At 33.3% G+C, this 70030-nt stretch overlaps 8 protein-coding genes across 15 annotated transcripts; 4 read left to right on the forward strand and 4 right to left on the reverse strand.

The window, feature by feature from the left end:
* The first annotated feature begins 8396 nt into the window (after positions 1–8396).
* Positions 8397–11997, forward strand: LOC18094180 (uncharacterized). The gene is made up of 2 exons (XM_006368354.3): positions 8397–8947; positions 11495–11997. The coding sequence occupies exons 1-2, from the start codon at positions 8690–8692 to the stop codon at positions 11729–11731; spliced, it is 495 nt and encodes a 164-aa protein (XP_006368416.2). The 5' UTR covers positions 8397–8689; the 3' UTR covers positions 11732–11997.
* A 324-nt stretch (positions 11998–12321) lies between these two features.
* LOC18094181 (late embryogenesis abundant protein 18) lies at positions 12322–13110 on the reverse strand. The gene is made up of 2 exons (XM_006368355.3): positions 12962–13110; positions 12322–12835 (listed from the first exon to the last, which is right to left on the reverse strand). Exons 1-2 carry the CDS (start codon positions 13046–13048, stop codon positions 12548–12550), a joined length of 375 nt encoding a protein of 124 aa, XP_006368417.3. The 5' UTR covers positions 13049–13110; the 3' UTR covers positions 12322–12547.
* Positions 13111–18861: 5751 nt separating this feature from the next.
* On the forward strand, positions 18862–25492 carry LOC18094182 (AP-2 complex subunit mu). Of its 3 annotated transcripts, XM_024603656.2 has the most exons (13): positions 18869–19176; positions 19618–19751; positions 20195–20372; positions 20788–20878; positions 21116–21210; positions 21371–21460; positions 21537–21585; positions 21686–21824; positions 22568–22684; positions 23277–23367; positions 23447–23589; positions 24772–24931; positions 25009–25492. In XM_024603656.2, the coding sequence occupies exons 3-13, from the start codon at positions 20202–20204 to the stop codon at positions 25087–25089; spliced, it is 1227 nt and encodes a 408-aa protein (XP_024459424.2). In that variant the 5' UTR covers positions 18869–19176; positions 19618–19751; positions 20195–20201; the 3' UTR covers positions 25090–25492. The 3 variants fall into 3 exon arrangements, 2 of the variants coding, with proteins under 2 accessions (XP_024459424.2, XP_006368418.2); XR_002982499.2 differs by lacking the exons at positions 19618–19751; positions 25009–25492 and adding an exon at positions 23835–23924 and having other exon boundaries at positions 18862–19176; positions 24772–24911; XM_006368356.3 differs by lacking the exon at positions 19618–19751.
* Positions 25493–36668: 11176 nt separating this feature from the next.
* LOC18094183 (protein LOL1) lies at positions 36669–39112 on the reverse strand. Of its 4 annotated transcripts, none has more exons than XM_052452340.1 (6): positions 38795–39112; positions 38376–38569; positions 38115–38228; positions 37615–37728; positions 37406–37515; positions 36669–37015 (listed from the first exon to the last, which is right to left on the reverse strand). In XM_052452340.1, the coding sequence occupies exons 2-6, from the start codon at positions 38467–38469 to the stop codon at positions 36974–36976; spliced, it is 474 nt and encodes a 157-aa protein (XP_052308300.1). In that variant the 5' UTR covers positions 38470–38569; positions 38795–39112; the 3' UTR covers positions 36669–36973. The 4 variants fall into 4 exon arrangements, with proteins under 4 accessions (XP_052308300.1, XP_052308299.1, XP_024465839.1 ...); XM_052452339.1 differs by having other exon boundaries at positions 38888–39111; XM_024610071.1 differs by having other exon boundaries at positions 36669–37012; positions 38888–39103.
* A 1430-nt stretch (positions 39113–40542) lies between these two features.
* LOC18094184 (eyes absent homolog) lies at positions 40543–45512 on the reverse strand. Of its 2 annotated transcripts, none has more exons than XM_024596802.2 (6): positions 45403–45512; positions 44648–44900; positions 44332–44499; positions 43406–43499; positions 42637–42831; positions 40543–41109 (listed from the first exon to the last, which is right to left on the reverse strand). In XM_024596802.2, exons 2-6 carry the CDS (start codon positions 44891–44893, stop codon positions 40844–40846), a joined length of 969 nt encoding a protein of 322 aa, XP_024452570.1. In that variant the 5' UTR covers positions 44894–44900; positions 45403–45512; the 3' UTR covers positions 40543–40843. The 2 variants fall into 2 exon arrangements, with proteins under 2 accessions (XP_024452570.1, XP_006368421.2); XM_006368359.3 differs by lacking the exon at positions 45403–45512 and adding an exon at positions 45085–45346.
* A 1504-nt stretch (positions 45513–47016) lies between these two features.
* Positions 47017–49647, reverse strand: LOC18094185 (plant intracellular Ras-group-related LRR protein 5). 2 transcript variants are annotated; one of them, XM_024605265.2, is made up of 3 exons: positions 49030–49647; positions 47436–48346; positions 47017–47344 (listed from the first exon to the last, which is right to left on the reverse strand). In XM_024605265.2, exons 1-3 carry the CDS (start codon positions 49562–49564, stop codon positions 47216–47218), a joined length of 1575 nt encoding a protein of 524 aa, XP_024461033.2. In that variant the 5' UTR covers positions 49565–49647; the 3' UTR covers positions 47017–47215. The 2 variants fall into 2 exon arrangements, with proteins under 2 accessions (XP_024461033.2, XP_006368422.3); XM_006368360.3 differs by having other exon boundaries at positions 47436–48352; positions 49030–49646.
* Positions 49648–52171: 2524 nt separating this feature from the next.
* LOC18094186 (MND1-interacting protein 1) lies at positions 52172–57091 on the forward strand. Its single transcript, XM_006368361.3, has 2 exons — positions 52172–54087; positions 56331–57091. Exons 1-2 carry the CDS (start codon positions 52450–52452, stop codon positions 56847–56849), a joined length of 2157 nt encoding a protein of 718 aa, XP_006368423.2. The 5' UTR covers positions 52172–52449; the 3' UTR covers positions 56850–57091.
* Positions 57092–60593: 3502 nt separating this feature from the next.
* Positions 60594–63958, forward strand: LOC18094187 (aluminum-activated malate transporter 12). Its single transcript, XM_006368362.3, has 6 exons — positions 60594–61142; positions 61266–61406; positions 62217–62489; positions 62621–62742; positions 62834–62974; positions 63200–63958. The coding sequence occupies exons 1-6, from the start codon at positions 60869–60871 to the stop codon at positions 63833–63835; spliced, it is 1587 nt and encodes a 528-aa protein (XP_006368424.1). The 5' UTR covers positions 60594–60868; the 3' UTR covers positions 63836–63958.
* Positions 63959–70030: the final 6072 nt, after the last annotated feature.

Below are 70030 nucleotides of genomic sequence, written 5' to 3' on the forward strand. Positions count from 1 at the left end.
AATTGAACATGATACATGGTCTTTAGCTGGGTTTGTTTTATAGTTTTTCATTATCTTATTGTTTCTTTTACTTCTAGTGTTATTGATTTTGTCAGCCTTAATTTTTTTTCCAGTGTTTAAGATTTTCATTGCCTATGATGTCTGGTTGTTATTACTCTTTCTTATTGTTTTTTTTTCTTTGTTTTTTATGTTTGTTTTCTTAAATAAAGAATATATGAGGTTATATTTTTATCAGTTCTCTTCGAGACAACTTTGGTTTCTCATTAGATTGTTTTTAAGGTTTGGCATACTTCTTCTTTTTTTCAAAGTTTCTTTGTTAGATGGTTATTGTAACATGCAATTGTCTAGGTGAATGGGTTTTTTTTCTTTGTGGTGCATCATAGATTGGTGGTTTTAATTGGTTTAATTGATGGATTTAGTGCTCAATGATGGTTATATCATGGATTAATGTATTTGGTTAGCTTTTTTCATATGAAATATAGAATGCTTTTTCATGAAAAATATTGCAGTCATAAACAATGCTTTTGTTCATACTTTAACAATATTGAGTCATTGTTATGTTGTTTTATTGATGGGCCAAAGTATCCTTATTTAGTATATGTTTTTTAGTTATTGCTCATTTTGATGTCATTTTTTGTTGGGTTTGTTTAACTTGCCTCATCAATATCGATGTTCGTGCTTGATTAACCTTGACAAGGGTTATTGAACCTATGGGTGGTTTACTTAGTCGTTCCTTCTAGCTTTTTTTTCCTTTTTTTATCTCCTAATGATGTCATTTTTATAATTGTTTGTTTGTCATCTTCATCCTTCGGTTGCTTCTATTATTGGTCTTTTTATGTTGGGTTGTCGATGTTTCACTTTTTATATTGTACTATTTTGTTTTTGACTTTTATTTTATCTTAGGTGTTTATGATCAATAAAAAGAAAAGGGACATGCTTTTGCTTTTGTCTTTTCATTTTGGGTCAAGTTTGCTTCTTATTTTGGTTATTTAAGTGGTTTGGCATGCTCTTATTTTGTTGCATACTTGTGTAGGATAATTGTTGTCAGAACCCAATTATGGGTTATTCCCCAAAATCACCTTTTTTCAAAATAAAAATAAAAAAAATAAAATAAAGGCTGGTAATGTGGAGAAAGCAGATCGAAGAGGACTACAAAAATAGGGAAAAATCAAGCTGTAATTTTGGAGGAAATTCAAGGCCTAATTGTACCCCCATTGTGCCAAAAAAATGGAGAGAAAAAAATTCAAATTCAAGGTTAAATTAAATGATTATTGGACGAATTTGCATAAAAATTAAGTCCAATGACATAATTAAATTTTTAATAGGCCAATTTGATTTAATCATGGGCCAAATTAAATTTTAATTATGTTTAAGAATTAATTTGGATCCAATTGAAGGATTTAATTAAGTGCAAGGATTTAATTATACTTTAAATGGGTCAAATTAATTTTATTTGGGGCTTAATTGGTGAAAAATTAAGTTTGGGAGCCTAATTTGGGCTTAATTGAGGAGATTGGAATTTTAAGAGACCAAATTTAATTTTTACCATGATAATATATTGAAATCAGGGGCAAAAGTACAAGAAAATTGAAGTTTTGGGGTCAATTAGGGGCTAAATTGAAGAAATACGAGACCAAGGACCATATCGCAATAGGTGTGTGACTTTGGGGCTCCAATTGAAGTTCATCAAGGGCTTAATTGAAAAGGTTTAGGGTCAATTAGAGGTTCAATTGAAAGAAATTGAAAGAGGAAGGACTGAAATGAACTTTGACCAAAATCAGAACTTTGGTACTGTTCAGAAAAACTGGTCTAGTCACCTTCTTCTTTATTTTTCCAGAAAAACAGGTTCAGTCACCTTCTTTGCAGGTGCATTTAATGCACCTAACGTCCATAAAATTTAACCAAACTTGCATGAAAATGATCCTCTACGGTTCCTCTACAGTTCCATATCAATATTTCAGTCTTAATGACAATTAATCGGCGCCGGCGTCGGCCTAAACATGCCAACTCAGGCAGCTTTTCTGTAGATTTGACAGTGCACCATGCCTACTTTGAGCCAACGGTTGGGATCCATCCCAACCGAATCAAGGGCTGAAAATTTTTCCCCTGTGTAGACAAGATTGCCCTCTTCCACTGCCTATAAATAGAGGTGGATTTCATGGCCTGAGGGAGGAGAAATTGGGGTCCAAAATAAGCCAAAAAATCAGCTTCTTCCCGGTTTCTGCAACTTTCTCTCTGTTTTTCTTTCTTTCTCTCTCCACCTCTTCCACAGCTGCCTTCTCCGGCGATAATACCAACACACCCGCCCTACACACCACCACAAATACCAACTCCACCATAGGAAGCCGGCACAACCACCAAGAGCCACCGTCGGTTTCTCTCTCCTCTCTGCAGCCCCCCCGTTTTCTTCTTCTTCTTTTGCTTCCTCTGCCGCAGACTTCCACCGCCACAACCGGCTTTACCCCCGTCATTTCCATCAACCCAGCTCCTCACCAGTGGCAGAGCAACGACCGTGACCTTCTCTCTCTTCTCCTTCCAGCCTTTCTCTCTCCTCTGCAACTTTTTTCTTCTTCCTCCCACAGCCGACTCCGGCCACCATCACCTCAGCCGACGCCTCCTAAGCCACCGGCCAAACCACCTCATCACGTTCGAGACCCCCACGCCAAGCAACTTCCTTCTCCTTGCTTTCCCTGTTGCTTCCTCGGCGTGGCCGCTGCATGCAGAATTGAATTCTGCATGCAGCAACTAATTAATTAACCCATGGTTTGGGTCGGGCCAGTTATGGCCAAGCCCAAGTGGCTGGGTCTGGCTCGCCCCCCATTAAAAAAAATTCCAAAAAATTTTCAAAAATCATTTTAAAAAAAATTGTGATTTTTCTAGCATATTTTCCTACCAATTATGCATAATATCGGGTTGTATATTTACACTGTAAAATAAAAATCCGGTATTAAAATACCCGGTTTTCTCTGAAATATTTCAAAAAATAAAATAAATAATATTTCAAAACATTTTCAAAAGGAAAAAAAATATTTTGTTGCATACGGCCAAATCCTAAAATTTTTCAAAGCATATTTTTCATAAAAAAACAAAAATTGCATCTTTTTCATGTTAAAAAATAAAAATAAAAAATGAATATCGTAACTAGTTTATGATTATCCATTAGGATTTAGCCAACATGTCAAAAATCTTTTTCCAATTTTTTTAGGATCTAGATGTAGACTTTAATATTTATGGGGGTGTAAAATTACACAATAAAGTACACCCTCAGGTATTAAAGATACAAAGTGTAAATAAATGCGATGCTAAAATTCAGACTTTAGAACGGTTAGGATTTAACCCAATAAGATAGAGACTTTCTCATAAAGAGAGATCTGCTTTGAACCTTAGAAAAGACCAACGAATAGAAACCCGACTTAGAAAAAAACAATCAAACAACAATGCAGCTTACCTTAGGTAGGGTGCACTGGGGGTGATGCGTCTTCCCCTTGCACAAGTAGTCCCCTACTCAGACTCTCGCAGACCATAGGTTCCTAGTAATCATAATACTAGGTGGCGACTCCTGAACATCAATCATAATTTTATGATTAAATCCAAAAACCCTTCCCAACACACAACACCTCACACCATGAGGCACGACGAGAGCCTCCGTCGTCACCAGACGACGTCGCGCCCCCCGCGACAATTGTTATGGATTATGATTTGCTTTTTATAGGTTTATCACAATCTCAAACAAACATCTTGATATTTTGTTGGTGCTCGATTTTACAAGTGTTTATTTTTTGTCGTATAATTAAAAAAAATAGTTTCAGAAAATTTTTTTTATTAAACTCAATGGAGACCATAACCTGGATTGCGAGTCTGGTTGGTTAACTAGGGTTAATTGAGAATTATACTTCATAATTTATTTTGGTTTACTTTCTATGAGATTATTACAATCTTAAACAAATGATTTGTCATTGGATTGACGCTTAATTTTGTGAGCATCTATTTTTGTTATCATATAATTAAATAAAAAATAATTTAGTAAGAAAAATTATTAAGCCCAATGGAATTCATGACATGGGACACAAGTTTGGTGGATTAACTTGGTTTGATTAGAAATTAAGATTCATAATTTGTTTTGGTTTACCTTACATGGGGTTATCGTGGTGTCAAACAAACATCTCGACATTGAGTTGATGCTTGATTTTATGAACGACTATTTTTGTTATCATATAATTAAATAAAAAAAATAGTTTTAAAAATTACTAAATCTAGTGGAGTCCATAACCAAAGTCATAAGTTTGACAAGTTAAGTTATTAGACCTAGTCGATCCTAAATATCATCTCAATAATTTTTTTAAAAAATATATCATCTTGAATTTATTTTTTATAAAATCAAACCATGTTTTTATCAATCATCTGGGTTATTTTTGGACTCTTCAAGTCGACTAGGTATGTTAGGGCAATTTCTTCATAGTTTAATTTGAAACTTGAGCTAGGTAAAGAAGTTGGGTCGGGTTGACCTGTTGGGATGAGTTTAATGATGCTATCAAAAAATATTTCACAGTTTGGACATTCTGTTTTTTTATGTTTAAGAAATATTTTAGTCCAATCCATGACATAACATACACCAATATCTAGTGAAGTCTAAAATAAAAACTTGAGGACACTTAAAGGTGTTGATACTGAAGGAGAATCAGGTCTGCTACAACATTAGACTAAATCATTGGCCTACATTATTCTGTGGGTCAAATCAATTTTTTTTAACTTAAAAAAAATATTCAAGCATTATTAATATGTTTTCTAATAAAAAATTAATCATGAACTCAAAATATTATGTATATCGAACGATATCGTTTTTAAATATTGATACAATGATATATTGGATGTCATTTTTTAAATATCGAGACTATAACATATTGGATTAACCCAGTTCAACTTGTCAAATCCGCGATCTGATTCATGAGATCGTGATAACCCTATAGAAAAAAAAAATCATGAAGGTCAATTCCTAATAATCCAATGTTGAAGGATAAAATTAAAAAAAATATTAAATTAAAACAAAGAAAAAAAACTACCCTAATCAACTTGGGTTAACCTGTCATACTAATCCATGCCATAAGATTGAGATAACCCATAGGACGCTATTAATATGTTTTCTAATAAAAAATTAATCATGAACTCAAAATATTATGTATATCGAACGATATCGTTTTTAAATATTGATACAATGATATATTGGATGTCATTTTTTAAATATCGAGACTATAACATATTGGATTAACCCAGTTCAACTTGTCAAATCCGCGATCTGATTCATGAGATCGTGATAACCCTATAGAAAAAAAAATCATGAAGGTCAATTCCTAATTAATCCAATGTTGAAGGATAAAATTAAAAAAAATATTAAATTAAAACAAAAGAAAAAAAACTACCCTAATCAACTTGGGTTAACCTGTCATACTCATAATCCATGCCATAAGATTGAGATAACCTCATAGGAGGAAAATAAAAAAAATTACAAAACCCAATTAAAAAAATATTCAATTAAAAAAAGGACCCAACCAAAATGAACAGAGTCAACGTGCCAAATCAGCGACCAAGTCATTAAATGATGATAACCTCGTTGAGAGAAAAATAATAATTATGAAGCCCAATTTTTAATCAATCCAGTACTGAAGAATAAAATGAAAAATAAAACTAATTAGAAAAGGCAGCAAAAAAAATGACATGAGTCAACTCGGGTTACTTTGTTAAATCAACAACCCGTATCATGAAATCGAGGTAAATTCATATAAAAAAATTTAAAAAATTACAAAGTTCCACTTTCTACAAATATAATGTTAAATGTTGAAATCAAGAAAAAATAGTTAAATTCATGAGACAGATATATAACCAAACTGAAAAAAATAAAAAAAATACAAAATATAATTTTCGAAACAGCCTCATATTGAAAGATGTTATTGAAAAAAAAATATAAAAAATTCAATTATTGAGAAATAAAATTAAAAACAAAAACAAAAATAATTATAGAACACAAAACTTGATTTTAATAAATAATATTTGTGAATATAACTATCATATTATTTAGTGTTTTGTTAATAATAATTAGAGTTTTGTTAACAATGAATCGTTGAATTTGATAATCATTGTTCAAGATATGTAGGCTGAGTTTGTTTTATAGCTACTTTTACGTTTGCAGTGCAACAACCGCAACAAGGTATTTGATAAAAAACCAAACTGTGTTTTGTATTGTGGGGCCCACTAAAAAATTGAGTTTGAAACGCAGTTTTTGAGAAGCAGTTTTTACATGTTTTTTTAACTAAGTTTCGTAAAACTCTGTTTGTTTTTACGTATCAAAAGTGCTTTTGAAAAAAAATAATTTTTTAATTTTTTTCTTTATTTCAAATTAATATATTTTTTTGTGTTTTCAGATTATTTTGATGCGCTGATATCAAAAATAATTTAAAAAAAATAAAAAAATTATTTTGATGCATTTCCAAGTAAAAAACACTTTGAAAAGCAACTGCAACCACACTTCTAAACACAATTACCAAACATTTTAGTTACATGTTTTTTGCTACACATAAACCTCAACCATAATTTTTACCTAACATGTATCTAAATCCAACTAACCACACTTTTTTTAAACTTACTTTTTTAAAACCACAACCATAAAAGTTACCTAAAAAACAAACACACTCGTAAACTCTTCAATCAATGTGAAGGCTAAACTGAAGGGAATCTCTGAATTTCTTCAACGATATGAATATGAAACTTCATAGCTACCACGATTTAGCTTTTTGCCGATTTATCTTATGATGCTTAAAGTTGTTTGCACCATGGTTATATATAACTAGAAAGATGTAATACATGTTATTTTTTAAAATATTTTTTACTTGAAAATATATTAAAAAAATATATTTTTAATTTTTTTTAACATTAGCACATCAAAATGACTCAAAAACATCATAAAAGAATTTTGAAAAAAAATCAATTTTTTTTTTCAAAACCGTGATTGAACCGTAAAAACAAACTCTTCCTTAATGTTGTTAATCATGACATCCTTTGTCATTTTAAATCTTTTACATATTTACATTATGTTTGTTTACCAAAAAATAATTTCTTTTAAAAGTGATTTTTAGGAATGATGTATTTTCTATAAAGTGAATTATTTTCTAATATTTATCAATATCATAGAAAATGAATTGGGAAACAATTTATGATATTTGACCATTTCTATTGAAAATAAATTGAAAAATAACTTATTGATATTTTTTAAAAAGTTTATTAAGAGAATAAGAACCAAATCTAACATATAAAAAAGTTAAAGAGGGTGAATAACTTGTCGTTTGCCACTTATTTTTTTGAAAAAAAAAGCGACACATCATATGATGTACAATTTCAAGTGACAAAAGGGTTGTAAAAAATTTGGGCTATGGGTTTTTTTTTTTTGTCAAAAAGCTCAATTTTCAACTTGTTATGGCTCAAAACACCTAGAAAAACAACACCTTACGTTGACAAACTCATTCATGACCTCATATAACCTAAAAAACCGCTTAAAAACCTGAAATAAAAAAAACAAACTTAGATATACCATTTTAGACGACGAGAAGGACAAAAAAACATCTAGGTGGAATTTTTATTATCTAGTAGAAAATATTGACACTAAAATTATCCATTTTCATGACTAAAATCAGTGTCAACTAAGATTTTTTTTCTCTATAACCAGAACCCGGTTACTCTTTCTCTCAAACTAGGAATTGAAAAATAAAAAAAATAAAGTTTTGCACCACAATTAAAATTTTAAAATATTAAGAGATCAAAAAGTTATAATTTAAAAATTAAAAGGATCAAAGTGACTGTTTTGCTTGAATTTACAACCACCCTTTGTGCTCGTTTTTTTCACTCTGATTGCCATCTTTTAATAATTTTTTTTTATTAATGTGAATATCTGAGTTAGCTTGTGTGTACTTCGACTAATCTTACGGGCTCTGAAGTTAACGACCATGTAAGCTTCTAGTGACCCTGAAGTTTGTAAAACTCGAACTGATGATCTGTAAAAAACAAATCTAGAACCTGCCCAATTAAACTTAATTTAAATTGATTATCAATTAGTCCTATAAGATAAAATTTAAGAATAAAAAAAAGGCTATAGTAATCCACTATACTTTATATACACGTGTAATCAGTGACACGAAGAACAGTATTTTCACCTTAACTTTTACAGTTTCTTATAGTTATAATTATATAAAAAAAAACAATCATGCTATTTTGCCAATAAACATCAAGTTATATTATGAAATTATGAAAATTAAGAATAGTATAAGAAATAAAAAAGAATTAATGAATAAATTAACAACTAGAAATGATAAAAGCTTGTTTTGCGTGTTAAACAAAATAAATTAACAACTGAAAACCTGTAATAAAAACCTAACAAACTGCAGTCCAGTTAAAATTTAACCCAAAAAAACCCTCGAAATCTTTCCCAATACAACAAGAAAACAAAACAACCTAACCAGCAGATTTGTAAGCGAAGAGATCATCCTCATTCCCTCTCCCCTTGTCTTCTCCAACACTAATTCTCGAAGCCTCACTTTCAATCTCCAAATCCCAACAGCTCTCTCCCTCACCATTAAGTCCACAAACAATCCCATCTTCTCTTTGTCTAATTCTTGATTAAGTTTGATTCATATTTTGGGATGCGATGCGTTTCTTTAAGAGGATAGCTGGGTTTCTTGGATTCGCTAAAGATGATGGAGGCTACGAAGTGAAAGACCAACAACAAGAAGAAGCAGAAGAGCAAGACGATCATCAACACCCCAACCATGTCCGTTTTCGCTCCAATTTCCAAGAAACTGGCCTTCCCCGCAAAGGTTTCGGTGTTCCTGTCCAAGTCGCCGTCGAACGCCCCCAGCTTGGACCCCTAATCGTCTCCTGCATCTCCGGCGACGGCGGCCTTCAGGTCCGTTCTTTCTCTAGACTTCACATCTTTGTTTGTTTTGTTTAGTTTTACATTTCAGTGATTGTTTGGAGTTTCGAAATGAAAATTGCTGGGGCTTATTCTGGTATTGTTGAATTGTTTGTGATATATAATTGGTGGTGTTTTTTAATGAATGCGTTTTGGTATTTATTTGCCGTGTTTCAGTTGGGTTATTGTCAATCCAAATAATTGCCAGTAGGATCTTTGTTTCTTTCCCTGCAAAGAGGGAAACAATGATGAGAATTTGGGGTTTTCTTTTCCTTGTTAAGTTTGGATATTAGGTGATTGAAGGTGGAGTTTGTACCTTTTACCTTTGGAATTATGTTGATGTTTTCATAGCGCAGCTCCAATTTGTTTTGTTTGACTATAAAGTCATTAGCATATGATCGCTAATTCTAGCTTTCTTCCATGAGGAGTTTTGCATTGTAAATGCTGTTATAAATGAAAGCAATCAGTTTTAGTCTGATTTTCAAGTTAAACAGCCAATCTTGTAGCCTACTTAGTTGGTTCACCCTCACCTCCATACCTTAATGAGTTGTGTAGTATCTCATAAAATACCTCCTGCAAACTTTTTTCTTATCTGGGTCAAGTATTGTAGCCTGTTGTTTTCTACTATTTCTCTACCTCCTAATGATTTCTGGTGTCATAACGTACTGTTATGTTGCCAATGTTTTACCGTGCCTGCTTCACATTGGTGTTGATCTTTGTGAGTGTCTGCAACATATGATGCTATTACAGAGCGTTTTCTGGTGAGATGGTCAGTGGTAGCAGCGTCAAGTCATCAATTTGTATACAGTGATGCCCAACTTTGAACCTTCTGATCAATATCTTGATTGGTCTTCCTTGTGTTTTAGTTTGGTGGTAGTTCCTTTGCTGAAGTTATTAGTTATTTCATGGTGGCTTCTGCAAATTATCCCAAAGAAGATGGATGTCCACTATTTTTGAATGATTTGAATTAAAATGGGCAACATTGGTTCATTGTGCTTTTGCTCCTAGATTGTTATGCCATCAGCTCATTTAAAATAATCTTTAGGCTCAGTGGACACTAACAAATTCTTTGGTCTCAACTTTCAACTAGCAAATAATGAATTAGGAGTAAGATTTACAGGTTTTAAGGCTGCAATTTTGAATGATAATTTATTTTTTTGAACGTTACAATGTGTGATATGCACAAAAAAATATTGAGTCACTGTATCCATGCAACTGACGGAGTTGGATTTTGGACAATATGGATAGAAAGTAGGCAAATGCATTTAGAAATTGAAACAGTTGCTTACACTCTGTTCTAAATAAGAGTCATCTGTTTGAAGTAAACAGAGAGAGTGTACTGCATTAGCATAGACATCACGATACAATGCTTGAGAACAACAGAATATGCTTTCTGTTTACTTGAATTAGTTGACAAATGAAGAGATAACAGTTCTATTACCCTTGGCCATTTTTGCTTATTTACAAAGAGGTAGCTGCATTTGAACTGAAATTTGGAAGAATACTTTAGGGGCCTGCTTTGTAATGTAGAAATGTTTTTCCTTGGAGAAGTGCTCTGGATTTCCTTCTTAGCTAATCCTTTTCTCATGTAAAGCAGCCAAAAATCATATTCTTTAGGGTGTAAAAATCATATTCTTTTAGCTACATCCAAAGCGGCACCAGATATAATGGAATGTTTGGATGCTTTGATTGCTGCTAGAAGTACCAATGCTTGAGAGAGATTGTAACTACCTTGGAAGCATGTCATAGTTCATTTTGAGGTAACATGCTTGGCAACTTCAATAACCTTTGGCAAGCAGAGGAAGTGCCAACTGGCACATTAGACCAAAGAGGCATTTGGAGACATCTCAAACGTTCCATCACCTTGACAGTTGATAAGGGTTATACTCTGCTGGTTTGTTTTAGATAATTACAGGAGGTAGAGACAATAGCATCTGCAGTAGTAGGTAGGCTGGAGTAGCCCGAACTAGGAGGTCATGTCTGTATGTAGGGAAGAATAGAAAAGGTAAAACTTTCAAAAGTGCTGAGAAACCTAGCTAGTTTAGTTGAGCTTTTCATGTTTGTGACCTCATAAAAATCAACATTTCCTCCTTATGCAACTTTGCTGTTTCTTGATCACAGTAATTCTTACACCCTGTCTGTCTCTTCATTTTGCATTTCGTCTTGCCGAGGGCTGTTGAATCACCAGATTGCAGAAGTCTTTTTTCTGGTAAATTTTTATTAATGAAAAGTTAAATACACGAAATGCAAACATGGGATGCTTTGCAGATGTGATTTACTGAATCACAGAACTACATTAGTTATTTGTTGATAGCTTTCCCTTTAATTGAAAGCCTCCTTGAAATATTCAGCAACAATGGTATAACAGACCAAAGTAAGTAAGTCAATTTGTCCTGCTTAATTTTATTTGATGGAATTTGTCTTGTAGTTCCAAGCTCCAATTGTCATGCAGGCATTACACAGTTGATCAGTGTCATTGTTGACATATTTATTGCTCTGATCTCTTAAAGTATGTTGATGGTCCATCTTTTCCGCATTTAGGGTCTGAGATGGTACGCGAAACGTCTCAGGATAGATGAAGATGGAGACGTGGCAGATGAGTTCTTTGACGAGGTTTTACCAAACACGTCTTCCAGTGCTGATGAACAGCACAAGCCTTTGCCAAGGTTTGAAGTGAAGCACAGTACTCGGCCAGCTAAAATCAAGAAGCAGATGATGTCCCATGATGGGAAAATTCAACAGTGTGTGGAACATCAAGGTAGATTGCAGTGGGTATAATGGATCTTCACGTCAAAGTCCAGGGCTCATGGGTGGCTGGGTGGGTTTCATTTGTCAGATCTATAGGGTAAGTATGTTGCTGGGTCATTCTTTTCTAATAGATTAACGTTTGTTGTCGTGGCCTGAATTGTGAAACCCCTACACCCAATTGTATTAATGTTTATGTTACAAAGCTTTGTCCTATTGGTTTGTGATGAGATCTTGATTTAGACCATCTAATCAGATAAATCTTACAGAATCCTGCAGGATTCGAATTCATGCACCAATTGATCCAAATCTGAGTACACATCAAGTTGAATAGACCGAACTAAATTGTTCCATGTGCTTTACTCGTATATACATTTTCGTACTCTTCCCTTCGAGAAGACACTCATATCCGGTCTGCTTGTACACCTGGTTTTAATTGCTCACATTGTCTTACTCCCGGATTTGTTATTTTGTTTATTTGCACCCAAGGTGAAATACAAGAATGATCCAATGATTTGCATGCCGTGGAATTGTTTTCATGTATTTGCCCATCAACTGTTTACGTAGGTCTGAGTTATGTGGGCAAAACCAAATGAAAAATTTCTTATTAAAATTAGGCCAGTTTTACCCTCTGAGACATCTGCTGCATATTTATATGTCTGATGATGTCTGTTCTTCCCAAAACAAAAGTTCATACCGCAGCATGGTAAAGAGGGATGCGTGATTTATCAATAATTTTCGGTTCAGAAGAGAGTTTCCAACAGAGAACTGACAAACTCAAGACAGACAAGTCTACACGTACACACACACACCGAGTCCTACCTTCCATCACACAGCATGGCTAATTGTCTAAATATGCCCGTGTCCAGGAGGGTGTCCTCCTAGGGGGTATGCAGGGGCCGTGGTTCCAGGCATGGTACCACCAGTTCCGACTGGCTGGTTAGCATGGGTTCCAACAACGGGCTGAGTGCCCACCACAGGCGGTTGGTGGTGGTGGTGGTGCTTGGAACTTAATTTCTCAGCTGCATGCTTGGCTTTGGCCTGATGCAATTCCATCTTTGCCTGTGCTCCCTTTACTTTTCTACGCTCCCTGGCCAACTCTTTCTCTTCTGCTGTCCTGGCTGTTGTTAACTCTGCCTGCAAGTTTTCAACAATAATTTTTTACAAAATTAAGGCACGAGGATGAAACACATGCTTAGGCATATATATATATATACACACTTTCCTTTTCTCTCTCTATTTGAGTTGTTCAAGAAATATAACCTGCTCTTCAACCTTGGCTTTGCAGATAGTCATGCGCTCCTTAGCAACACTAGCCAAATTGGTGATTTTCTCCTTAGCAGCTTGCATCTTTCTATTTCTGCTTCCACAAACTGTTTATTTATTTATGTTTCGCTGAAGTAGAAACAGCAATTGCTGCGATAATGTTCCAGTCTAGAAATGTAAGGAATTGCTAGGCCAAATGCCCAAAAGATTAGGACGCCACGATAACTGCCACGTGCCACTCATGCAACTGCATGCCTTTGATCAGGTGCCAGGTTGCACAGGTGCACGCTCTAGACACATGAGCTTTTCTTGGGGCTTTTCGTAACGAGGAATAAGGAAAGAAGGAGCCTAAAAAGCTGGGACAAAATGAATCATAAGTTTAGGTCTTACCCCAGAAGAAAAATGGCAACAATCCTGACATTTTCTTTTTATGGTGTGCATCATTGAATCTGATCAAGCAGTAAATATGAATTGAACAAAACAAGAAAAAATCTAGAGTTGATGAGCGGCAGCTTCACTAGACTCAACATTTTCAACTAGACTCAACATTTTCCTCTACGATTTACTCGAATTTGCTTACAAATAAGTATTTTCCTCACCTAAGAAGCTTTCCCGCTCTTAAAAGTTATAAACAAGCGGAGACACACAAGTAAAAAAAATAAAAATGCTAGATACACAAAAAAACACAACAATGAACTCTCTCCTAACCTTTTATTTACTCAAAAAAATAAATTACACAAGCTCTCTTGTGTGTGCCATGCACAAAATTATCTTATTCTTTTAGGAATTACATGCTACACAACTTATTTTCCCGCATATATATAAAATATATACATCAAAGTTACAAAGAAAACTTCTCCTTCCATTTCTAACAAGTGCTTAGATAGTTTTACCCCCATATTCCTATGAACTTAGTGGCTTCAAGAGTACTTCCAACTTCCAACCATTTTCCATGTCTTCCAGCATGCCACCATTATCTAGTTATGTTCTTTCATAACTAGTTATGCTTGTAACCGCCATACCAACTCACTACTTGACTATAACCACCACTCACAAAACTGTCGTGACTTTCTTAGCCAACTATTAGCTTTATTATTGCTAGGTTAGCTATGTTCTTTATTGGATTGGACAATCTATATTCTAAGCTCATATTCATACCAGCATGAACCCGTTATTCACATAAATTATTGTGCAACTTGTCTACTGATTTTACCATTGTCAATGTAGTTGTCAAACCTAATTAACATCGTCTAGGGAACATGTCATCATTATACATCTCGTGCACATAGATTACATAACAAACCTTCTCCACTAGAAGAGCTCAACGCCTTTTTTTGGCTTAGACTCATAATGCCAATGTTTTTCAACTGTCACAATCGGTTTGTTTCCTCAACGAAACCTCCTGGTTTATCCTTTTTTTCATGAAGAATTCAACTCGTCGATTCTTTGATGAGTAAAAAACAAGTGTTATAACTCTACCATCCTCTAAAGCCTTTCTTATTTTCCACAAAGTCAATCAAAAACAACTTAAAAACTAACCTAAATTGTTTAGACCAATCCTATGATATCCCATGAACAAAGATAAAGTTGTAACACTAGTGTCACTCTTTATTTGTCTCTAAAAAATTGTATACAGCTCTATAATTACACACAAACAATGCTCATTCCCTTAACAATCATATGACTATATACCAATTTGTTCATACGTATGTAACTCTCTAAAATTGCATAAACCCCCGTAAAACTTATCAAACTCTTCGAACTTTACATGTGACCTATAGTATAAAAATGTGACCAATATAGTCTTAGTGATCAACATCCTTTTATATCAAAGTTCTTTTGGAAGTTTCGAAGGCCACCAATCCTTATCCAAACACGTAAAAAAATAATAACCCATTATCAATTCTACCTGATTTGATTCTCTATATGCAACTGTTGTACCTAAGAAACTCTATCACCACCCACATGGTTTTATTGACGCAAAAAAATTGTTGTTCTAACCCTTAATGCATGTTTTATCCATTGAAAATCCGCAATATAATAACCCCAAAAGGGAAGTCAACCTTGCTTTTATCATCATGATTTGTCTGTCATTAAGGTGTATAAAATCGTAATCATGATTCATTTATCTCAATTTGTCTATTTCTCTAATATGCACAGAACACCATTTTACTTCCTTCACCCCAATATGTCTCATCATCATGGTGCACACAACAACCCCAATCCTGCTCGTCTAAGGCAATTTAGCCATGCCACATCCTCACTAGTCAGGTTGACACCTTTATAGCTAAAATCTCAACTTAGTTGCGAAGCACACATATAGAATTTATATATATTGTTTCCTCAACACCTTTATCCATAAAGCTAGTATTAAGTTATCCCCACTTTAAGAAGTTATTCATAAAATGACTCCCATCACAAATATAACAACTAAAATTTTTCGGTGAACCCTTTCTTTTCACCCTCAACGAACCTTGTCAACATTATCCTTAGATTTTGATGAGACTCTAAAAGTTTCATTGTTGACATTTGGTCTGAAATTTGTTAGTCCATTGGCAAAAACTATGGTAAACCCAAATCCTCATTAGATCTAATCCTTCATCATAACTTTGTGCAACCTATATAGTAGTTAAGCTACCAATTTTATAAACTTTCTAAAATGGCACTCATAATATGGTTCGCTATTTTTCCCAGAACATCCCACGCTTTGATACTGATTGTCATATAGAAAAATTTCATGCCCAAATTTCAACCTCTATATAGAGCCTAGTCTCATTAGACTCAGTCTTTTCCTTTATGATTCACTCATGTTTGCTTAAAATTAAGAGTTTTCCTTGTCTAAAAGGTTTCTTTACACTCTTATAGGTTATAAATAAGCAAAACCATTCAAGAAAAAAGAATGAATGTTGCATAAAAAAATTCAATAATTATAGGGACTCTTTCCTAACCTTTATTAACTCAACAAAAGAAACTACACGAGTTCTCGTGTGTGCTATGCATAAAAATGCCTTGTTCCGTCAGACATTACATGTTATACAACTAATTTTTCCAGCCTATAAGTAAAGTATATACATGGAAGTTACAAAGGAAACTTCTCCCCCTATTTCCAATAAGTTCTTAGGTAGTTTTACCCCGTGTTCCATGAATTTAATAGCCTTAATACTAAGAAAGTTAGTGCGATGTTTGTCCTCATGTTTCCATAAACTTACCGACTTCAAAAGCATTTTCATCCATGCTCCATGTCTATCTAGCATGGTCTCATGATTTGACCATGTTTTTCCATAACTAGTTATGCTTGTAACCGCCATAAAAACTTACTACTCGGTTATAATCACAACCAACAACATTGCTGCAACTTTCTTGGCCAATTGTCAACCTTATTGCTGTCAGGTTAGCTATGTTTTTTCTAGGCTTGGATAGTCCGTCATCCAAGCCTATATTATGCTAACATAAACCCATTACCCACACAAATTTTCATGCAATCTTCCTATCAATTCTGCCACTATCACGCGACTATCAACCCTCACTAACACCATCTAGAGAACTTGCCATCGTTATGCTTCTCATGCATGTAGACATCCATAACACCTTTTCTTTTAGAATAGGACCTTAACTACTCAAGAAAAGTTTTAGATGTTTGTACCTAACTCCTTTTAAACACAAGTAGATTGAGATGGTCCCATCCCAAAAGAAAATAATGATAAACTTTCTAAGATTTATTCTAGATTGCACTTTTCTTTTTCTATTTAAAAAATTATATTTTTCATACTACAATTAATATAGTTGATAACACTTTATATAAAAGTCAGGAATATGATCAATGAGCACGGTAAAAAAGTTGAAAATATTATACATTTTGATTTAATTTACAAAATGTTCTTATAAAAAAACAATTAGTGCATGTATACTTGATGACTTTGTTCCAATTGTAAATGATTCTAGTGCGGACTCTATGGTCCTTTTCTTTTCTTCTTCCTCTTTCTAGTAAGCCATAAATACATTTATGCTTTCAGATCTAACTCTACAACCAATTATTACACATAACTAATACTTTCACATGTAATAGCAACATCCAATTTTTTATTGTCATGTAAATATATTGACAATCCATTCAATTCAATTTAGTTTGTGAATTCAATTCTCTAAGTCTTCACCAAACAAGCCAACTAAAAATCTAATTAAACAAAAAAGTCAAATTCCAAAATATTAAAAAACAACCTCACCTTAGCTCCTATAAATTCTCAACAACCTAACAATAACAAGGAAAAAACCTCAAAAAATAAAGCATACATAAAAAAAAACTTTAATTACTTTGCAAAACCATTATTTCTCAATCCCTTCCAAAACAAAAATTCTAAGATCCCAAACTCTTCAAACATTAAAAAAAAAAGGAAAAGGTAAGGGACAATTTGCAAGAAATAAACGAGATCAAACCATGTTAGCAAGAAAAAATTGATATGATTGTTGTCCTCCAAATCTTTACTTGTTCTAAATGCTCCTCTAAATAAGTTAATGCCAAGCTTATTAATGGATCATCCTTGCATGCTCCTAATTTGTTTTATGATTTTTTGTATTTGTTGATGAGTTTTGATTTGAAAATTAAAAGAGGTTTAGAGAAAAGTTGAAGAATTAGAAACTTTGATAGAAGAAAGAGAAAGGATAATTAGAGATTTTGATAAAAGAGAATCTTGATTTTTAATATATATGGGTATTTTAGTTTATTTTTATAAAATTTTAAAGTTGATATTGAGAGGGAAAATGAAATGTAGAATAAACTTTAGGAGATTTTAAGTAATTTTTCCTTCTAATAACCATGGTAGATCATCCTTAAAATCAACTATAAAATCAAGTATTGATTTTTTTTTAAAAAAACTTTGGAAGTGTCATGATTATCAAAGAAACGGCAAAGCCATAGCTAACATGATAAATTAAATGATTTTTTTAAAGAAATTTAAATAATATTTAGAGAAAAAATACAATTAGTGGCTAATCTAAAAGAGAATTAATTAACTGAAATCAAACAAAAAAAAAGATAAGATAAAAAGTCATAAATAGGATCAATATTATGAAACACATTAATGATTTATACTTATTTGTAAAATCATTTATCAAGAAAAGTATAAATCAAAGAGCCATTTGATAGAACTAGAAAAACACCTGAATTTTTTTAGTTCTACATTCAAAATTGTTTATTATGCTAATGTTTACAGCAAAGAGAAGTGAGCGTTTGCTTAAAAAATTAAATTAGTAAGCGTTTGGAAATGCGATTATATCCGTGTTTTTAAAAAGTTAACTTTTATTTTGATTAAAAATTAATTTTTTTGATATGTTTTCGATCGTTTTGATGCGCTGATCTTAAAAATAATTTTTAAAAAATAAAAAAAATATTATTTTAATGTATTTCAACACAAAAAATACTTTGAAAAGTAACCGTAAACACACTCTTAGACAACCAATTAATCTAATAGATCAAGAAAGTTTTTTTATTCTAGGAAGAGCAAAAAGCCTAAAGGAAAGCAAAATTACCATTCCATCTAAAATATATTAAAATTTTAGACAGTCCAATAGAAAGGGCCAAAAGGCCCTGTAAATCCGATATTATAATCTATATATAAGAAGTTATGTCGTATATAATTTTAAATGGTATTTGAAATTGTAGTAGAATTTTTTTTTAAAAATTTGTTTTTGAAATTATATTAAAATAATTTTTTTAAAAAATATTTTTAATATAAACATATAAAAAAAAATTAATTTAAAATAAAAAATAATTTTTTGTTTAAATAATTATACCATAAAAACAAATACAACCTTAATCTTAATAGTAATGCAAAAACTTAGCATAGTTAAAAGAAACGTAAGAACGCACGTGCCGGACACCTTCGCGAGCCAAAAAGAAAGAAAGACCGGTGTGTTCATTATTCTTGACTTCAAACAAAACGAACTCTGCAACTCTCCATCTCAAAACAAATTAATAAAATAAAACTTCAAAAATCTCTCACATCACCGATTACCGAATCATCACCGTTCATCAACCTCTAGATCTGCATTTCCAACCTCCATCCGCCGTCGGTTACCGGAGACAAGGGGTTGTTGGACTAATATTTGAGGCGCCGATCAACTGGATCAGAGATGCCGGTGGCTGCTTCCGCCATCTACTTCTTGAATCTTCGAGGCGATGTCCTTATCAATCGCCTCTATCGCGACGATGTCGGGTAATCTCTTAATATCTGCTTTCATTCATTCATTCATATATATATATATATATATATATATATATATATATTGAACTTTTAGGAACCTTGCCGTGTAATGTATCTTTTGTTATTAAATCATTTCTCATTTAGCTTAGATTATGTGCCATCGCTTGCCAGATTAACTCTAATCGTCCGATAGATTATATTTCGATTAAAATTTATGCCAGTAACAAGTAAATGTTATTGTTTTATGCCGTGGATATCGGAATGATTTTTTCCACGAAATTGCTTCAATGAATAATCGTCACTCAGAACATATGATAAGTTGTTTCACAGTTTAAAAGAATAATTGCACAGTGCAATTTCTTCATCATAGTTCTTATTCTATAAAAATAAGTCCCGCCGAAAGCATCAAATGATTCACACAGCCGCAACTTCATCCTGCTACTTTGCTTGTAGTTTGCTTTTGAGATATTCAATGAGGCGTGAACATTCTCAATTTCGTGTCTTCAAAAGGAATCGAACCTCCAAGGCTCCACTGCAACGTTTTGAATCATACAAGGCTATCTTTTCCCCTCCAAAGAATATCCAGAGTAAATAATTTCTCCTTTACTTTTGCGAAGAAGACAGAATTTGGTATTCCTTGAGTGGTAGAGGCCACAGCTGTTGTGTAATAAAGCATTGCAGTAGGTAATGCTTGCTAAGCATCGGCTTTTGAATTCTTTTCCTTTTCATGAGAGGGAGAGGAACTGCATGATTGGAGCCAAACACACTGTTGGAAGATGAACACAGGATGCTACACCTTCTCTATCGATTTTATATCATTCCCCTGTGATTCATCAAAAGCATCCACTTGCTTTTAGTGGGAAACAATGCCTCCATTTTTTGTCCTTTTTCTTTTTAGCCTGTTCTTCTCATTTTCCCATTTATTCATTTTCTGTCTTAGTCCTCATGTTTGTGTCTAGGCTGCATTAAAATGTGGCGCTTTGCATTTTGTAATCTTCAGTGGATGCTAAATTTTTTCAATTTCTTTCAGTGGAAATATGGTGGATGCCTTCCGTTTGCATATAATGCAAACGAAAGAACTCGGTACATGTCCGGTGCGGCAGATTGGAGGTTGCTCTTTTTTTTATATGAGAATTAGCAATGTCTACATTGTGATTGTTGTCAGTAGCAACGCTAATGTAGCTTGTGCATTCAAGTTTGTTGTTGAGGTAGTTAGCTCTTTCTTAGTAGTTACTTTCTTTTTTAGGTTTAGCTTTTAATCCATTTGAGGATTGGCCTAGTTGGTCTTTCAAAAGGCTGATGGAAATTGCTTTCAGGCAATGAATGATCCAATGGAATAATAATAATAAAAAAATGCTACTTACAAAATGATGAGCATCCTGCACTGATCATAATATTTCTCTCTTTGTAGGATGATTCTCTTACCAACATGATTACATTGTTCAGCTATTATTCGCGTTACTACAAATGCCAAATTAGATTGTACTTTTGGTGCCAATTAAGTCTTAAGCCATTACATGCCCAGTGATCAAATAGTATTTCTTTCAGATATTTTATTTGCAGGAGACTAAAAGTTAATTGTTTCTTCAGTTGTTGACACTGCTATTCTCTGGCTGCATGCAGGCTGTTGCGTTGTTCAAATCGTACTTCGGTGGGGCTTTTGATGAAGATGCCATCAGAAATAATTTTGTTTTGATTTATGAGCTGCTGGATGGTATTCACTTGAAGCCAATAGACTCTTATGATTGCATATTTGTACTTTCCCTTATTTTAATTTTTTTTGAATTTTAATTTTTTTTGAAATTCGATGAAATCTACTTTATTACTGTTTCCCTCATGGGGTGATTCCACTTGTCATTATCCAACAAGTGAAAGGTTAAATGTGATTTCTTTTCAGAACTGGAATGTTATGTAAATTAGTGATTTATTGGTATCTACATTGAAATTGCAGAAATCATGGACTTTGGTTACCCACAAAATCTTTCTCCTGAGATTTTAAAGCTTTACATCACTCAAGAAGGAGTGCGCTCACCCTTTTCATCCAAGGTTAGATGTTTGTTTCAACAACTGTCATTCAGAAGAATTAATGCTGGACATTTATTTCCAATTCTATTTTTAATTTCCAGCATTGGCCTCTCGTCAATGCAAATGTTGTGTTAATAGCCATTGACCCTTTTCTTGTGTTTTTACCATTGGAAAAAAATAGCCTACAGACATACCTGTCCCCAATGCAACTTTACAAGTCACCGGTGCTGTTGGTTGGCGCAGAGAAGGCCTTGTTTATAAGAAGAATGAGGTGATTCAATTTTTCTTGCCTCTCACTTCATTGTGGTTTGGCCATTTGGCAGGATTTTCACATTATTTACATATAGGTTTTTCTGGATATTGTGGAAAGTGTAAACCTTCTTATGTCTTCAAAAGGTGGGTTATGATTTTTTTTCTTCAAGATTTTCTGTATCTGTTATTTTGGATATAATGCAACCACTGACTTGGTTGCTCATAAACAACTTGGTCATTATAGGTAATGGTCTGCGATGTGATGTAACGGGGAAGATCCTTATGAAGTGCTTCCTCTCCGGAATGCCTGATTTGAAGCTGGGTTTAAATGATAAAATTGGCCTCGAGAAAGAGTCACAACTGAAATCCCGTGCTACTAAAAGGTAGTTTTTCATGGTACATAAGTATCATCCCCTCCATTCCGTACCCTCAACAAAGTATTATCCTCGACAATTCTGTCCTTTCCCTTTAGTTCTCATATTTCTTTATGAGCCTCCTTTTGTAGCGTAATGCATCATTCTATTTTTCTGATTTGTTTTCCTTTCTATCTTTTCCAATTAGTTAGGATGTGAAGTGCTCTCCTTGCACATAATTTTTTTTTTCTGTAAATGAACCTGGGGCTCATCTTGCTATTGTAATCCATTTGAAAAATGTCATAATAGTATACTTGGCCTACACTGGTTTATTCACCCTAATGTATCCATACCAACATACAAATACCTTTCCTGGGATGAACAGTACCCCCCCCCACATCTATCATGTATCATCAAACAGTTATGAACTGCAGCAATATTTCATTTCCTCTTGTGCTTTTGTTCATTTATCTTTTGCCATCTGCTTTCTCTAGAACTTAGACCATAAGCAAAATTTGTGAACTATTGGAAATTTGGAGCAGCTATAAAATTCATTGCTGGGTTTGGAATAGCCTTAGCTAGTCTTTTCTGCTTTGTTTTGCGACTTCTCTTCTTTAAATCTACTTTTGTCTAAATTTGATCTGTTCATTTCACATTTCTGAGAAATCGATTCTTGTTAAACACATAATTATGTTCTGTTGATTTTAGACTGCAAGGTGCTACCATCATGTTTGTTTCATTAACCCGGTCTTTAAATGTGCTGTTTTATGCAGTGGCAAAACAATTGAGCTTGATGATGTTACATTCCATCAATGTGTAAATTTGACAAGGTTTAACTCAGAGAAGACTGTTAGTTTTGTTCCACCAGATGGTGAATTTGAATTGATGAAGTAAGCTGAAGAAATCTTTCTCATGATTTGTTGTATGCCTGAAGTTTATGCTCAAATACTCAAGCTACCCTTGTGAATTTTGGAATTTGATAATAAAAATATATAGCAGTTGGTGTGCCTGTTGCATCTTTGTCTTTTCAAATGAATTATTAATTTATCAAAAAAAGTTGTATGGTATGTCCCAAAAAAGAATAAAAATATAGATATTATTTTTTTCACTTTTGGTCTGATAATAGTCTGGACTCTGGAATTTATCCAAAAATAAAAAATAAAAGGTCTGGACTCTGGAGCATAACATACTTCTCAAAGGATTTCAGTTGCATTAATCATGGCAAGTTACTACCTTCTATGCTTGACAATTGATTGTGTCTTGATTTTGCTTCTCCACGGTCTATCTGGAGGCTCTACTTTGCATAGACTGTTCTTTTTTTCTTTTCTTTTTTTGATGAATTTGCATAGACTGTTATATCTTCATTCCCCAAATCTAGACTTGCTTGAATACACATATATATTTCCTTTTTTTAATCTCCTGTCCTTCTATAATTTTTGAAGTTTTGATGTATAATTGCTTGGTGATTCATTTTTTCCCTAGGTATCGAATTACTGAAGGGGTTAATCTTCCATTTCGGGTATTGCCGACAATCAAGGAACTGGGTCGAACTCGCATGGAAGTGAATGTCAAGGTTTGTTCTTTTCTGTTCAGTTATCATGCATTATGTGGATGTTTGCTGTGGTGCAGTTATCTTATGGACTAATTTTCAGGTTAAGAGTGTCTATGGTGCAAAAATGTTTGCACTTGGGGTTGTCATCAAAATTCCTGTTCCAAAACAAACTGCTAAAACAAGTTTCCAAGTTACATCTGGTCGAGCGAAGTACAATGCTGCGATTGATTGCATAGTTTGGAAGTAAGTATGCTTAGCTTGTTAAATGTGTACATTTTTTTTTCTTAGGTTCTTTGGATGGTTGTTCTCTATGTTCTCTTTATAAGAACTGCAATGTTGGATTTATCCCTTTCAATATCACATTCATAAAGTTGTTAGTCTTTCCTTCATTTCAAATGTGAAGCTGCATGGAAATGGCCTTAGTTTATTGTGACATTCTGATCCAAGAATGATCCTTTATACTGATTTAGTTTATTTCTTCTTCTTAGGTTCAATAATTATATACCACCTATTCTTTCATAGCCTCTGAAGCTCCATTACACAGAAAATAATACCAACAGGCAGAGGCTAGTCTTGAGGTTGGATGACCTTTTATGAATAGTTGTATACAAATTAACTTCTTATGAAATCTGTATTAATGGAAGGGTAAGATTATTTAATTTATTTGAGGCCATTGAGCCCAGGCAGTACATATAGATTCATCAGATGCCTTTCTGAGGATTGTACTGAAATGACAGTCTGTGTGCCTGCAATGCCTACAATGTTAATAAACCTGAAGGTTTTTGTGTATGTGAAGAAGCAAATAAGATGCTGATTGCAGCCTCTATTAATTTCTTAAAAAAAAAAACATTTGACATTTTAGGCATTGTCTCTTACACTGCACATCAGGACTGGAACCAGCAACACTAGTGTGAACACATGTAACCTTAGATTGATCTGAGTTGCAATAAGGAAGTATTTGTCATCTCTGACACCCCCATCTCTCCTACTTCATAAAGGTCATGTTAATACTAACTTGGAAGTTTTGATGTTCTAATTTTGACATGTTTACAGAAAAGGGAAAATCTGAAGAAATGGCTTTATCATATTTATTCTGTGTAATTGAGATAACATCTCGGTGAATATTGTTATTGAGCCCAAAATTGATTTCCCATAGTTTAGATGGTTTATAAGATGTCCTGCTGTCATGCATTTGGCCCAAATAGGAGTCACTCAATGGTGTCATGCAACTTTGGGCATGCCTTGATTGATCAACTCCTACGCTAGTACATTTACTAATTTGTGCTTGCTATCTTATTACCTCAGTACATTTACTAATTCGTGCGTGTTAGCTTTATTGTACGGATATGCTCTATTGTAAATTTGTCCTTTTTAAATTGTACTCCTAGTGCTGTTGCTTATGGGCATGTTTTTGGAGCTGTTTAGGATAAGAAAATTTCCTGGACAAACTGAGCCAACCATGAGCGCAGAAGTTGAGCTGATATCCACAATGGCAGAAAAGAAGTCTTGGACGAGGCCTCCAATTCAGATGGAGTTCCAGGTTCCGATGTTTACAGCATCTGGTTTACGCGTTCGTTTTCTAAAGGTACAAATCTTAGTTAAAAGCCATGTTACTTTCTTTATGTGTAAAGAAGCAGCTATGACCTAAGTGATTTTATGCAGGTATGGGAGAAAAGTGGGTACAACACAGTTGATTGGGTTCGTTATATTACTAAAGCAGGCTCATATGAGATTAGGTGCTAGAAGTTTTGGAATGCTGTTGTGAGACAGAGGACTTTGCGGGGAGATGATATCATTTGCTAGTTATTCTAGCCAATTTGAAATGAAATCACTGCTTCATTAGCCTTGTCAACAACTGTGATTGAGCCTCCTTTTCCCTTTGAAATGAGGCCGCTGATTTCCTTGATTCATTTTTAGTTGTCAATATTCTATTATTTGGAGTGAGCAGTGGTTTTGCTGTAAAGGCTTGGCCCTTTTGACAAAACTGCAAGACAAGTTTTCTAATCACGCTCAACTGTATGTAGCGTTTTGCCACTGTCTCTGATTATAATTGATATAATATTAGTGGTCCCAGATTATTATTTTTTGAAAATGTACATATAAGTGCATTTTTGACAGACAAATGACCAAAGCTAATTTTTTTCAAGACTAATGAGTTCATTTTTATATTTTACCTTTAAAAAATGTTCATATTTAATTATGCAACTTATATTACCTCTTCATATACTTGAAAAATTACCAATAAAATGATTTTTTCTTTTATTTTAGCCCCTTTGAAACAATACTTCGTGCATTCTGTGTAAGAAATGGGAGTTCGAAGTGGGTGGGTGCATCCAACATTTGGCTTTTTTTGGAGGGCTATCTTACTCTAAATGCTTCAATGCCACAGGAAAGAGATGACTTTGCCTTGGAGCTGGCCATGGCTGATGAATAGGTAATGTAGTATACTTAGAACATGTTTGGGAATGCGGTGGAAACCATGTTTTCAAAAAATTTAATTTTTTTTTGTTAAAATTTAATATGGTTTGTATGTTTTGAATCGTTTTGATATGCTGGTATTAAAAATGATTTTTAAAAATAAAAAAACATTATTGGTATGCATTTCGACACCAAAAATTATTTGAAAAGCAACCGCTACCACACTACTAAGCACCCTCTTAATCAGAAGTGAGAAACAATCTAGTCTAGCGTGTGAATTGCTTTTTTCCTTCCTGTAATTTTCGTCTTTAAATCTCATATAACCATTGTGTATATGCTATGTATGGTTTACCAGTTGCTTCGATGTTTTCATGCTATATGGTAACTTCATATGTGATTCATTGCTTGAATGAAGTTGTGATGATGCCTTGTTATCGATCCAATTACCACATCATTATCAAGAACTAAAGATTGTGGAATCACATTTTATTTTTTCATAAATCATTGTGCATTGGAATAATATATTTTTTTTAATTTTCAATTTGATTTTTAATTTTTTTTTTCACAATTGAGCTCTTTCAAGCTAAAATTAACACCTAATTACATGTTTTTTTAGGAGGAAGTGTTTAATTGAAAAATAGAGAATTAAAGTGAAAAACACGGGTAAAATAGATGGTGCTTTCAAATTTGTTTGTGAATTACATTTTAGTCCCCTAATTTTTTTTTCTATCAAGTGGCCGATCCCTTTAATTTTTTTAAATTATATTTTGGTTCCAAACTTTATTTTTTTTATTTTCCAGTCTTTTTTTTCATGGAAGGATAGAGAGGAGTCACTGGATTCCAGTAAAGAGAGAGAAAACTCTTCATTGATGACAATTGTGACCACCAAACATGTTAAAATTGATATCGGTTTCACTAAGTGATGAAAGTTTTATAGTAATTGTTTTAAGCCTTAATATAGCCTACAAAACAAGATATAAGTCAAGGATGCAATATTATTTTAAGTTTTATTACTTATACCGGTACACGGAATAGCCGTTTGCACATGCTAAGAAGCTGTCATAAAGCTATTTCTAACATATAAAATATACGTTGAACAAATTCCATTTCCATGTACAGAACAATCGTCAAGTTCTTATAGCTGTGGATAACCCTTAAATAGATCCACACCTCTGAGCAAATATCTGTCCAATCTTTCTGTGCCTCGCATCCATCGTTGGCCAGCTTAATTGATAACATACAAAAGGATGGGCATCTCCAGACCTTCTTTTATTTCACTTTAAAGTTTCTGGTTGTTTGTTACTTGTCATAATATAAGTCTAATTAGTTGCGTTGGTTTCTTCATATTTATGCGTTTTATCCATATTGCAAGTATATTGCCTGCTATTTGACCTCGAGTTGGATAATTTTTTTAAAATATTAAAAAATTATTGAAAGTATGAAGAATTTTTTAAATGTGTTATTAAACATAGCTTAATGGATTAATTTTAAAATCTCACAATTTAGCTGTTTGTCTAACTTAAGTTTTCAATTAAACTGCGTAGGAGTTAACACGAATTAAATTAATTGATTTCATTGATTCAAATGCAATCTTGATGACCGATTTCAAGATGACAACTTTTTTTTTAATAAAAAAGTTGTCATTAAATTAATTGATTTCATTGATCCAAATGCAATCTTGATGACCGGCTTTAAGATGACAATTTTTTTTAAAAAAAATTATTGAGACAATGACAGATTGGATTGATCTCAATCCCCTAATGACACGTGTCATGGACTATATTAAGTTTAATATTTTTTATGAACTTTTTTATAATTTTATAATAAAAATATATGCTCACAAAATTAAGCATCAATCTAAAATAGACACTTATTTGAGACAATGATAACCCTATAGAAAACAATAAAAATAAATTATGCAGTTTATTTTCTAACCAATCTAATATTGAATAAAAATAAATTATGCAGTTATCATAAAAATTGATAATAATTCACCAAACAAACCTCAATTATTCATCAAACCAATTTGAAAAACTAAAATTACAGCTAGGGACCAATATGGAATTTTATCAAATTTTAAGGGTCAAAATATAATTTATCAAATTATAGAACCAAACTGAAAATGTCATAAATTCATAACTATACTGAAGTTTTGCCTATAATTCATCTTCAATTCTATTCAGAATCTTGAATTTTGCTCCAAGTACCAAACTATAATTTTCACAAATTAAGGGACCAAGCTGAAATTTCATCATCTTCAACCCCAAACCCATATTTTTCCACAAATCACCTACTGGTCTACCAAAATCTCTAACTCAAATTCATCATTTAAATAAACCATAACTTAAAATCATCATCCTTACAAAAAATCTTCCAAAATCAACTAAATAAACCATTATCCATAACAATTAACCCATATTATTCCAATCAACTCATCAATCAAACCCAAAACAAAATCTTCAAAACTCTAATCTTCAACAAATTCAAAATCAAAGCTAATACATATTAAATCATAAATCATACATTAACAACTTATTTCTTCTAATTCTCTTCCCTTTTCTCCTTTCTTTCTCTCTTTATAGTCCTCTTTTTTTTTCTATTTATATTTATCAACTCATATGCAATTACCTTAATGACCCTCATTCCTTTATATTTAATATCTATCCATCCAAGGGCATTGTTGTCTTATCCTATCAATTCTTTCTCTTTTATATTAAAATATTACACCGAGAGACAAATATAGATCACGAGAGACAAATATAGATCAAGATATTTAATATCTTGATATGGGTAATTTTACTAATTTTACATGATTGTGTTTAATGAATTTTTTAATTAAATTCAATGTCAAATAAAAATTGACACACAAAAGATTTATTGGATAAAATAAAAAGTAAAAATATATTATCCAAGGCTATACATATTAAAAATATCATAAGAAATAAATATTTTTTATTTCTTAAAATAAATCATATTAATTAATCCCTTTAAAAATTTAACAAATCTAATATAAATAAAAATTTAATAACTATGTATGTCGCACTCTCACGGCGGAGTGAGGTGTCGCGACGACCCTCAATTGATTTCGGTTTTTTTTTTTGTCTTTGTGTGAATAAGGGAGTCGCCACCTAGTATTATGGTCACTAAGAAACCTAACTGGTCTTTCAGAGATTCTAAGGCAAGGGATTGGTTGCGTAAAGGGAAGGTATTAGCACCCCTAGTACGCCCTACCTAAGGTAAGCTGCTTAGTGTTTGGTTTATCTTATAATTGCTATGGTGTTGGTGTTTTCTAATCCCATCAGGTTTTTTTTGGTTTGATTCAAACTAAATTTATTAAGATAGAAATCCAAAGAGATTCCATGTGCTTTAAAATCTTATTTTTCCCTTAGTATTTCAAGAGTTTGCGACTCGTAAATCGCAAGGAGGAGGGATAAAATTTTAGAAATCTAGGGCGCTTTAAAAGCCTATTTTTGTCTTAGTGTTTTATACTCTTACGGCTCATAAACCGTAGGGTAAAAAAAATTGAAATGTCCTCAATTATAATCAAGGCTTCTTTCAAGGATGTGTGATGACTTATTATTCCTAGAAAATTATTTTGGATATTTACCACTTAGAGTTTCTTTATCCAAATATTAACAGTGAATAATAACAAGTTATTCCCAATAATATTTTGGATATTCGTCCCTTTGAGATTTCTTTATCCAAACATTAACGGTGAATAATAGATGAATTCCCCTCAAAATAATTTTTTTGTATTTTTTGGAATATTGGCCAATACCTTTTGGAGTTTTACAAACATGTTGTAAAATCTAGAAATACAAGAAAATAATTTTTGTTGTGTTTAAGAATCTATGCGAAAACACATTTTCAAAACTTCCAATATTTTTTTTTAAAAGAATGTTAAAAAAATATTAGGGTATTGGCCGTATGCAACATACAAGAAAATTTTAATTTTTTTTATCGAAACACAAGCATCACAATTAAACACAAAATTCATAATAAAAACTAACCAGCCGTCACATATATTCTAAGATTTATAATAAGCTTAAAGCAACTAAAAAAATTCAAAGCCAACTCATCCCACGCAGACAGCAAGGAAAAAATAAAAATTGGAAGCATGCTCTCTAAATGTAAAAGCCATGGCCGGCTAATCTCTCCTCCAGCGGCGCAAAGAACACACACAATGAAGGTCTCTAAATGTAAACGTTCCTAAACATGAAAGCAACCCCTTTTGCATGGACTGCCGCTAAACTCAAACATCATGAAAGAATAATGGGCAAGCGTTGGCTCTGTCTAAATAGAAACCAATTATTCAGAGGGAAAAAAAAAACCTTTACAATCGAATGCCTAGTATAAAAATAACAAAGGAGGAGGGATTAAGGCTTATACCTGCAGCTCCTGTTTGCAGAAAATGAAACCAAAGATCGAAAGAAACAGCTCACGCGTGCTTCCTTAGCTACTGGTAAATGACGGACGAAACAGAGACACTGAAACTGTGATGTGCTGGTGAATTGGACGTTCTTCCTTCTATGTTCTCTTGCTCTTTCTGGTTTTCCTGCCTCTCTTGCGGTTTTTTTTCTGTCTTTCTTTTTCTGTTTTCTCTGCTCTTTCTTTCTTTTTCTCCCTTTTTGCTAGGTCATTAGAGGGGCTTATATATAGTCTAACATATCTCTATTTAGGAAAGATTCAATGCATTAATTCTAGGATGCAAATCCCTGCTGATTTGCAGTAAAAAAACGCAAAAAAGGAAACTGAAATATTCTGATTCCTATTCTGATTTCCAGCACTTAGTTTCCATTGATCAAAGGGTGGTACAACTCCTTTCTTTCCTGCCATAGCTGGGACCATGAGGCACCAGCTGTTTCCTTTGAATGGGGCAATAAAAACGTGGTTTGCAGCTCTCCAATCCAGCAAGAGAAACATGGAAACCAAACAGGACATTGCATATAAAAGCAAAGAAAAATTGGGATAGCTGTGCAGAAAAAAACGTGGTTCAATTTTTTCCTTCTAATTTTATCTTCAATCAACTTCCTTATTTTAACGCCTTTTCCATTTGGTCCCTGATCCAAAAAAGGGCTTCAAATTGGCCTGCACTTGGTCTTCAAACAACTCAAACAGGGTTTCGAAAAAAAATATTTCTGTCTCTGCTTTTGTCAATCTTCCAGCAAACATGAGTTAAACTCCTACACTCAGTTCAAAAGAGGTATACACCGTCTCCAGCACGTGGGGTCCAAAAATGAGTAACAACAATGTAAAAGAGGATAAATAAGCAAAAAAAAAAAATCACGAAAAAGTAAAATATAAACTTAAAAATTATTTTTAAAAAATATAAAAAAATTCAAAATTAAAAAAAAAATCAAAAATATTAAAAAAGAAAAAGAAAGAAAAGAATGAGGTCAGGCCTAGTACCTGGCCCATGACCAACGGGCCAGCAAAGTCAAGCCTAATCGCGCGACCTTTTTTTTTAAAAAAAGATAGTGACCCTAGCTCAAAAAAAAAAAAAAACAACGCGTCATCTAGCATACCTAGATTCTGACCACTGTGGTGGCCGAAAAATCAGGGTGCTTGGTTTTTTCCTTCTAAAAAGTAAAAACTCATTTCCCACCCCTTTTTAACCCAAAATACTTAAAAAAACACCCTAGCTCCAAAAGCGCAAAAAACCGGTCTAAAACCAAGAATCAACCTGGAAACCAATTTTTTCCTAATCTCAAATTTTGATTTTTTTGGCCCTTTCAAGGTAAAAAATAAATAAATAAAAATACCCAAATCAAATTCCCCTCATCATATAGAACCATTTGAAACAAAAATATAATGTTTTGGTGGCCAAAATCATTGAGATGACATCTTTCTCTCTCTCCTCTCATCCACTAAAAATTGAAAAATAATGAAAATAAAGTTTAGTACCGAAATGATTTTTCGCAAACTTCAAAAGACCGGTCATCTAATAGCAAAAAAATATTAGGAACAAAAATGCACTTCACAAATAAATTTGTGCAAGCCACCTATGTTACTCGTATTTTGTACTTCAGTTCCCTGTCTTTCAATCCAACTCCCACCCCTAAAAAAAATCCAACTGGATTCTAATTTGGACTCAAAAGGCTAAATTATGATAAAAAAAGTTAGAGAATCAAATTAAAATTTTTAAAAATATAATATTGTTATAATCTACAGTAAAATATAAAAAGATGAACAATAAATAAATTTATATTCAGTGAAAACACCACATCAATTAGTTTTATAACTAGATGCCATGCCCGCGCGCTGCCGCGGGCTTGTGGCATGCCTGTGCGTTGTCGTAGACTTATGAAAAAAACATAAAAACATTTATATGGAGAAAGATTGTTGCAATTTACAATGTTTTCAAGAAAAAACTACAAAAATAATTTTAGAAAAAAAACATAAAAAAAACGAAAGGGAAAAAAACCATGTAGGGAAACACTATAGCAATCTATAGTGTTTTGTGAGGAAATATACAGTTGTAATTCTCAACCAGCTCAATATTAAAAAAAAAATTGATAAAGATAATTTTAAAAAAATTCATAACAAAAAAAAATATGTGGGGAAAGACTGTAGCAATCCACAGTGTTTTAAAGAAAAAAATACAAAGATAAATTCTCAACCAGCTTAATATAAAAAAAAAATAGAAGTAACAAAGATAATTTTAAAAAAAAATCATATAAAAAAACAAAAATCATAAAAAAGAAGAAAAGAAAAAAGAAGAAAAAAGACCCATGTAAATAAACACTATAGCAATCCACAATATTTTGTGAGAAAAACTACAGTTGTAATTCTCAACCAACTCAATATTAAAAAATAAAATTGACAAAAATAATTTTGAAGAAAATCATAAAAAAAAACATAAAAACCATGTGGGGAAACATTGTAGTAATCCAAAATGTTTTAAAGAAAAAAAACCACAAAGCTAAATTCTTAACCATCTCAATATTAAAAAAATAAATTTAACAAAGATAATTTTAGAAAAAAAACATGTAGAAAAATACTGTAGCAAAGCAAAAACTATATGGAAAAACACTGTAGCAATCGACAACGTTTAAAAGAAAAAAACTATAAAACTAAATTCTCAACCAGTTTAATAATAAAAATATAAAATTGATAAAGATAATTTAAAAAAAACATAAAAACATAAAAATAAAAAAATAAAAAGATAATTTTGGAAAAAAAATGAAAAAAACAAAAAAAAATATGTGAGGAATGAAAAAAAAAACAAAACAAATGAGAAAAAAAAAGAAAAAGACATGCAGGGAATGGAAAAAAAAATGCAAAATAAATATATATGAAAAATACTATAGTATTTTTCCCACGCGTATTAGAATATTACTAGTCACGTAACCCGCACGATGCCGTGGGTTAATTTTTTTTGTATAAAAAATATATATAAAAAATTAAGATCTAAAAGTGTTAGGTTTTTCTGCAAAGTTATATCCAAGAATCTCGGGTTTGGCTATAACGCCTTATCCAAAAGTAATATTTATAATAATAATAATAATATTAAACTTGCATGACCCAGTAGGTCTCGCTCTAATACCAGACCCAATAGTCTTGGATGTGGATCTGGCTGCAAGGTCATGTCATAAAAGTATGATAATTAAATAAATTAATTAAAAAGAAAAAAACCAATAGAAAGAAAAAAACTAATGAAGAAAAAGAAAAAAAATCTGAATTAACTGGGTTAACCCGTTAAATCTTGGATTCGTGTCGTGAAAGTTTGATAACTAAATAGAAAAAAAAAATTGACGGGTTAACCCATAATTAACCGGGCTAACCCGTCAAACCAGGTTACCTGTCAAACCCGGGATCTGCGTCATGAAAGTCTGATAACTAAATAGAAAAAAAAATTGAACATTAACAACCTAAACTAAACGAAAAAACATTAATTAAAAATAAAAAAAAACAAACACAAGACATAAGCCTGTTACTAATGAGGAAAAAGAAAAAAAATCTGAATCAACTGAGTTAACCCGTCAAATCAGATTAACCCGTCAAACCTAGGATTCGCGTCATGAAAGTTTGATAACTAAATAGAAAAAAAAATCGATGGGTCAAACAAAAAAAAATTCACAAATTAAACTAAACGAAAAAAAATTGATTAAAAAGGAAAAAAACAAAAAAAAATTTAGGTTAACTCGTTAAACCAGGTTAACCTGTCAAACCCGAGATCCGTGTCATGAAAGTATGATAACTAAATAAAATTTTTTTTTCACATTAACAAACTAAATTAAACAAAAAAAAATTCATTAAAAGAAATAGAAAAAAAAGTGAACATTAAAAACCTAAACTAAACGAAAAATAATAATTTTAAAAAAACAAAAACAAAAACAAACAAAAGACATAAGCATATTACCAATGAGGAAAAAAAAAATCTGAATCAACTAAGTTAACCCGTCAAATCAGGTTAACCCGTCAAACCTGGGATTCGCGTCATGAAAGTTTGATAACTACATATAAAAAAAAAATCGATGGGTCAAACGAAAAAAATTGATTAAAAAGAAAAAAAACAAAAAAAAAATTCTGGTTAACTCGTCAAACCCGAGATCCGTGTAATAAAAATATGATAACTAAATAAAAAAAACTTTTCACATTAACAAACTAAATTAAACAAAAAAAAATCATTAAAAAAAAACACAAAAAAAAAACAAAAAAAAAAATTCATAGGCGAAACAAAAAAAAAGGGAAAACAAAAATGAAAAAAAAAAAAGTCAAGTGTTTCACTGTGCACTGTGTACACAGTGAAACATTATATGTAAAAAACAGAAGAAACAAAAGCAAAAATAAAAAAAAATAAAAATTACTGCTACAGTAAAAAAACCCACGCATTTTAGAATATTACTTAATTAATTAAAATATTGTTAATTATACTTAATAGAAACTAGACTTGAAAGACGATCATAAGGAATCAAACGCAATAATACAAAGTTAGGTTGCTAGTAGCATGACTGTCATTATCTGTTGCACACAATATAACAAAAGCATTATTACCCATCTTCATCGGCCTGCTTCGTGATACAAATGTTGATGGGAATTGCTTGATTTTTGCTTCATCTGTTTGGCTGTCCTAGCTAATCACTCCCAGGTAACGAGGAATTACCTGAGGCACTCCAATGCAATGTTTGAGGGCACTACCTGAGGCCACTCCATTTGCACGCGCCTCTCACCTTGCACCGTCGTCAATTCATGAAAACACCCTTTTCCTAGCAATTACTGAAGTCCACCGGATTACAGTGCCGCTTACAAAAATAAATAAATAAAAACTCTCACAGAAAGTCTTATCACTGAACCGGGTTCCAAGGTCCTTCTTCAAGGCCCCAACGTCGACCCCTGATTGGCGGTGGGCTGATGGAAGACTAATGTAGACATGAGAACCACCAGAGGTAAGCTACAGTCATCCTTGGACAAAATTGGGGTCCATTGGACAGAAGTTTTGAGGCTACGGTATGGCAGGCACCATAATCACTTGCCCGTGATGTTAGGGTTTTAACTTTTAGGATAAACCATAGCTCGTTGTTTTTATGTTTTAAATATATTTTTTAAAAATATTAAAATTTTTTATTTTAAATTAATTTTTTTATGTTTTATCTTTTTATATGATAATATCAAAAATAAATTTTTTAATAAAAAATATTATTTTAATATATTTTTAATAAAAAAACATTATTATATTTTCAAACACAGTTAAAGAAAATATTGTGCTATGATAAATCATCCCTGAAAATGACAAATTCCAAAGGAAATAGTTTCCGCAACCAATCTTTTCAGAACATCAATAAAAATGTAACAATATAATGAAAGATTACAGGGTTGATTAGTGATTAAAAAACTCAAACAAATATAGTAAAATGTGGAAAACTTACAAATTTAAATATTTATGAATAATGCAATAATGATAGCTAAAGGCTTAAAACAAGTAATCTGGAGTGATTCTAGATCATAAAAAGACCTAAAAATAGGTTCTCAAAGTAGATTTTAACCTTGAAAAAACAAATTAAAATGACATTTATGTCATGAGTCTTTCGAGTAAGCTTTATGAACTGATATGATTTGCGTATGAATCGAATGCTCGTATAAAAAATTATGGCCATCAACTAAGCAATGCAAGTTTTCCCTTCCAAGCCATCTTCTTAGACTTTTGTCTATCGATCCAATCTATGAACTCAACAGGTAGACATCCCATGTTAGTCCCCCCACTTGGAAGACACTCAACCTTGAGTCGTGATTGAGCTCTGGATACAATGGTTCATAATACTCATAAATGCCTTACACGTTAAAGGTCTCAGAGATGCTCAAACTATCTGGTAGAAGAACCATATAATGCCATGTCTAGATTTATTCCGATACCAAGTTGGTCAATAAAATGGCTGAATTGTCAAAAAGAAATTGAAGAATATTTTCATAAGAATTGTTTTATGATTGAATTTAGGATGTTTATATCTAGACTCTCAAAATTAACATAGACACTGCTTCAAGATGATTGATTATGATTTAATTTTGTCCAATTTAGTCAATTGTTGATGGAAGTTATTGAAAGCTAAACAATTTGGTTGCCTAAACGGTGTTGGAATCTTCATTATTTTTCTTTGAAATTCTTCGATTATCTACAAAAGGGACTCAAGGAAGTTGATTGGATGTTTGATACTGTATTGAAAAGAGCTGCTGTATCCCAGCTGAAGAAAAACAAGAACAAAGGGAGAAAAAGAAAGGTTAGGTGAGTTTGAGGACAACATTTCTGGCGGGGAATTTATCGTAATTTTTCATATATGCAAGAGCTAATCTGGCCCAAATAACTTTTAGAGATTGTTTTTATTGAGACAATTTTAGAAAATTCCAAAGCAGAAAGTATCTGAAATGAATCTTTCCGGTGCATTTGATGCTACTTGTAGTCGCATATGTCAAGTAAATGAAAATGAAGTTCATCTTATCCCAAGATTTCCAAATGCGTTCAGGGCCACAGTCTAAAAGTCTTTCCATGGAATATTATTACTTCACATACATTCATTCAATACGCTAAAACTGCTTATTTTTCATATAAAGTAGGCCACGCAAAAGGGAGAGAAAAATATAACTCTATACATGTGACTGGAGGGGATTTCGTCTTCTTCACCGGGAGATGCTATCGTCGGAGGAGATATTGTAATATGCAAAAACATATTTGTAGAGTTTGTAATGGCCAACTTTAGTTCAGCTGCGTAACAATTCAGGTATTGAACTTGCGTTCATTAACGCTTGATGAGACCTGCTTCATCCAATGAAAGGCAAAGAGATTAGTCGTATGCTTATATTTTTCTTACCATTGCATTTCACTGCAAGGAGGTGAAGTGTGGCTTCTTTCAAAACAAAAGGAAAAACTTGGCAGAAAGAACTAGATGTTCGTGTGTTTATCAGAAGAAAACAGACCCCTGTTTACTGAAGTAATGGCATTAACTTCTCTTTAGCTTATTATATCTGGTGCATCTGATTATACCTAGAGATGTAATTTCCAGTTTTCCCTGGCATGAAGTATGGAACACCTATGAATGCCATCTACTATAACTTAGCCTTCAACTGCTATTCTGGGAATGGAGTCTATTACTGTCAAGGGACTTCTAAACTAACAAGAGGTAAAAGAGTAATGGAGTTATGTACTGACCCCAACTGGTGTGACAAAATTGCAAACAGCACATTTCACAGACCGTGCTCCATATCGGTACATCAACAGCATCCTGCAGCTCCCACAATTGACGTGTGCCACTTGATTTGCTGTCATATTATAGATTTGATGTTTATCTCCCAACTTAATCTAAACCAAAACCAGTTCTAAAATGCCCTTTTCAGGTAATAGGTTCTTAAGTTCCTTACCCTCCAAGGCTAGATTGACTGTATGACAACAAGAACACTGCACGCTCGTTGCTCCACGGATGTACATCAGTAAGGTGTGGCAACCTCCGCAAACCAACTGGGCCATTTCTGTGCCTATTAATATATAGTTGAACAGGCAAAGTTACTAAATAAATGTTCAGACATTTTTCTGGATGTCATAAACGTACAGTTCACATATAGTTTTTGCATTTTAGGAGTTTGTTCAATGGTGAATACATCTGTTGAACATTTTCATGAAATAATAACAAGGACCAAGGGCTGATAGGAGGGGAAAGGGCTCTATATGTTGGGTTCGAAGTTTAGACTCTATCAATGCTGGAAAAGATAAATTAATGGCTTCGACTATTTCTGATCGCCTTTCAAGTTAAGATTTATTAAATTATGAAAAAAAGAGAACTCTTTAGTCTAAACTGTATTTAAGAAATAGAGTTTGTGATTAGTATAATAAATCTATGAAGATATAATAGATAAACTCGTACCAGGAGGTGGCACAGCTGTGACTGCATTGCAAACAGCACAACATACAGAGGTTGCTCCAACTGGATAGAGTAACAGGTTTCGACATCCAGAACACACGAGCTGGCTCTGTGCACCTGAAAATCATCATCAAACTAAATCATAGATTGCTTTTACCAGTATCACCCAATTTTTCTTGTCATCTCTTTCATTGAAAAATGAAACAAAAAAGGAAAATCACATAGTTTTGAGGCTGAAACAAGTTCACAAGTAACTAAACATACCGTTGGCTGGAGGAGGAGGAGGAGGAGCTGGAGCTGGAGCAGGAGGAGCATATGGGGCTGGAGGTGTTGGATAAGGTGCAAGAGGAACTGGCATTGCAAAACCTCACAAAGCTAATCTTTATTCTTCGATTTGGTACAAGCTTACATAGTCTCAAACACACAAAGCACAGCCATTTCTCCCATTTTTGCCATGCCTGGGCACAAGTAAAGCACATGAAAACAAATATATGTATCAGTGCTAATGTACAGCATTACAGATTTAAGATTATCTTACACAAAACACCATGAAGTTGCGAATCTAAATTGGTTTACTATTTAGCATTGGCAAAGGAAAAGAGTGTCAGAGAAAAGTAATCAATTACATGATTAACAAAAATAACAAACACCCAATTGAGTAAATTTATGTATGGAAACCATACAAGAATATTTGTTGGATATCATTTAGAGAAACAAACAAGCTTGGAGAGCTTCAAGAACAAAGAATCCAGTCTGAACATTTGTCAAGCACACACCTTTAACAACTTGCAGATGAGTGGGCGAGAGAAATATGTTAAATTAAACTTTGAAAAGGACCAATGAAATTGGAACGAAAGATGTGGTTTTTTTCAAATCCTAGTAACACACATAAGTTTACAGGGAGCTACAAGACTTTAGTAAATTATGATATGGTTTTTTTCAAATCATCAACATTATGGTATTTCCTTTTAGCTGCTAGCTATGGATAGATGTGGTGTTTAAGTCCCATTTCGGTTGGTTGCATATCAAAATCAAAGATTTGTCAAAAAAAAAAAAAAATATTGGACCCCACCCATCTCTCAAACTTTTGGTGTCAGACATTGCATGCACGTGACGAGGCAAGCCTCCTTTGCCATGGGAGCATCAGGCAACCATCAAGGTCCGAGATTCATCCACATCACAAAATCAGACCCAGCAGTGGTTTACCATTTCCACTGCTCATCACCATCAACGTTATCTGCTACAAGACCTAAGGAAGGAAAATGGTGAAGAAGATCTTAAGATAATCCCATCTTATGGCGACAGATTAGATAAGGTTATGGTCTTACGGAACTTACTCTCCTTAAGCCATATATCAACTTCGTCTTTTTTTCTTATTCCAAACTAATAAAATGAAAGTGTAATATATATATATATATATATATATATATATATTCTTTCTTGTACACTCATCAATATATCTTGTGGTTTAGAATTTTTCAACATTACCACTATAATTTCCAAGAAGTTTTTCAATTTTACTCCAAATAATTGAATAGCTAATGAATTCTCATGTTGAATCCACTTTCCTTTTCTTTTAGGTTATATATATATATAAAAGCAAGTTTACATGAGTGTTCAGGAGAGCTTTAAGCTTGTCTGCAATAATGTTACAATGATGCTGTTTCACAACACGATTCAAATAGTGTTTCATAATAAAATATTTTTTTATATTTTTAAATCGTTTTGATTTATTAATATAAAAATTAATTTTAAAAATAAAAAATATTATTTCAATGTATTTTTAAATAAAAAATACTTTAAAAATACATTATAAATCACCCTCAGCTGATGAGATAGATAACAAACCATATAGTTTAGAAGGTGCAGCGTGTTAAGAGATGCAACTCAAGGATGCATTTTGCGCACACAATAAAGTTCGGCTATCCATCTTTCAGCCACATTCCTGTCTATTCACGAAGGCAGAGGAAACTATGAAAGAAAGTCAAAGAAAGAAGGTTGCATACGATCTGCGCGAAAGATATGGGATAGTTAGCCAGGGAAGTCAGGCAAAATTGCGAGCACGTAACTTCTCGGTCACTATTTCTGACCTGACACCAGAGTCCTTGAGATATTTTGACATTCTAGACTAGAGATGCCTGGACTGCATGAAGAGAAAATACAAATAACAAAATGTGTCCATGCACCTGATCTCTTTAAAGGGACCCAAATGTCGTCCTTGCACAATCTTACTCGATAAGGGGCACTGTCGACCAATCTCTATCACACAAGGAAGGGGCGCTGTCGAGCAATCTCTATCCCACAAAGCTGTCCATTTGATTTTGTTCTGCATGCATCTCTGTATATGCAGAGTACCCTGTTTTTTGGTGAGTAGACTAAAAATGCAAGATTACACCATTCCACACTGTAAATCGCCTCGTTGTACAAACACTTCTGTTAAAATATTTGCAACCACATGCAAGATTTATATAAAACAGCCGTCACAATACAATGCGATCTATACAAGACGAGGCCGTCTAGGAGAATTTATCAATGGAGAATCATTCTAACCGGGTGTTTTCTAACCATAAAAACCAAGGACATGGAATGCCAAAAAAGTTTTCCCTAGACACGCTTATGGACATTCAATGTCTATATGGTTAAATGTCCATGAATTCCACATTGAAATCCTCTGCGACTTCACAAAAAAATATCCAGAACAGGACAGGACAGATAACATTTTGCAAATGACGTCATGATTCATCTTCATTATTTTCAGCATCAGGATCCCCGTACACAACAGCAAAGTAGTAGCCAAGAGTTCTCAACGTAAGGCCTGGAAAACGGTGATCCCCACCTGGGTGCATACCAATCTTGACAAATGGCCATTGCATGGCCTGTGCACCTTCACACTCTTCCCATCCATCCCCAATTACACAAAAATGGACATTTGGACCATTAAATCGTTCCTTGATCCACTGAAAACATTGAGGTTTTCCCACTTCCCATGAGCTGTAGACTGAAACAACAGAGCACTTTGTCTCAGGCCTGCTATCGTAACTAATATAAAGTAATGGAAAGAAAGGAAATTAACTAGATGTATTCAAGCAATTAAGTGAAGATGGGAAAGAATTAATAATAATGAGAATATATTCATTTGAGTAAATATCTAGAATAAAATTATATCAGCTGGAAAAACTATATCACATTCTTCAGGTTAGCTTTTCCCACATGCTTAATCAGGCATTTTTAGCACCCATCAAAAATCTGTTCACCTAACAAGAATTGAAGGTTGTTTATCTGTGCAGTGTAAACACAGGGTTTAAACCCTATCATGAAATGTTGCAAGATGAAAAACCAGAAGTGCAATTACCTCAAGACAACAAAAACAAGGCCGTAAAAGGGTCAATCTATTTTGTGTGTTTCTTTAGGAATGGCAAACCAAAAGAACATGTCATGAAGGAAAAAACTCAGTGCATCTGATCTCATTCTAATTTTCCCCACTAATCCCAAAATACCTTGCCCTAGGTTCTCATTCAAGGTTTTGCTGAAGTTATAACAATGTGTGTTGACACCATCTAATTGAATCACAACCTCAACAGGTTTATCTATTATCAGTTGAGCTTCAAATTCAGCTCTTAACTGAAAGTCAATTGAACTGACTTCAAAGACAAAATAATGGAAATTCCGTAATAGGAATGTCTTGTGCTTGTAAAGTACTGCAGGAATTGCTAGCTCAATAACATCTAAATTGCACGGTTCATCTAGTTTCCCCAACTTTCAAGACATTGCACTATAAAAGAAGGTAATTCAGTAAGAAGATGCAGTGACAAATTTCAGCACACAGCATCATTGCTAACAGTGGTGTAGCCATTTGTTTTTTTTTTTTTGTTACAGAGGAGCCAAATTAGAAATTATAGAAAGTAGTTTATTCTATATTAGAAAAAAATAAAAAACTCCTTTGTCTATCTCTTTAGCAAACATGGGATGCAACTTTTGAACATACTTTATTTGTGACATAATACAAATGAAACAAGTTAGTTGAAACCTCAGAAAAATTCTTGAAAGTATTAATATCCATAGAAGGATAAAGCTTTTAGTCTTAGAACTCAAATCCCAAGACAGGAAATAGAGATATCATCTTCTGAGGATACCAAATAGTGACCACAAGCAATTCAGCATAAACAAGCACAAAACTAAGTTATCAAAAGTTCAACCATTTCTGTATATAGTAAGATTTCCTCCACCGTGTGATTTAGGAGAGGTGAAACAACAAATAAATTAATTCAACAGTTCATTTAATTCTAATCTAGAATGCCACCCAAATTCTCATTTGGATAAAACTTCAGCATCACCTAGGATAGGCACCAATGTTTTCTTATGGGGAAAAAACAATATATAATTTGACCATCCACCTGACATATGATTGGAAAAAATGTATTGCATTCTTAGTTCAAAAGAATGCTGAAATGAAGCTGGCTAATTCAAACACCAATTATGGCAATAGACATAAAATATATATATAGATGAGACAAGGGATGCTGACCATTTTCATGTGCTATTGAATTGTCAAGTCGAAAAAGTAAACATTTTACGAGGCTGGGTATCAATGATCCAGAAGTCACTAAAACATTAATGGGCTCAAACTTGGCATCGGTGTGATTGATGATCCCATCAGTAGAGGCAAGACAACGAGTAGGGTCTTCCTTCCAGCCAGAACACTGTTCCAAGAAAGCCCGCGCTAGATTTGTGACAGATGATAATATGAGTAAGAGTGTGATGAATATACAAGAATACTGCTAGCAAGCTCATCTCAGACACCAAAGCAAGACAGAGTACCACTTACAGATCATCAAAGGATATAAAAGTATGTTTGAAATCACCAGAAAGGAGCAATCAACAATGCAATTTTTAATGGATTACATTCAAGTGGTCTTGATATTGCTATGACAATCATTTATGCTGTCACCAAAGTCATTGGAGAAAACTTTGAAAGCCTAAAAATGCAAGATTAAGCAATCTGGCATCAGGATATTAGATTACTAGGTCCTTGTTTACATCTCTTTCTGGTTATTTTTACAGCATAGAATTAATAAACGCTTTATTTTCTTTTCCTTAGTACTCATGTTCTAGTTTTCCTTTCCTTTTCTTTTATGTCAGCCATCTTCAGAGGACCTCAAAAAGAATAACAGGAAATAACAATATTTCAAAACAGCAACAAGAATAAGATAACAGTCCAGTACCAAGTCCCCCCAGTTAAAGCAATAAAGAAACGATTACATTTGCCAGCAGTCACAAATGGAGAATCCATATACCTGAAGAGAGCCATCTATCTGTATATTCATCAGTCAAATTATATAATTCCTCCCATAGATTGATCATCTCTTGATCAAGAATATTATGCAAACCCTGAAATTTCAGAGAGAAGTGAGCTTTTTCACCTGTTCATATTCCAATTTCCAATTCATGAAAATCTAAAATAACTGGCATGTAGTAAATAGCTTTTCTTAGAAATACATGGAAGAAAATGCAGACTGCATATAGAAACAGAAAGGAAGTTAAAGAAGCCAGCAAATTTCAACTACCTTATATGACCATCCCATGCCCCCAAAAATATTGAGCTATTGGAAGTCACTAAAGCTTGCTAAATCCACGGTCAAATTTCCTAACATAGAGCATTTGTTCAGATACTTGTATCACATCCATAACCCCACAATCAAATTCAGACATTGGTCCAGATTAAGACTGTAAGAGTTCCATATTATGATATATAATCTCTACACTCTGACAGTTTGTGAAACAATGTCATTATAATAAACGGGTAACAATTTAAATCTCCATCTTTCAATGATTACCTTTCTTAAGAACACAACATACAATGTGAACTTACATATAACACAAATGCATTGAACTCAGAGAATTAACATACTATATGATTATAACATAGTGCTACAGAGTCAGCATTTATATTTCATGACAAACTGCTAGTGAGGGTTAAAGGCTTTGCAGTCAAACAAACACCTAACAAGACAAACAAAAGCAGCCGACTTTTTGCAGCACAACCTTTAAAAGCCCTTCTTACATCTAGGTTCATACAGCAGTAATGAACAAAAAGTAATTACAAAGCAGCCAATTTCATTTTCAGAATTTCACTTAGGTTGGTATGATCATCATTACTTGCATGGAGCAGATATAAAATGGAATAATGAACTCACGCTTGATAATTATCTATTAAAAGTACCTGTTTGTACTTGTTGGCTATGGCTCGGTGTCTGTACGCTAGCTTTTTTTTGTTTACATCATCAGAAGGAGGACTAAATCCATCTTGGTTGAAATCATAATTAGAAAGATCAAGCCCATCATCATACTGACTCATGGCATCAAGAAAAGGCTTATTGTAGTTCTCTACCTGCATTTTGAAAATTTGGCAAATAGTTAATCATAGTCATCATTAAGAAGTTTAAAACAAAACCATCCAGCTTTGTACTAGAAACCCAAATATAATTGGACAACATGCAAATCAAGAAAAGCTAACGAGAAGAAGAAGGGAAACTCACTTGTTCATAGAAGAATAAATCATCGCAGATTTGAAGAATGTGCTTCTCCCACATCTTACCAATTTCTATTCCCTTCTGCACATCCTTTAAGCCATTGAAACCCTGTGCATAAGTCCCGTTCAGCAAAGACTTGAGCAATATAAGGGTCTCATCCATGTCCCAAACATACACCTTTTTTATCCGATCCATGCCTTTCTTTGCCAAAGCTTCTACCTTTTGATCAGAAATTATTGAGCTTTCAGCCATAATAATCCTGTAATTTCAGGAGACAAATAAAAAATTTAAGGCAACCTGGAGGTGCAGAAAAACAAAACAATGTTGAGGTAAACAGTGAAATTAGAGCCACAATTAATTTAGAAGAAGCAATCCCAAAAGGGATGCAAAGATAGTAGCTAGCCAGGGAAGTGGCAAAGAAATATAAATCCATTGATAACCACCTTGCAGAAAGATATGCTTATGCCAAAGTCATGTGAACTTGCAAATGGCTGCCTGTCTGATTGATAATATAAAAACTAGAAACAAAACAGAACTGAAGAGATTCTCATTCAATAGTGCACATACACTAAGAAAATTCTCATTCAGCTACTTTTCACTGTTTTTAATTATAGTCATCAAGAAAAATATTTGTAATTTTTCAAAAAAAAAACATTCCGACAACCAGAGCGAAAGGGTAAAATAAACAGGAATTCAATCTCAATACACCGACAAAATCAGGGATATAAAATCAAGAGAGCAAAAGGAGGATTCTGACTGACCTTTGTTTGCGTTGCGAGGGATCGCTCGCCCTTTGCCTTGCTCACCTGCTGAAGCCTAAAAGCCTCAAGCCATTCTCCGGGTAGGACTTTGAAGAAATATAATCGGGCCTGGCCCAGGTTTTTTTGCTTCCCATATATATATATATATATATATATATATATATATATATATATATATATATATATATATATATATTTCTTTTAGAATAAGGAATAGTAACATTGTTTTTACTTCTAATGCTATGCTGTATTTAATGCTAGTCCTACGAAAGGTCATACTGAAAAAATAGAATCGTTATTCAATCTGAATTTTACAAGAGGTAAAAGAAATTTTGATATGAGGATATCCATCGCATGCATACAGACAATAATTGCATTATTCATTTTAATTGCTTTAATCAATTACATTTATAGAATTTCAATTGCCCTTTTCAAACTACACAATAGTAATTGTATATATGGTTGATGCTTGTACTTAAAAAAATATTTTTAATATGATCCCTTCATTACATTTCAATATAATTTACCATTAATATTTTTTTTATTAACATGGGTGTTTGGATCAGCTTGTCTGCACCTCGACTAATCTCACGAGTTCTGAAATTAATGACCATGTAAACCTCTAGTGACCCTGAGATTTGTGAGACTCGAACTGATGATCTCTAGAGAACAAACCTAGGATCTGACCAGTTAAACTACACCTCTAAGAATTATTAATACATAACCTGGCATGCACTGCTCGTTCAAAAAAGAAAAGATATGGAAAATTAGGAAGTAATTGTCCCACATCTACATGGATTGAAAAGTTTGACGATTAAGAAAATTATGATCTCAAGTATCTTATCTAATAATAAAAATGAGAGAATTTTTGCACATTGAACTTATTATTATTATTATTAAATAATAAAGTTGATATTTAGAAGTAGTTTAATTGGCTAACCTCATTCAGTATCTAATTCAGTATCTAATCGACACTCCATCTTTAACAAGAAGAAGAAGAAGAAGATAACCATCTAGATGGTGATCTAGTGGTAAATGCTTGGAACTAAGATGTTTGCTCCCTCTGTGGTCTCAGGTTCGAGTCCTGTGGTTGCTCATATGATGGCCACTGGAGGCTTACATGGTCGTTAACTTCAGGGTCCGTGGGATTAGTCGAGGTGCGTGGAAGCTGGCCCGGACACCTACGTTAAACTAAAAAAAAAGAAAAAGAAGAAGAAGAAGATCCACAAGCACTTTCTAGGTCTGTCCAATATGTATATGACCATAAAAACATAGAAGTTGCTCTCAGAGAATTCTCAATATAATTGACATTTGCATTAAATTAAATAATTACAACATGGCAGCAACAATGTTTATCTAGGGATAAACGTACCCTCTCCAGTTTACAAACAACTCAAGAAAAGAAAAACAAGGCGTAGATGGGAGGGCGACAGTTCACAAATGTTTCATACGTAGAAAGACTCCCACCTTGCCTGGGATCAAGTTCGACGAGAGGCCGATATAGACGAAGGGAAGTGGCTTCATTATTGATAATGGTAATCGTTTAAGATTCAGAATTCTCATTAGATTCAAAACTTAGCAGGTTTGGGATAGCTGTCATTAATGGTCGCAAGGTAGGGCAACGAATTAAATCAATATTTTGTCATTACTCGATGACTTTTGTTTCACATAATATATATATAGAGAGAGCTTTTTTTTTTTTTCTCATTACACTAGAACCAAGCAAAACCAGCGCGGTCTTAAGGAATGATATATAAATCTATGCACATCAAGGCTAAACATATAACTTCAAGTGTTTTGTCAACTGCATGGCTTAGCTGCTCCTGAAAGGCCAAAGGATTGAGATGACCCTGTGCCAAAACCCCTTCTTCTTCTTCTTCTTTGACAATTGAGTGTTTGCGTCTCTCTTGTTAACAAGGTCGGCCATGAACTGAACAACAGCCTGATGAGGGAAAGTTGAATAAGTTAGTATCATTTAAGAAACAGGTAAAAGTTTAGTGATTGGTAAGCCAAAGCTGTTCATCAAACATTACCTGAGCGCCCAAAATAGTTACTTGTCTTGGTGGGATTTCCAATGGAGTTTCATCAGCACGAAAAACTCTCAATTTTGACAAGAGCCTAAAAGAATCTGGCAAGACTCTTATCTGATCGTCACTTATATCCAACTCCTCAAGCAATTCGAGGTTTCCAATATTTCGCGGTAAAGATCTTAGATCCGCAAAGTTATTGGCAACATTCAATTTCTTGAGATTTTCTGCAAAGCACAGGTTTTCAGGTATGGATTCTAGTTCATTGAAGCTTACATCAAGTTCCCTCAAGTTGGAAAGATGGCCCATCGTTGTAGGTAACCCTCTAATTCTGTTATAGTGCAAAGCAAGAATCTCCAAACAATCAAGCTTTCCGATTGCCTCAGGAAGTGCTCTGAGCTCATTGAAATCTAATCTCAGTTCCACTAGTGACGTGCAACTTCCAATTGTGTAAGGAACCTCCTCAAGTTCATTTGTATCCACGTTTAGTATCTTCAAGCTGGTCAAACTCCCAACAGTCTCTGGCAATTGAGTGAACTGATTTGAACTCAAATCAAGATTTTCAAGTTTTGTCAACTTCACAAAAGAAGCTGGCAGTGATCTTAACCTGTTTGCCCGGAGATCAAGATCGGTCAGATTGATTAGCTCTCCAAATGACCCAGGAAGGTTTATTAGTTGGTTGGAGTGGACGTCCAACTTTGTCAAGGCTTTGAGGCCATTAATGGTGGATGGAAGTGCCATGATTCGGTTTTCAGACAAGTCCAATTCAGTAATGAACAATAATTTCCCAATTGACAGAGGAAGCCACTCAATTTGATCCATCAACTTGCCTCTAAGATCAAGAACTACAGCGCCAGTATTTGCAGATTTTTCTATGACTGCTGCCACCTTCATCAGACTCAGCTTCTCAGAGTTCACTTCACCTGTAATGCTCCAATATCCACACGTAGAATTAAGGAATAAAAAACTTTTGAATACAAAGATTAAAGAATTGTAGAAAAAAAACCAAGAATACCATAACATTAGAGAATAAAACGAAACAAAATAAGAATATTATTTTCAACAAAAAATTGTTTTCTGGTCTGCTCTTACTAGTTTTAACCTCACACTAAACCTGCAATCACAATCAAGAAGGGTGAGTGCACCTCTTTTAGCTGGCTATCCAGGGCATCAACTATAAAGAGAACTATTCAAGCAGAATTTAACACGAATATTTCAACATCACAAATTTAAAGATTCAAAATGTCATGTTAGAATTAGACCAAAGAATTAATAAATTACAAGTGATTAATGACTCTTAAATCTTAGAATACACACACCTTCTTCTTTGCCTATTCCAGCTCAATATTCTTTTGAATAATCACATCAAATGGGAAGCAAAACTTCATTTCTGAAAAATTCTTGAATTTCCATATATGCAACTGAAATGAAGACAAGTTTAATTTTGTTTTCCCATTTTTAATATTTTGAACAAGTAAGCATTTCAAGAATTTAAGTAATCAATAGAGTTTGTCTTTGAATACCCGGATTCTACAATCTTCATGTGTATGCATATACAAACTCCAAAGAAACCAAGCAGCAAAGAAACATTAAAGATTACCCGAAAAGAAAGCAGCCTTTGTGGAAGAGCTCTTCACCAAATCCTTGAAGCCATCTTTATCCGATTCTCCATCCTCTCTTTTCTTGATCAAACTTTCATCACTAACCACACTTTCTTTCTCAGTTTTTTCAACTGACTCACTGACAGAAATCAGTTTCTCCTTGTGGGTATCCCCAGAAACCAACAAAGAAACTCTTTGTATCAACCCATCGAAGTTCTCAAACATCTTGTCAACTTCAACCAAGTAAAGAGCCTCTTTTCTCTGTTCATGGCTTTGAAACAACACCACGGTCTTTCTCGCTTGTTGTAGCACGGAGAAGAGCTCCTGTGGGACATCTTGAGGACAGTCTAGCTCTGCAATATCATCAAGCCTTGCCTGCTCTTCATTGTTGACAGTCTTGATCACAGAAATGGCTGCTTCAACTTCTTCAATGGAGGGTCGTGACGGCAGTGATTTATAGAGTCTCATGATTTCATCCACTGTTTCTAAAAAAGCAGGCGATGGGTCTTGTTTTTTGCTGGTTTTCACGGCCATGGCTATGGTGATCTTGAGGGAGTTCGCTAAGGGGCTGTATATGTGGACTTCGTTTACTTCTCATTAATAATTTGTATTAGATTTTGTTACTACGACTACATTTATATAAATATCATTTATCTAATTTGAAGAATAATTAAATTAAATATATTAATGTAGATGGAAAGCAACTACTAGTAATATGTATTTAGATAACAAGAACAACGGATGTTTTGTTTTTAATTTTTATTAATTAAAAATGGTTTTGATTATAGTATAATTTATTAATTTTGTTCAATATTTCACACCTTGAGTGAGGCGAAAAGATTGAATTTGTGATTAATTATTAAAATTAAAACTGGATAAGATACAAAAAAAAAAAAAAAAGATTTTGGCGTGACGTCTTGTTTGATCAATGACATCACATGTAACGAAAAATCAACTTTTTAAGGATGTTTTACCTCCTGACTTCTTAAGGTCTCCCAGTATCTATCCATATTTTTCATTTTTTTTTTTTGGGTTTTATCTTCTATATTCTAGACTTGTAGACGTCCTTCCCGACTCTTCGAAGTTAATAAAATTACTTTGAGATTAATTCGAAGTGTCTTACTTATTTTTTAAATTATGTTTTAAAAAAATATATTAAAATTATTTTTTTATTTAAAAAAATTATTTTTACATCAGCACATCAAAACGATCTGAAAATATAAAAAAATATTTAAAATAAAGATAAAGATAAAAAAAATTCAAATTTTTTTAAAAGTACTTTTAAAATACAAAAATAAATGGGGTCTAAGAATTAATTTGATATTTTGGTAGCAATTATTTTTTAAAGGATTTTTTATTTAAAAATACATCTAAATAAATTTTTTTTATTATTTAAAATTTATTTTAAACTTCAACTCATCAAAACAATCTAAACATATTAAAAAATTAATTTAAAATAAAAAAATTAATTTTTTATCAAAGGAATTTATAACCGCAAAAACATATAGGATGTAAATTTTACTATGCTATGTCTACAGTTTGTGTAAGAACAGGAAAATCCATGACAGTGAAGATGCCAAAAAAATAAAAAAGGCAATAAAGAAAAAAACATGCAAAGTTTCTCAACAAATTCATGATATAATCAGACCCATAAGCTGACAACGATGGAACATGAAATAATTGCTCAGCAAAATGATGAAAACTACTGCATCTATTGTTTGAGGTATCAAAAAGAGACTAAAAAGTCTTAAACATGGCGGTTTTCTGCAATTTTTTATTTCAAAATCATGCCCAAGCACATGCCTTGGAAGACCAGCGGATCATTAAACAGCCCAAAATGCTTCAGTGAAGTTCATCTTAATACAACACCGTTGTAAAGTGTATCAATCCTCTGTAGCTTTTCTGACAAAACAAATCACCAAGAAAGAAATGATTCAGAATCAGTAGCCAAAGGAAGCATGCAAATTGTGTAAGCGTCCGAATCATGACAATCTAAAATCCAAAAGAAGCATGAAAGAACCTAAAACCACCAAAGTTAGAATGGAAAAGAGCTTAATAGAGGCTTTTATAGAGACTGCAACCACAACCAGAGACAGAAGAAGAGGGGATGTAAGCAACACAACATCCAAGAAACATGGCAAGGAAATGGGGTTAAAAATGAGAAAGTTGCTCATATATAATGATTGTAAAAGGGTTTAAAAACTGTGTAATTCCTGTGCCACATACCTGGTTTGGTTCCAACAGAAACTTCACAGTCAGAATACGAAATCTCCTCAAACACAACCATTTCCAGCTCTAATCCGACAAGGACACAGAGGAAAGATGGGTACTTGTCATAAAACGAACAGCTAGCAGACCTTAAAAAGGAACATAATAGGTCCCACAAAATCGTCAGAAGCAGACCTCGACTGGTAGGAAATTTGAGCCGATCAAGAGCCCGAAGGCCACAGGTTCATCAGAGCATACTAAAAAAAGGGATAGAAGTCGACAAAAAATCCTCGACTCCAAACGTTACAATGCGGTCGTCTCCTTTCTGAAGCCAGCGTGAAGCAACCGACCATAATCTCCAAAGAACCAGCCACCAATCCAACGTTATTGAGCCAACCCAGAGCAAGAGGCAGACAAGAAAAATCATGAATTGCACTGTGCGAATCCACAGTGCAATTCTCTGCGTGAATAGAAGATGCAACAGTGGATTGCCCAAACCCTTTTGTTTTTCTTAATTATATTACCTTTTCTTATCACAAGATTAAGATCGCATGTGATATTGTATATTGTTAAATTTTCATAAATGCTTTATTTTCAACATGGATAGTCTATTTTTATCGAAACCAAGAAATATACTAAATTGAGAAAAAAATCTAATAAGAACTAAATTGAGAATTACTTGATAGTTAAAGGATTAATTTGAGACCTCCCATAACCTTTTTTTTTTTTTTGAAACAATCCACCGAATGTTTTACAAGCTAGTAGCTACAACCCCAATCAACAATGGTCTCTTTTGGGAGAACGGTTAAACCGTAATTTTCAATATATTTTTAATATTTTTATTGTTTTGATGCATTAGAATAAAAAAATATTAAAATATTTTTTTTTCAAAAACAAAAGTTTGAAAATCACCCTCGTAATCTCGTACTCACTTAGAAAAAATACCCCTTAGCTACCTGCATGCCCTCCCCTCCCCTCCTCATCACTCTCTCTCTCAAACACGCACACTCAAAAATCACCAAACTCACCCCAGACAACCACCAAACAACTCCCCAATCTCCACCACCACCTCCTCCTGTAAGTCTTTCTTTCTTTCTCTCTCTGTTTGCAAATATTCCTAATCTAATTCTTGTTTTCACGTATATCTATCTCTCTATTCAATCTTTCCATACTGTTTTTTATTCTGTCTATCTATCTATAAATAAATCTATATGGGCTGCACTGCTAGAGAAAAACATGTCCGTGCAAATCGGAGGGTGCCCCGCCCTGCCAAATACACTGAATTCGATCCCTGTATTTATGCCAAAACCCTACTTGAATCGGGTCTCAAACCTTTAGCGTACCATCTTGGTCTTCACGATCCAACCCATAACAACAACAACAACTCCAATTCTAATTTTGATGATAACGGATGGGGCTACTGTACTGAGGAGCAATTGGAAGAAATTCTTTTAAAAAATCTTGAATTCTTATATAAAGAAGCTATTTCTAAGCTTGTTGGATTGGGTTATGATGAGGATGTTGCGTTAAAGGCAATCTTGCGTAACGGGTATTGTTATGGCGGCATGGATGTGCTGACTAATATATTGCATAATTCATTGGCTTATTTGAATAGTAATAATTGTGGTAGCAGTAGTAATGGAAATGTAGATGAAACGGAGCTTGTTTTTAATGATTTAAGGCAATTAGAGGAGTATTCCCTTGCGGGTATGGTTTGTTTGTTGCAACAGGTTAAGCCACATTTTAGTAAAGGTGATGCTATGTGGTGTTTGTTGATGAGTGATCTTCATGTGGGTAGAGCAAGTGCGCTTGAAATTCCTGTCACGAGTTTTCCGGGGAATGGGAGTGGTAATGTTCAGGGTAGTGTAGAGAGTGTTAGTGGGGTTGATAATGGGGTTGGTGTGGTGGCACCAGCATTGTGTAGGTTTCATGGAGGATGGGGGTTTGGAAGTGGGGGAGGATCAGAGTTTTCACCTGATGGGTTTTTCTCATATAGTGCAGAAATGACTTTGCAAAAGGATATTGAGTGTCCTAAAAGGTTTAATCTATCGCCTTCAATGAAGTCTTTATTGAAAAGGAATGTTGCAATGTTTGCTGCTGGTTTTAGAGCTAATTCGAAACAGATGCAGATGCAACCTCGGGTGCAAGTTCAGGCTTGTGTGAGTGTTAGTGCAGGTGGGGATGCTGCCTCAGTTGCAAAGGCAGATGAAGGGATGATCAAGAAGGGTGAGGAGTCTCATGATTCAAAGAACAAAGAAGGAATTAGTTCAATGCTGAGCAAGCTTCAAAATTTGAAGCTTGATGAGGAGCTTGTAGGAGAAGATCAGAAGGATGATATGATAGTCACCCTGCTTCAACATATAAAGGATTTGGATAAACAAGTGAAGGAGCGGAAGGAGTGGGCGCATCAGAAGGCAATGCAAGCTGCCAGAAAGCTTAGTAGTGATTTAACAGAGCTTAAAATGTTGAGGATGGAAAGAGAGGAGACCCAGCGATTAAAGAAGGGGAAACAGACTCTGGAGGATTCAACTGCGAAGAGGCTGTCTGAGATGGAGAATGCTTTAAGGAAGGCTAGTGGTCAAGTGGACTGGGCAAATGCAGCTGTGAGACGGCTAGAGACAGAGAACGCAGAAATCAGGGCAGAGATGGAGGCTTCTAAGTTAAGTGCATCAGAGTCAGTAACAACATGTTTAGAGGTAGCGAAGAGGGAGAAAAAGTGCCTGAAGAGGCTTTTGGCTTGGGAGAAACAGAAAACTAAGCTGCAGGCTGAGATTGCAGATGAGAAAGAGAATATCAAGGAGTTGCAACAATGTTTGGCCAATATTGAGCATGCTCAGAAAGAAGCTGAGGTGTGTTGTATACCTAAATCCACTACACACATACATGGACAAACTCCATTAAGATTTCCTGCTACATATTTGGTTTTCATGTTGTAATTTAAGTTAAGGTGAATTCTTAGATTGATGAGTTTCTCTTAGCCTGCATTGTTTTAGGATAAATCATTGAAGTACTCAACTCCCACGCCAACCCCCAACAGAAGGAAAAAAACCCTTAAAATAGTGAAAGACAAAAGATGGGCCTCCAGATTTATAAAGCTCACTAGTTAAAGCAAAGTGGTTTGTTGTTCCTGTAGTGATCAGATAGCAAGATAAAAATGCACATTTGTGAAAGCATAAGTTTAACCTCATAAACTGTAAAGCTCTAGATATTATATTCAGTCACATGATTCCTGCCATTAATTGATTGGGACTCTAAATTATTGGGATTAGAGTTTCTTAGAACAGAAGACTATATAGTCTTGTGCAACTTTTAACATTATTGAGAGAATAATTTTGCCTTTGATGTTGTGTCCTCTGCATCTGATCTCAGAGCTCAACTTGTTTGAAGATGGAGAATTTAGGGTCTTTATAGCTTGGTAGTCCACAGCCATGTTTTTCAATCTTGTTCCATCTGTTATTTTTATCTGCTTCAGTTGATTGAACTACTACTCCTTTAGGTGAATGACATTTTAGGCTAGCTGTGAGTAATTTGGTATGGGCTTCATTTAGGATTGCAAAAATAAGGTCCTAATATTTGAATATGATTTGTTTGTGTCCTTAATGGCTTGCATAAATCTAGTAGAATTGAGAAGGCAAATACACTACCAGCAGAAAGATGATGCTTCATTGTTGTCACACTGGACCCAATGGCTAAATTTTGGTCTTGAAAGCAAACCTTTTGGTTGATTTAAGTGCAAGGCTAATGGAAAATGATTGCACATTTAATCACTGTACTTGGTGTGATGTAGGTGAGGCCTTGCTCTGCGAGGAAATTGTTAGATTGTTGGAGAGACAGGTTTTGAGTCATTACTGATAAATTTAAATTAAGGCTCTACTGGGAGACTCTCAAGAAGCTTTTATCATTCCTCTTATCATTGTAAATGAGAAAATATTACTTGGAAAAAGTTTAGTTAAACATTATTCAAAATAGGAAGGGGATGCCAAAAGCTTTTCAAGATTTCCAGTGTCTGCCTCCTAAAATAATTGATTATTATCTTATGAAATAAATAAATAAATAGAATCTAGCATCTTAATCTTTAGCATACCCTTTGCCCTATCTGCATTCTTTCTTTGCAAGCGTACGTGTTTCTTAAGCTTTTTGAGAGTGCATGGCCCCTAATACTGGTGCAAACTTGCATGGGGATGCAAGTCAACGCCAGTGCGAGCAGCTAGGTGCCATGGCACTCAAAATGCACTCCAAAGTGGAAATTTTCCTGGATACAGAACTTCCACAACCTTCTTAAGCTTGATATTGACTGCAATGTCCATTTTCCTTTTATCAGTTTACTAAATTAAAATGAGTGAGAATTCAATCATTGAAGGTTACTAAATCATCCTTTTGTTTCTGTGGTGATGTGATTTTAGAGAAGCCTAATGATTAATCAAATTTTATACATTTATTCATATGCTGTTACTTGTTTGTGACATCATGCACAATTATCCATATATTTATCTATTTTACTTGTCCTTATTTCATATTTTATGATGCATCTGATGTTCCAAAATTGGTCAATTTATCATAATTATTTACTATGGGTTTTGAGATTATGCATGCATTTCCTCATGCTTTGACATAATTGTTTCCATGGTTTTGATTGAAACTCTCAACTATTTATTTCTGTTTGTTTGGTTTGGTTTGTGATCAAATTTTGATTGGTGAATGAGCACTGATTCCTTGTTGCACTCTCTAGTTTATTTAGCAGACTATATGGTAACACTGTAGATTAATTTTGAAAGCTGCAATCTGCATGTGGTAACACTATAGATTAATTTATCATTCTTGTGTCTCCAACACTCTCTTTCTTGGTCATACTACGCCATTAGGTAGGCTGTATTCCTTCAAGAATCTATTCAGCAGCCTTTTCGGGATCCCCAGCTGTCTTAGAACTGACTGTTTAATATAGTTAGCAACCTGTCTGCTTCCTTTTTTCTCAGTTTTGGAGCAAGTTTTAAGTTATCAGTTTTTTGGTTCCAGATTTAATTTATGGGTGCATTCTACCTCATCTTAAACATTAGTAGGGAAACAGTTATTCATTGCAATTTTATTATTACAGGTGAAGTGGAGGCACGAAGTGAAGGCGAAAGAGCAGGCTTTGGCCCTAGTGGAAGAGGAAAGATGCTCCAAGGAAGCGACCGAGGCTGAGAATAAAAGGAAGCTGGATGCTCTGCGCCGTAAGATAGAAATCGACTTCCAGCGCCACAAGGATGATCTCCAAAGACTTGAACAAGAGTTTTCACGTCTGAAATCTGCTGCAGAGTCCACTGAGCTGAATTATCAATCAAATGCATTACCATCAGGAAAGTCTGAGAGGACAAAGCCCCAAGGAGGAACAATTGCGAGGTTGCTTCATGAAATAGAGAAACTGGAAAATTCATCCGAGAAAGGAGCCAACTGTGACCGGAAATGCATGATTTGTATGAAAGATGAAGTCTCTATTGTTTTACTTCCTTGTGCTCACCAAGTTATATGTGCAAATTGCAGTGGCAATTACGGGAAGAAGGGGAAAGCTACTTGTCCGTGCTGCCGGGTTCCAGTTGAACAGAGAATACGTGTTTTTGGTGCGAGTTCATAGTCATAGTTTGAAATAAGAATAAAAAGAAAACACAGGTTTTCCCCTGGTATGCTTGATATTATGCATCTTAATACTTGCAGTCAATGGGAATTTTTTTTTTTTTCCCCGACATATACATGTCTTACTGCTGGTGCTTCAGAAAAATACACCTGAGGATGGATGTAAATAAGAACCGAGTTTGAGTCAGGCTCGTGTTTTTAGCCTTGAAATGAGCAAAAAGTAATTCTGCGTTGTTGTTTCCATTTGCTTGAAATGTTTGACCAATTTATAGAAGTCATTCTCTCTCTTGTTTGCGCGAGCATATGCATGCCCAGGCTACGTTGCTGATTTTCATTTTATTTTATTTTTTCATTTATTTATCAAACTATGTGTTCGGAAATAGCCACAGGACAGGATCCGATATTCTTCCAAAATTTCTCGACCTGAGCAACAAAAAAACATGAGTCTCCAACAACAACAAAAAAAAAAAGTAGGAAGATAATTCCGAACAAGCTCCTTACAGTGTCGTTTCCCTCCTCTATTAACAGCTCCCCTTACATTCCAAGAAAGAACAGAAAAATCCTTGAATAAATTCATCATCATAAAAGAGAGTACGAATTAAAGAAACCTGATCACCACTAACCATTACTGCATCGCATCAATATGCATGCCATGCTGGACACCCTTCTTATTCATCATATTAATTTATTTTTTTATGAATTTAAGAACTATTTTCCTAAAAAAGTGATAACATTTCATGTAAATTTTAAAGTTGATAAATTATTCAATATAAATTAAATAAATTTGTCAGAATATTCTTAGTTTGGTACAATTTTTATTGGCCATTTTATAGATATAACAATAAAATTTAACTTGTTTAACTTCTTTAAATATTTATATATACATTAGACTACCTAGTTACCGAACATTGTTTTTACCTACCAACACAACACCGATAACACAAAACATCACAGCTCAATAATATCAAAACAAAAACAAACTCTCTATCTAATTGTAGCCGTACTCATCTAAGATTCTACATTCACCACCATCACTACCGTCGCGCGCCACCATCAATAATAATAATATCACTAATTTTGAAGGGGTGTAGCTCAACTGATCAGACTCTAAGTTTGCTCCCTAAAAATTATCAGTTCGAGTCTCACAAACCTCAGGGTTATTAGAGGCTTATATGATCGTTAATTTTAAGGCCCGTGGAATTAGCCGAGCTGTGTACAAGCTAGTCTGGACACCCACATTAATAAAAAAAAATATATATCACTACAATTTACAACTAATATGTTAGTTGGCTGCATGTGTACTTGAAAAAAAATATATAAGAAGAAAACGAATAACAAATGCTCGAGTAGAACAGGAAAGAGATCAGAACACAAAGGATAGCACTATTCCCCCGTTTCCCCTTGTATTTTTCAAGTAAGAAATCATATTATAAAAAATCCAAAAAGAAATGAAATCTAATTGTAATTGTAGCTAAGCTCTTGCTGCAATAGATAAAATAGATATTGAATTTACTTGGATAAACCTGGATTAATATATTAAATTTATAACCTAAATTATGAAATTATAATAATTTCATATAAAATAAATCAAAATAATTTTTGAAATTTATTTTTTAATCAACAAAATATTGAATGATGAAATAAAAAAAATCAATTAAATAAAAGGGTATCTAAAAGCGACACAAGTTAACCTGTCAAACTCGTAACTTGAGTTATAATAGATCAAGATAACCCCATAGAAAACAAATTAAAATAAATCATGAAGTCTAATTCTCAATCAACTCAATATTGAAAGATGTGATTAAAAAATAAATCAACTAAAAAAATATAAAAAACAATCTAAATCAATCCATCAAACTCATGACCAGGATTATAAGACTGAGATAACATTAATCGAGTTAACCTTTCAAACTCGCAATTTATATCATGAGAGTGAGATAACACAGTACAAAACAAATCTAATATTAAATGATAAAATTAAAAAAAATAACTATTATAATAAAAGGGGTAGAGAATCCTTCTCTTTTAGTTTTTTTTTTTTTCCTGCTAATTAATGTTTCAAAAGCCAAATGGCCAAACATAGGCCTCAAGTCGAGAAGTTGAGAAATGCACGAGAAGAGTTCACACACAAAATCGAGCACAGCTGTTTGAGAACAACATACCCATGTGAATTTGGTTTCTTGATGTTAGGTTAAGTATTATTAGCTCTGAAGCTTCCCTTTTCCACCATTGTTACTATCGTTGAGCTGCTTGCTAGCTGTGGATTTCTCGTGACTCTTAATGATGGGTGGTTCTAGCTTCACTTTTCATGTAAAACAAAACCTCCTCACCTCTCTCTCAATGGTCAACCGGCGGTGCACTGCTGACCCAACAGTGCAGCGTGTCAACATCCTCAACCACGACATGAACTTAATAACTTCAAATCAAGTTTAGGCTCTGCCAAACCAACCTCTATTTGAACCTAAAAACACAAATATCCACAACGTTTTGATTAACCTTGCCATTAATCTGTTCGGTCCACCTTTCATATGCTCTAGATTTTACTACGTGTTCTAATGTTTTTTTTTTTTTTGGAGAACTTTAGCTAGATTAAGAGCCATTAATTAATTATGGGCTCGTTAATTTCCAAACTTCCAAGAAACCGAAAAATGGGTCATGAATCAAATTGGTTAAGAAGGCCACTCCACCATCACATGTTCCTTGAATTTTGAGAACTATCGTAATCTGAGAATGACTTGTGCTTCTTTTTTCCCTTCCGTTATTACCATAATATTGCCATTACGTGTGATTTATATTTATAAGAGCACAGGACTCTTGATGCAAATATATTCAATAACGTAGATCTGTCCCTACATTTTCTGGGATAAAACCAGGCCTCAATTAATGCAGGTTAATCTCTTTTTAATATCAATAATTATCTCTTATAATTAGAAGTGTGATTGAGAATCTGTTATTGAATATATTTGTTTTTAAAGTAATATTTGTTTGGAAATATATTAAAATAATTTTTTATTTTTTAAAAATTATTTTTGACATCAGCATATCAAAACAATAAAAAAATTTAAATTTTAAAAAATAATATCTCAACCACACGTTTTCTAAACATAGGCTAAAAGATTAGATTTTTTTTATTTTATAACCAGGTCATACTGTTGTAAACTTAATTTAAATGCAAGACAAAGATTCTAACTCGCATAAATATTCACCAAGGATTTTTTAAAAGAATAAAATAAAATTGATGTAATAAGAGGCTTAACGGTGCTTGTTCTACAGGATGGGCGTAAATACCTACTCAAGTCTGAATTTCGACTCCACCTCTCTTAATTATATGTGGAAATCTGAATTGTTGGGCATCCTTTAGACACAAATATTAATGACAGTAATGAAGCATTCGGACTCTCTTTGGGTTATTAACGACATGAATGTCTTGGCAAAGAGGTACAAGTACTTCGATGTTTGTTGAACTATAGCACCTAACACATGGTGAATCCTCTTTACGGGGGGGGGCTCTCGTATAGAAACCTCCATTAACGTTCATCAATAAAACAAAAATGTATTTGTTTTAATATATACTATAAGACAAGAAATCATACGTCGTTAGCAGATTCAAGTTTTCTTCTTTCGGCTGACAATGCCCCTTGTGAAAAGCAACCCATGTTGAATATCTATGGACCTTTTAATGGAGGACATGTGAATGCAAGGATGAGCAATACTCTCCTCCATATATATATTTATAGAGTTAACACAGGCCTCTCAAAGAAGTTGGAGTTCTCATATCACATCAAAACTCCCCACTAGCATTCCGAGTAGCAACAGTATTTCTTTAATACTTTCCCTGTCATTGATTATGTATGAATCATTTCTTTAACTTAATAAATTAACAACGCACAACACCCAAGATTAATCATCTTACCTGTTTCCAATCATACACATTAATCTAACCTTTTGCTTCTTAGATCAATCACCTCATTTATATATATAGAGGGTTAAGGGTGTCGATCTTCCAGAGTGCGTGTGATCATGGAGCTGGTCATGCCGATATCAGCTAAGGAGAATTTGAAGAAAAACATGAAAGCTTTTTCTGAGAAATCGAAAAGGTTTCCTGGTCTGTTGTGGCGAACAGTTTGGAGAGTTGGTCGGGATGATCCTAGAAGAGTTGTCCATGCTTTGAAAGTTGGCTTGTCTTTGACATTGGTTTCCTTGTTGTATCTTCTGGAGCCATTGTTCAAAGGGATAGGCCAGAATGCTATTTGGGCCGTCATGACTGTTGTTGTTGTGCTTGAGTTCACTGCAGGTCAGTTAATTTATGTATCTGATTGCTTGGTAGCGTGCATTATATTCATCGTTTGGCTATGTTTTTTATTATTATAACAAAAATCCATTTGTTTGATTCATTTCTTTTTTCTTTTGATGATAGGAGCAACCTTGTGCAAAGGACTTAATAGAGGCTTAGGAACCCTCTTAGCAGGGTCTTTGGCATTTCTCACTGGGTACATTGCAGAAAAAACTGGGCTCGTCTTTCGAGCTGTTTTCATTGGGGCCGCAGTTTTTGTGATAGGTAATAACTAGTCAGCTAATTCCTTGATGAAAGTTCTTTTCGAAATTTCCTCTAGCTTAGTGAAGAAACAACTTCCTAAGAGCATTTTCTCAAAACAATGCCTTCTGTCTTCTAGGACGTTGTTCATGGAAATAGTTCAAAGTTCATTCCATGTCACAAAAGATTTTAAAAAAAAATTAACCTATTTTCACGTTTAGTGGCACTTGATTTAGCCTGTTGATAATCTTAAGATTTATCTGAAGAGCATCTGATCATAATTTAAATTTTTGACCTCTAGTCCCTATTTTATTGTGGTGATTATGTTGTTCTTTCAGTATAACAGCACTCTAATCGTGTTTACATGTGCTCAGATTCCCTTTTAAGGAGAACATCCAAATGCCAAATAATTTATAGCTTCCACTTTGGGAAGAATTTCTTATGGAACATGTAAAAGATTCTAATAAAATAATGTTTGTTGTGTTATTCATTTGTTATAATCCCTACTGATTAATTGATCTTATCTTGCTAAATTTCTTTACTTGCAAATATGGATCTATTTCATTTCCATTACATGCATCAAAGGCAAAAAAATAAAAAAAAATAAAAGAGCTTGTAAATAAATTTATATCTTTTATATTCGTTTTATTTTTCACATTGTTTTGTTCTATGATCCAAGACCCATGAAACACCATTATACTTTTTGTGGAAAACATCTAATCCGATGCCTAAATAACTCATTACAAAAGAGAAAAAATGTAATTGCTCAACAAATAGTTCACGATTTCGGGTATATCATTGTATAAAAACATCTTTTCGTGTTTAATTTGACAGGAACTGCAACAACATACATGAGGTTCTTTCCCTATATAAAGAGGAACTATGACTATGGTGTTCTCATATTCCTCTTGACCTTTAATCTGATAACCGTGTCAAGCTATCGTGTGAGCAATGTATTAAAGATTGCACATGAACGCTTTTACACCATTGCCATTGGTTGTGGTGTTTGCCTAGTAATGACTCTTTTTATATTCCCCATTTGGTCCGGAGAAGACCTCCATAATTCCACGGTGATCAAGCTTGAAGGGCTAGCTAAATCTATAGAAGGTATACATGCAACATCAAAACCAAGAATTGCTCTTTTTGAATATTTCCTTTCCTTCTAATTTTCTTTATTCCTTTATTTGCTTTTTCCAATGGCTTCTTGTAACAATTTGATGTCAATTTAAATCTTGCAGCTTGTGTCAATGAATATTTTAATGATGTTGAGAAAGAAAAGACCCAAGATAAGTCACCCGAGGATCCCATTTACAAGGGATACAAGGCAGTATTAGACTCAAAATCACAAGATGAAACTCTAGTAAGTTCTTTAGTACCGTATGTTTATGTCACCTTGAGTAAATAAATGGTTTTGTTGTTGAATATGTTCTTGTTACCACGAATTTGGGCAGGCATTACATGCAAGTTGGGAGCCAAGACACTCAAGGCATTGCAGATATCCTTGGCAACAGTATGTGAAACTAGGAGCCGTTCTTCGTCATTTCGGTTACACTGTTGTAGCTTTACATGGATGTTTGCAATCTGAAATTCAGGTATCAATGATCTTCCAAACTTAATATTAAACATTATGTTTTCCTGATCAATATACCTTGGAAATTTTACAATAACAACGTTAGGGTGCACGCTGTATAGTTAGAATGGACTAACTTAGAAAAATGCTTCATATATAGCAAGTTTGATCTCTTTTTCTCCGCAATCTTAATTAATAAAATCCATAATTTAATTAATATTCGTTTAAATGCCTTGTATTTTGCTAGACACCACAACATTGTCGTGTACTCTTCAAAGATCCATGCATTCGTGTCACCAATGAATTATCAAAAGCATTAATGGAGCTTGCCAATAGTATAAGGAATCGACGCCATTGCTCTCCTGAGATACTCTCCGATAATCTCCACGAAGCCTTGCAAGACCTCAACAACGCCCTAAAGTCTCAACCAAGACTTTTCCTGGGCTCCAACAATAACCAAGCCACCAACATGCTAGCCGTAGCAGCTGCACATGCTAATTCTAGCCAAAAGCGTGAAAAATATAATGGAGTCTCGTTACCAAGTTTCAAGACCGACAATTCTGCATTACTCGAATGGAAATCTAAAAGGATGAATAATGAACATTCAAGATCGGAAGCAGCAGAGAGGAAGGTGTTGAGGCCACAACTGAGTAAAATAGCTATCACAAGCCTTGAGTTCTCGGAGGCACTTCCATTCGCGGCATTCGCTTCTTTGCTAGTAGAGACGGTGGCAAGGTTAGATAATATTATCGAGGAGGTTGAAGAATTGGGAAGGATAGCATGCTTTAAAGAGTTTAAACCCGGAGATGAGGTTATTGTAAATTTTAAAACCCAAAAGGTTAATGTTACGCTCAATCATTTTTCTTCTCAGGGGGGAGAATGATGGAGATCTATGGATATCGGGCTATACTTTATTGTTATCGTTACTTGGCTAGCTTATTACTGTTATTCTTTTGGAACTGAATGAGTTTATATTCCTGATCATATAATGCAACTTTTAACTGTTGATTTCTTGTCCCTTTATATATTCATGGTTGTGTTCAGATTATGTTAACTCTACCCGATTCCTATGATGGCACTGTTAGAATTATCTCAAGGGAAATCACGGAGCCTGGCCAGCCTAATGGGGTCATTCTCTCTGCAGCATCCACAACTTGGCTGCCCTATCCTCACTTCCTCGTCTTTGATCTGTTGATATATGCTTCGAGTATTTCAGCTTGAGAGCTTCTATTTTTTTTAATTTTCTTCTTTCTACCAAAAGAGTAAATGAGTAGCAAGCGTTTGCAAACCAAAAAATTATACTGAAAAAGAAAAATGACATAAATATTCCACCTAGATGGCTTTGGCTATGTTGCTGGCTTAATATCATTTAAATAATTTATAAACATATTAGAGAGATATTTTGTGTATTTTCTTGAATATATTGTTAAATGATTTATATATATTTCTAACCACATGATAAAATGTTGAGTCATTAATTTTCTTTTCATTTTTGGTTATGTGTTTAAATTTGCTTCCTTCTCCAGAAATTAATTCAAATTATCATCACAGGCATTGATCAGTACTTGAAAAGGTTAATTTCCACTCGTGACATTTGCTTCTTTATCGGTGCAAAGTGGCTAGGCAAGCCTAGATCATAATTCATGGCATTGAAGAAGTTGCAGCAAGCCTAGATCATAATTCATGGCATTGAAGAAGTTGCAGAATTAATTATGGAGGATATGAATACGGTTAATTCAAAGTTTAATTTCTATCAAAGAACTACTTTAAGTCAAAAATCTAAGCTATGAAATAAAATTACAAGAATAGTTTTATATTAAATAAATAGTTTAATTCATGGCATTGTAGTTCATTTACCTTAAAATAGTTGAAGCAAGAACTGCTACATGTTGTGGTTGCCATTCAATAAAATGCTCTCTATGTACAGCCACACAAAAATCTGCGTGTAATAAGGAATATTTGAGTGGTCGACCCAAGAAAATCTACAAACAACAACCCACGTAAAGATGCAAACTTTGTACGTAGTCCAATTTGTCTCCACTAAAAAGCTTTTTCTTGAGTCCCTCTAATGGCATATCTAGTCTTTTAATTCAGAAATAGTTGAAACTCATCGTCAAAATATACCCAAACAGATGATATGCATTAGTTTTTATCATTATAATTGAAATATAATGCTTCGGGTCAGCATCAAATTCTTTGTTTGGAAATAAAATTAATGCATGTTCTTCCTCTCCTAACGATTTGAGTAGGTGGGGAGGGTTAATCCAATTAATCAAATTAATTTTTTTATTTTTTTACATATGAAATGATGGAATTGAAAAAAAAATAATAAATATTATAAAAAAAAACTCAAAAATCCCAGTCTGACTCTTTGTTTGATATTTAATCAACCTGTCAAACCCACAATTCAGGTTATGGACTCCACTAGATCAATTTAATTTTTGTTATATGATAAAAAATACAAAAATTAATACACTATCAACTCAATACTGAATAATAAAATTTAAAAAAAAACACTAAATGATGGAATAATTGAAAGAAAAAAAAAGCCCAACAAAAACAAAATGGCCAACAAAAAAAAAGCCTAGCTATGCCGAGCATGTCCAAAGAGCGAGGCGCGTGTTCTAGGGGAGGCCTATGTGCTTGGCTCATTTTTTTTTCTTTTATAAAGGGGTGGGCCTTATTTTTGTCAAAAAAAAATCCAACTAAAAACAACACAAGTTTGATATAAGATGCTTAAAATAATATGTTAACCTGATTTGTTGTTTATATGAACAATTAAATCAACCCATGCTTTTAGTTGTTTTAGTAATAATTGTTGACCTTGAGGTCACACATTTATATTTTTATATATCTTCATGATAACAATAATATGAAAATTAGACTAATAATATACTTGGTTGATAATAAATTTTAAACAGTTTTATACAAAGGTCATATGAATAAATATAAATGATTTTATAAAGAAATCAATCAAAGAGTCCAAAAAGAAGCAAAATGAAGACTTAGTTTAAATATTTATTTTAGTGTTATATTGTAAATCTTTATATCTTATCTTGATAGCACAAGTAAAATGAACTCATATACTTTACTATGCATACATTTAAAATAATTGATAAATAAACTGATATAGATAGTTCTAAGAATACACCTAGGTTAAACTTAGAAAATTGAAATTATGCATGAATCGGTCGACTGTTTGGTGTGACCAAATAAACCAGACAATAATTTATTCATTAGTGATAAAAACCTGCAATTCTGTTGGAACCGGTTGACCGATTAGCTTGACCAATCTAAACCGGTCAACCATTTCAATCATTAGCGGGGCTATACAGCTATAAATAGCTAGTTTTTGCTAAGAACATGTATATAGCTTGTCTAATTGAAATATTAATAAGGTATTTTAAACATATATCATATACAAGCTATTCTAAATGCAAAAACACTACAAAAACATCAATCATTGAATATACTTAAATTTGTGCAATCAAACCTTCATAACCTAACACAAGAGTATACATTCTCATTCTCACTATACTTGAACATTTTTTAATCCTATAAGTGTTATCTTGTGAGTTATTGAGATACTAGAAGTTTCAATTGTAATATCCATTTTATTAAAAGAGTGAATTATGATAACAAAATTGCACTTGTAAACTTTTAAGAGTTAGGGAAAGACTCTTGGTTTTGGTAAAGTATTTTTACCGAGAAAAAAATCTTGAGGAAGACATATCTTTAATTGGAAGAAAAATCTTAAAGAGAGAATATCTTTAAGTGATATAAAAATTTTAGTGTGGATTTATTAAATTTTAGAAGTACAAAAAAAAAATAAAAAAATAAAACTCAATACAAACGTATCAAACCTAAAAAAAGCCAAGTCATTATTTTTTCTTTGGATAAGGTTTTCTATCTCTTTTTTTTCCTTGAAAAAAACAAACACAGCATGCCATTTGTGTTTGTCTTAGAGTGTGTTTGGTATTGCGGTAGCTGTTGTGGTTGTGGTTTGAAAAAAGTTGTTTTATAAAAAGTACTTTTAGTTGAGGTTGGTTTGAAAAAATAGGTGTTTGGTTAAAACTGTGGTTGAAATTGAGGTTAAAGAAAAAGTAGTTTAATGTGTTTGGTTAATAATGCTTTTGAAATTGAGATTATAAAATAATTTTAAAAAATATATATTAATATTGATGGTTTTAAATTTAAATACTGTAAAATTAATTACTCCTATTACATCATGAAATAAATAATACTTTATATAAAATATTTTTTATTATTCCATTAAACTATTTATAATTCCATTACGTATAAAATTCATCCGATAAAAACTACAATTTTCATAATTATTTGAGCGTGTAATAAAATTAGATAAAATATTATCAGGTATAAAATTGATATTACAGTGCGAGTGAATTTAATTCACTCTATACTAGTTTTTCGGGAAAAAAAATATTGTTCACATCAGTACAAGTGTAACTAGTTTTTTTAAAAAAAAACTGTTAAAAAAATTAACAAAAAAAAACAATTGTTCATGTAATTGCATTGTTCACTGAACAGTGCAATTATAGTGTACAGTGTATCAATGTACACTGTTCTTGCTAATTACACTGTTCTGTGAACAGTGCAATTAGCATGAATAGTAACGAAAAAGCATGAATTCTCTGCTTCCTAAAAATCGAGTTACAGCCGCAAATAAATGGTGGGACCCATGTTTTTTCACAGTTAACAATCCGTAACCAAACGGCTAATTACTGCATTTTTTAAGAAACGCGAACGCGTAGACAAACAGTCTCTTAAAAGAAATATGGTGCTTGTCACTTAAAGCTACAATTCAAAACTTATAAAACAATGTATTAACCTTGTTTTTTGTTCATTAAGGAAAACAATTGATATCCTCAAGTCTCAAACCCGCAACCTCACATTACTTTCACGTTTTAACCATTCAGCTACTACATAAAGCTTGAGGTCAGATGTTTAAAAATATATATCAACTTTTTTCATTGTTTATATAAACAGTAAAATCAACGCTCGCTTATAGTTTTAGTTGTTTTTATAATAAGTATATAGTGACGGTAGTTCTCCTCTCTATTATACGAGGATGAAAGGAATCTAGAGATACTCTTTTTTATTTTTTATTTTTTTTATTAACATGAATATTCGGACTAGCTTGTGTATACCTCGACTAATCTCACGGTCCTGAAATTAACAACCATGTAAGTCAACAATGATCCTAAAGTTTGCAAGACTCTAACTAATAACTTCTAAAAAGCAAACATAAAACTTAAACGGTTAAGTTATACCCTTAGAATTAATAAAAGATATACTTGATAGAAAATGATGAGGCCAAGCCTCTTTCAATATTGTTCAATATTGTTAAACACAGTGAGCTAACCATCTAACAGGGGGTCCAGTGGTAAAAGTTTGGGACTAAGGGGTTTGCTCCCCTGTGATCTCAGGTTCGAGCCCTGTGGTTGCTAATATGATTGCCACTAGAGGTTTACATGGTCGTTAACTTCAGGACTCGTGGAATTAGTCGATGTGCGCGCAAACTGATCCGAATACCCACGTTAATTAAAAAAAACATAGTGAGCTGTCAAATCACTAGATAGTCTTAAAATTAATCACAATAACATTCAGAACCAAGAGGATAAAATCAATTTCTCTTCATTCATCGATCTCAACCTCGTAAGTTAATTATAAAAAAAAACACTTTTTTTCACTTTTTACATCTTAGAACTATGAATAAAATGTAAAAACCGGCAAACTAGTTTTGCTATACTGGTTATAATAGTTTTCATATGTAATTAACATCGAGCCGGACTATATATAAAAATGTAAAAATATAGAAAGAAAAAAAAAGAATTCAAAATTAAAATGCATTAATTTTAATGTAAACAATGCATTAATGTAAAAATAAAATGTGCATTATCGTTGTCTTTTTCCTCGTATCATCTTCTTAAAACACTCTCTGTGTCTTTGCGAAGTTTAACTCCCTAAACTACTGGTACAATTAACATGAAAGATAGTATCGTTTACGGTAAACGTTCAATGGAATATATGAGCTTTTATATTTTGATTCCATTTGTTTACAGTAAATTAATAATTGTTATACGATATTGAAGAAGGTGCAATTGAGACTTGTTATTTCTGACGCCAAAAAGAAAGCAGAAAAAGAAAATGGGAGTACAATTCTTTTTTTTGAAAGATTGACATAAAAAGAAGACGATGGCATAAGTCAAAATGTGATTAACATGAGAACAATATGACTCTAGAATGAAAAAACTATAGTTATAAAACTTGCTTCACCTCGTGACTCGGCTCAAGGAGTGGGTTGAGTGAGTCAATCCAAATTGACCGAGTCGATTTAAAATTGTGTCATTTAAAAAAAAAATTCTAAAAAGTTTAAATGACTTTAGTTCTATTTTTTTAAAAAAAAAATTCAAACTAAGTTTCACTTGGCCTCTGACCTAGTTGACCAAGTTGCAAATTGATCAGTTAAGTCTATTAAGTTTGACCATGTCATCTCTTACCCGGTTTGACATGCAACTCGGCTCTGGAAGGTTTCAAAGTCAGCGAATCACCGGGTTACCTATCAAGCCATGTTTAATAAAACTAGAAAAATCAATTAAAAAGAAAGAGTTATGATGTATTGAATCATTAAAAAAAATTATTTCTATTAATTTCAAATCAAAATTCAACCACAATAAAAGAAAAGAAAAAATAAATTACAAAATAAAATGTGATTTTCATTAAAAAAAAATCTAATAGTCCAATTAGAAATTCAATAAATAAAAAAAACTAATTGGCCTGGGTATTTACTATTTCATTTATTGTGAACTCACTGTTTGTCTTTTTTTATCCTTTAAGTTTTCTCGTGATCTTTTTTTTCTAATTAGATCCTTTCATAGCTGGCTAGATTGAGATTTGAATTGACAGCTTGATTTGATTATTTGTATGGGGTTCTCACAGTTTCAAAAAATATTTTGACTTTGGGTTGATACTTGATTTTACAAAAAAAATAGTTTTGATTTTTTATTTTCCAAATATTTGAAAATGAAAGGACTAGAATTGAAATGAAAAAAAGAAA

Source organism: Populus trichocarpa, chromosome 1, assembly GCF_000002775.5.
Source record: "Populus trichocarpa isolate Nisqually-1 chromosome 1, P.trichocarpa_v4.1, whole genome shotgun sequence".
Classification (NCBI taxonomy): domain Eukaryota; kingdom Viridiplantae; phylum Streptophyta; class Magnoliopsida; order Malpighiales; family Salicaceae; genus Populus; species Populus trichocarpa.

What these genes read in the sequence shown, in the direction of transcription:
- LOC18094184 (XM_024596802.2), bottom strand. Translation starts at nt 44,893, where the DNA reads ATGGCTGAAAGCTCAATAATTTCTGATCAAAAGGTAGAAGCTTTGGCA. An exon ending in ATTTATTCTTCTATGAACAA is followed by an intron (nt 44,500 to 44,647) that starts GTGAGTTTCCCT and finishes TTCAAAATGCAG; the next exon opens with GTAGAGAACTACAATAAGCC. An exon ending in AGATAGATGGCTCTCTTCAG is followed by an intron (nt 42,832 to 43,405) that starts GTATATGGATTC and finishes TCACAAATCTAG; the next exon opens with CGCGGGCTTTCTTGGAACAG.
- LOC18094182 (XM_006368356.3), top strand. Translation starts at nt 19,094, where the DNA reads ATGCCGGTGGCTGCTTCCGCCATCTACTTCTTGAATCTTCGAGGCGAT. An exon ending in GATTTATGAGCTGCTGGATG is followed by an intron (nt 20,879 to 21,115) that starts GTATTCACTTGA and finishes TTGAAATTGCAG; the next exon opens with AAATCATGGACTTTGGTTAC. An exon ending in TTGTTTATAAGAAGAATGAG is followed by an intron (nt 21,461 to 21,536) that starts GTGATTCAATTT and finishes ATTTACATATAG; the next exon opens with GTTTTTCTGGATATTGTGGA.
- LOC18094180 (XM_006368354.3), top strand. Translation starts at nt 8,690, where the DNA reads ATGCGTTTCTTTAAGAGGATAGCTGGGTTTCTTGGATTCGCTAAAGAT. An exon ending in CCGGCGACGGCGGCCTTCAG is followed by an intron (nt 8,948 to 11,494) that starts GTCCGTTCTTTC and finishes TTCCGCATTTAG; the next exon opens with GGTCTGAGATGGTACGCGAA.
- LOC18094183 (XM_052452340.1), bottom strand. Translation starts at nt 38,469, where the DNA reads ATGCCAGTTCCTCTTGCACCTTATCCAACACCTCCAGCCCCATATGCT. An exon ending in TCCTCCTCCTCCAGCCAACG is followed by an intron (nt 38,229 to 38,375) that starts GTATGTTTAGTT and finishes GATGATTTTCAG; the next exon opens with GTGCACAGAGCCAGCTCGTG. An exon ending in AGTCAATCTAGCCTTGGAGG is followed by an intron (nt 37,516 to 37,614) that starts GTAAGGAACTTA and finishes ATAATATGACAG; the next exon opens with CAAATCAAGTGGCACACGTC.
- LOC18094186 (XM_006368361.3), top strand. Translation starts at nt 52,450, where the DNA reads ATGGGCTGCACTGCTAGAGAAAAACATGTCCGTGCAAATCGGAGGGTG. An exon ending in ATGCTCAGAAAGAAGCTGAG is followed by an intron (nt 54,088 to 56,330) that starts GTGTGTTGTATA and finishes TTATTATTACAG; the next exon opens with GTGAAGTGGAGGCACGAAGT.
- LOC18094181 (XM_006368355.3), bottom strand. Translation starts at nt 13,048, where the DNA reads ATGCAAGCTGCTAAGGAGAAAATCACCAATTTGGCTAGTGTTGCTAAG. An exon ending in AAGCCAAGGTTGAAGAGCAG is followed by an intron (nt 12,836 to 12,961) that starts GTTATATTTCTT and finishes GAAAACTTGCAG; the next exon opens with GCAGAGTTAACAACAGCCAG.
- LOC18094187 (XM_006368362.3), top strand. Translation starts at nt 60,869, where the DNA reads ATGGAGCTGGTCATGCCGATATCAGCTAAGGAGAATTTGAAGAAAAAC. An exon ending in TGTGCTTGAGTTCACTGCAG is followed by an intron (nt 61,143 to 61,265) that starts GTCAGTTAATTT and finishes TTTTGATGATAG; the next exon opens with GAGCAACCTTGTGCAAAGGA. An exon ending in GTTTGCAATCTGAAATTCAG is followed by an intron (nt 62,975 to 63,199) that starts GTATCAATGATC and finishes GTATTTTGCTAG; the next exon opens with ACACCACAACATTGTCGTGT.
- LOC18094185 (XM_006368360.3), bottom strand. Translation starts at nt 49,564, where the DNA reads ATGGCCGTGAAAACCAGCAAAAAACAAGACCCATCGCCTGCTTTTTTA. An exon ending in AAAGGCTGCTTTCTTTTCGG is followed by an intron (nt 48,353 to 49,029) that starts GTAATCTTTAAT and finishes GGAGCATTACAG; the next exon opens with GTGAAGTGAACTCTGAGAAG. An exon ending in TAACTATTTTGGGCGCTCAG is followed by an intron (nt 47,345 to 47,435) that starts GTAATGTTTGAT and finishes TTCCCTCATCAG; the next exon opens with GCTGTTGTTCAGTTCATGGC.